Source organism: Lichenostomus cassidix, chromosome 4 (assembly GCF_008360975.1).
Source record: "Lichenostomus cassidix isolate B80296 chromosome 4, HeHo_3.0, whole genome shotgun sequence".
Taxonomy (NCBI): domain Eukaryota; kingdom Metazoa; phylum Chordata; class Aves; order Passeriformes; family Meliphagidae; genus Lichenostomus; species Lichenostomus cassidix.
Genome location: NC_139484.1, coordinates 8327826 through 8391308, shown reverse-complemented (window position 1 = coordinate 8391308; position 63483 = coordinate 8327826). Strand labels below are relative to the sequence as shown.

Sequence of the window (63483 nt, the reverse complement as noted above, 5' to 3'; positions counted from 1 at the left end):
GGTACAGGCTTTGGCTTTTGAAGCTAAGGCACTGTGTCTGGCCCTGACATGAAACTGCCTGTTTTCCAGACAAGTATCCATGTCCACAAATGCTGAGCAAGCGTTTTATCTGCCTCCACAGTGCAAATCTACCATGCATGCCGTGACTCCAAGCATGACATTGAATTTGGCTCCTGCCCTTAATTTTAACACCAGTTGCATCTCTCATCGCTTTGGTGTTTCTATGATGTTGCAGTCACCCTTGCGGAGCTGTCCACTTGGATCACACCATACATGAGTGAGGCACCGGAGAAGCCTTGGGAACTGGAGGACTTCTAAGTTGTGGTGACTGTTTAGATCACTCCCAAGTTCCTCTGAGCCTTGGAATAGTAATATGCACCTTAAGTGTGCCTGGTTGGTTTCCTGCTTCTCCTCCTCCCCTGTCCTTATATGGTTGAGTTCCCCGAATCTTCTGCTTTGTTCTGTTTATGAGTTGTTCCTTATTGGTTCAGTCTAATGTTCCTCCCTCCTCTAAGCTGAGTTCATTGGTTAAAGGTTCTGTATGTCTTTCTTTCCTGCAATCCTACTGGCCTGCGTGCCAAAACTCCTCCCCTTCATGTGCCCCTTATAACCCCCTGCACAGCCTTGCTCGAGGCTCTTTGGTCGAAGCCTTCAGCCTGCTTTCCTCCCGTTGTCTCTCCACCTCTCCACCCTTCAATAAACTCCCTGAAGTCCTCACTTAAGAGCCTGCATCTCTTTGTCCGTCGCGTGAGTGCCTTCCCCTGCTGCGCTTCCCCGAGAAGCTCTGTGCCACCTGCAGCCAGCACTCTGCAAGGTGTGCAAGGACCAAGCTCTGCGAACCAGAGTTCCCCCACACTACGATATAAAAATAACGCGATGGGTTTTTTAAAAAATTAATTCTGATGTTTATTTTTGTTGATCATGGGGAAGGCATCAATTGCTTTATACTAAAGGTATCCAGATAGCACAAACCCAGTATTTTGAAAAATACTTTTCTAATCAAAACTCATATTTTTACAAATAACATAGATCTTTACTGGAATGTAAATTTTTTCGTGTTTAGGTAGAAGATTTTTTTACTTTGACATAAGTGCTGGAGTACAGCAGAAGCACAGCCAATATAAGAACACACATAGAAGTATTTGAATCTTAAGTCGCTCAATCAAATTGCCAGTTTATTATGAAGAATTAACTGAGTTACTCATTTTTAATGATAGTAAGTTTATTTGATTACTGCTCTATAGCAAGACTCCACTAATACATCCAAAAATTTAAACACAAGCAGGAAATGTAAAATGAAAGCAAATGAAATTAAAACTGCTTCAGATGCTTTTGAATGTAAAAGTGAAATATATCTATGTTTGAGAAATTCTATACATTCACCAAGCAAATACAGAAAGGATCATTTCACTTTCTGCTGTCCTTTCTCAGACTGGTGGCCTAATGTTTATTCACAGTGCTTTATATGTGATACATTATTCATCAGATTACAATAAGAACTCATCTTTGTTTTTATGTTACAGTTCATTATGTAGCAATTACAGCAGGATAATCAAGTCTTGCGGTTTTTTAATGTTAAGAACAGGTAGTGCAATCTTCCACTCTCATGCATCTTAGACAGTAGTAAACGAATTAAAAAGATAATTCAAATTCCCCAACTGAAACATCACAGCAGTTTTCTCAGAATACCACATCTACCTCCTGTAAATGTTCCAGATCGAGTTGCCAGAATGTTGATTTCATTAGAAAACCAAAATAGCAACAGTCAGTGAGAGTAAGCAGAGGAGTCTCTCAGTTTGCAGATACTGGGAAATTCAGAGGCTTGAACCAGCCAGAAAGTCTTTTTTTGGACAAAACAGCCACAGTCATTTTTCTAAAGCACATTTGCTTTTGTAATGTGTGGCTTGCTTAGAACTTTCTACATGTGGACTGTAAAGCATTTAATAAAAATTTCTGGTTTACTCAGTTTCAGGGAACGAAAGTGGTTTTAGCTAATAGGGACCAACTTAACAAGAGATCAGGACCTTGGCTTTAAGGCAAGTACCCTTTTCTCAAGACCCAGAATCTCTTCTAAGCAAATAATAACATTAGGTACTCTTTCGCTTGCATATCATTTTTTATCCCTAAATAGACTTTTTTGCTAAGCAAATATGCCAGGAAACTGCCAAGAGTCTCTGAGGTAGGCAGTGAATGCCCTCTGTGGTGGTTGATTTTTGTCCTCTGTTTGGGGGAGTTAGGGACCATGGAGACTGCAGGGGCTGTCATGGTGGACTCACCTGTTGCCAGTGATGTTTAAAAGTGTTGGGGTAGGGAAGGAGTGAAGCACTCCTTCTATCCTCTGCTGGGTATAACACATTTTTGGATTGGAATTGGATTTACACTCCTTCTCATCTAAAAATACTTTGGAAACATTAAAGAGCACGAGGTGTCAGGACCTCTCTTTGTGCATGGTGTGCTGAAAGCAGCTCAAGGAGTAGCACAGCCTCTACATGGGAGGGAGGGCAGTTCTCAACAGAAGGAAAAAAGGAGATTCGCTGGCATGATCCATGTGCTCAGCAAGCCCTAATGGCCTCCCAGGAGCCTCTCCAACTCTCCAGGCCCCATTTTGGTTCTGGGTGCTCTGATTAACAACCTGAGTCACCTTAGTGAAAAAAAAACCAAAACCAACAAAGGACAGTAAGGAATGAATTTTTCCTTTATTGTGGCCCCATGCCTCAGCTGAAATGGGTAATGGTGGATAGTCCCTGTAGGACGTATCTCCTAACACAGGGTACTTAAAAGATAAACAGCAATGAATGCATGCCCAGGATTTTAACATTACTGTATTGTTCTCCCTGAATAACAACACCTACACCAGTCTGATATTCTGAGAACCCTTTGCTATGTTCATTCCGTATAGGGCAGTGTTTAAAGGGTGTACTCCAATAATATTTTCCATTTGCCATTGAGACTTTAATCAAAATATCAGTATTCACTTCTGCTGTTCCTCTTTTAGGTTTCTATTTGGCTTAGCTTCTTGTATTAGAAATTTATCTGAGTCACAACACTGATGTGTTTCTTCTTACAGTAGTGTTCTGATTCCTGAAATATTATGTATTTTCTTTTTCTTCATGTAGCATTTTCTAATCTGACACACATTTTTTAAGAACATAATTCCTTCAAAGTTTGACTGCTTCTTTAAATACCAAAGTCTTTACTTTCATTTTAATTAAATAAAAACTTTTAAAATATAATTTCCATTTTTCTTGTAAAGTGCTTCAAACTGAGTTGTAAGCTGTTTTTCATAGATCTTCACTATATAGTAGGCAAAATATTGAAGAAGATTTTAGTGATTATATGTAAGCAAGACAAGAGAACAAAGTAATCTTTTTTATGTAAATAGCTCTTAGGACCCTTCTGATTTGCAAAAGCAAACCTGTAGCTTTGTCTGAATGATATAGAAATGAAATGAAAAGAAGAAAAACAGTTTACACACACACAAAAAAAAGCTTCTTTTAAAATGTATAATACTTGGAGTTTTATCAACTATTCATTGTGATGAAATAGTCTTTTCTTTAAAGAACATACCCAGTATTGCCCACATCTTCACCTAGAGAAAGGTTTGTTCTGATTCTTACTGGCAGCTTGTAGCAAGGCCGTATTTTAAGGACATCCTGTAAATGAAAAGGTTAGGATAGGATTTAGGTTTCCTGGAATCACACTTTGTCATAATATTATGTGCTATGAGATGCAGACAGCAGATCTGCACAGTTTGTTCAGCAGGGGCTTTTATAGGCCTCCAGTAGTAATTTCTGGGAACACTCCAATCTCAAAATAATTTAAAAATAAATTTCATAATGGTCTCTGAAAGATTTGAACTAGACTTCTATAATGCCTGTGTTGGTTCTGTATCCAATAATCTCCCAAGCTGATGGCTGACTATGTATTTTCTTAGTTTCAGAACTAACAGAAAAAATTCTAGTGAGAACTTCAAAAGTGAGATTATAGAGACAGGGGCTTTATTAGATTTTTTTTTTATATTGGTGAAAAATCATATAGATTTAGATAAATTCTATTTACTCCAGTTAATTTACCAGTTTTAAGTCCAAATTAGGTCTGAAATGTATAAAGTGACATTTGTTTTCAGCAGGTACATTTGTTTGCATAGGTACCACTAGAGGATGAATTTTCCAACCTAATTGATTTTGTAAAGAAAGGTAATTTAACCTACCAGGTCATCATTACTGACGATGACAGAGAACAAACCAGTCTGATTCTCAGATTTTATGGTATGGTTTAATTAAAATTATTAATAAAATTGCTTACAATAGTTTAGCAATCCTGCAATCTCATTTTTGTGAAATTACTTTCCAGACCAATAACACACTTATATCTTTAATGATGTTTTCATGTTTCTGAAATTGAGAATTTTAAATTACTGTCAATGTTTTAGGTGAAAACTGTAGAAAAATTCTCCTTATAGCTTCAAACCATCCAGACTGTGACATGCCGCATGCCTTTTGTCTCAGTGTTCCAGGCTAAAGGACAACAGAAGCATCCTTGAAAAAAAAAGAAAAGAGGCATCTTGATCCATTTCCAGAGTGGGCCTGAATAAAGAAAAGAACTGCCAATGCCCTAGCTTCTCCTTGCTATCTTTTCCTGATCTCATGTTTCGGTTTCACTGGAGCTGATTTTGGGGAGAAGAAATCTGATAGTTAGTATTCAGTGGCCAAGTAAGTGCATGGTTCCTCAGTGCTGAGCTATCCACAGCTGCTTACTGTTAATAGCTCAGAGTAAGACACAGCAGGACTGGTGGGACAGTGGCTGCCTGTCTCCCCAGTAAAATAGGGAATGTCCAAACTTAACCCCGTTATTTTCCTCAGCAGCATGGTATTTCAGAGGAGTTTTGTATAACTTTAATGTGTCCATATAACCAGGAAAAGAGAGGGGTGAGGGCTGAAACTACAGCACAGCAATGATGAAAGGCATTGGTTTGCATCCTGCTTATGAAAGAGTCACTGATACTCTGCAGCCAAAACCACATCCAGTTTAACCGATGCTTGTCACCTCAGGGACTAAATTTTCCATTCTGATTAGACAGCTGGGAGAGATTTGAAAGGTTGTAGACTTTCTCTGAACGTATCCAACAGTATTGGCTTTGATAACACATAGAAAACCAGCTTTATTATTCAATGGTGAATTCAGCGCTAAATAGCAAGAATAAGACAGGTCAAGCCTTGTTCTTGCCTACTTTGTGTTGCTTGTTGAAGCTTCTAGTGAGTCTTTCACGTAAAGGATGCCACTGTGTATCTTCATCTTGACATCTGTTACAAAGGCAATGGGATTTTTTTCCAGAATTATTTTGTGTAGTAATAGTGCTTTGGGCAATCTGGTTTGAGGTCTCAGCCATTACTGAGGTATAGCTCTAGGTAAAACTGTTTAGTACTTTCAAAAGGCTTATTAAGGTTGTAGAACAAGGATAAGAAAGCCTCTGGAAACTGAATTCCAGATACACTTGAGTATGCAGCTGTCGTGGTGTGATTCTTGGGGCTGTCCTGTGCAGGGCCAGGAGTTGGATTTTGATTATCCTTGTGGGTCCCTTCCAATTCAGGATATTCTATGATTCTGTGATTCTTTGAGTGATTGCTTTTTTTGCCTTGTTTTGAATCCTCTGCCACTTTCCTTTCTTTTTACTTTAAAAACACAATTAATGTTTATTTGTGATTGGGAGGAAAAGTGACTTTACAAATACTCGTGTAACATTTCCTCATGTTGCTCCCAGTCTCTCTCATGTTACTCCCATGTTTCTACTTTGTTAATTAGCAAAACATTGCCTATCCTGTAACCAAGGCAGCATTTTCAAATGCACTTGAACAGTAACTAAAACCAGCGTATACAAACAGGTAAAGTACCTGCATCATATTTCACTGTAGATATTCGGGTGGCATAATTTTACATACAGATGTGCCAGATGTATATGTGTAAAACACAGATGTAAATACATACATATATGTATGCATATATATGTGTATGTGTATATATGTATGTGTGATATACACATATATATGTATATGTGTGTATTGTATGCGTCTTCGACCAGGCAGCCGGCGACAGGATGAGAGAACACATTCCTAAGCTGTTCCAGGGGAGGTTTCGTTTGGACAACAGAGAGAATTTCTCATTCGAAAGAATGGATGATTACACATTGGAAGCGGCTGCCCAAGGAGGTGGTGCAGTCACCGTCCCTGGAGATGCTGTTTAAGGGAAGGCCGGACGGAGCACTGAGGAACATGGTTTAGTTGACGTGGTGGTGTTCGGTCATAGGTTGGACTCAGTGATCTCAAAGGTCTTTTCCAGCGCAGTTGATTCCGTGATTCTGTTTTTCAAGCACATAAGAGAAAAAAACCCCAAAGTATCGGGTGTGTAGGACCCCTGTGTGTTCGGCCCGGCGCAGAAGGCAATGCAGCCCCAGCGTGACAGCCCCGGGCTGCCCTTCGCCCCCGCCAGGCAGGGCACGGCCCGGCTGCGGGCGCGGCCTCGCCGCCCGCACTGCGCAGGCGCCGCCCGAGCCGGGCCGCCTCAGACGTGGCACTCGGGCGCCTGAGGCAGCGGGCGCGCGGCCGCAGGTAACGGTCCCGGCGGGCGCCCCCGGCTGAGGCGGCTGACAGCGTGGGGACAGCGCGGGCGGCGGCGGCGCGGGCACGGGCACGGCGCTCCGGGCCGCCCTCGGCAGCGGGGAGCTGCGGGGCTGCGCCCACCCGCGCCCAGCCGCGAGCACCCGGCGGCGGAGCGGCCCCGGGCGGGCACAGGTACTGCCGCGGGCGGGCGGTGGCTCCGAGCGCGGGGCAGGACCTGTTGCGGGCTTGCGGCTGCTTAAAGCTCGTAGGTGTTGGGGATAGAAAAGTTCTGTGCGTAAAAAACGTAGAAGAGCTCTGCAGGCTTGGCACTGAATGGCGAAAAAAAATAAGATTTTTGCTTTCATAGCCTAGTTGGCAATGTGTTACGGGAAAAAAACCCTAAAATATGTGTGTGGCTGTATTCCGTTAAGTGCGTGTGTGCAGCAATATTCCATTCTGCGTGTGTGAGTCGGTGTAGATAGAGGTGCACAGCCCCGAGATTGTTTGCCTCATTGAGATTGCAGCGTGCCATGGGAAGGCACAGCACCTCTGCCTCGATGTGTTGGGGAGCAGTGTCTCCGAAGAAATACAAAGTTAATACTTCTCCTTCAGGGAGCCAAGGACGCGAGCCTGTGTTTGTTTCTGTTGTCCTGCTTCTGCTTGCACGTAGTTGAGTTTTACATCTTCACAGAGACTCCAGAGCGTTGCGTAGGTACAGCAGTCCTCTGAAAAAGATGATAACCTATTCTGTAAGAGAGGTCAATTGAATTCTGCAGCTGTTCCTCGCTGCTGCAGAACCTTGTTCCCCAGGTTATGGGGTATAACACATAACACATAACCTTGTTCCCCAGGTTATGGGGTATAAGGTAAACTACTGTTTGAGACAGGGAGAAAAGTTTTCATGACCTTCTGCATGAACTCTTTCCTTGGTGTGGTGAACTCTTTCCATCCACACCCTCCCCCACAGTATCATTTCTGAAATGCTCATAATTCTGCAGGCGACCTTAAAACACTCATTTGTGATAATTGGTGTATATACTTATCTTGAGATTAAATATTCTTGGTGTTAAATAGGATCTGGAACTGTGTCCGAAAAGATTGTATTATTTTGTCTATGGTTAGAGCTCCCATCTCACATCAGCACAACCTCTGTGTGTTTATACTGTCTGTGGGAAGTTTGACGTGGCAAGATTTTTTTGTGTGTGTGCATGTGAGTAAGCTGTGGAGGAAGTAATTTCCTCTGAATGCTCTTGCAGCTTAAGGTGTTGGTTGTTGCAGCTGACTCTTGGTGAAAATCTCTTGCTTTATCTAGATATAAAACATATATATATATCTGTGCCGGTGTGTGGGTAATTTAATGCTAATTTAGCGTCTTTTGGAACAACTAAAGCTCTCACTGCCATGTCTTTTCTGTTGGAGGTGGGGGAGGGAAGAAGGTACAGCTGGGAGCACCAAGCCTCTGATTAAACATTTTTCTTTCTTCTCCCTGTGTTTACCTTATTAACTAATAAACAGGAGAAAACTCCATAGGGTTAAATCCCGGAAGCAGTTGAACACTGCAACTGTGAGATCTTTACCTGCATTGAGGAGTGTGGTTTAGTGAGTTGCACAGGCAGTGTGTGGGGAGGGCCAGGCCCTGTACACAGCTCAGAGTGGTTTCTTGTCTTCTTGATGTGGAAGATCAGTAAAACTGTTGCGGTTTTTTTTTCCTTCAGAAATATCTGTTTAATTTGAGAAAACTAGAAATGGGCTTTCTGATAAGGATAACTTTACTCACATGTGCCAGTGCAGCATAAATTTACCTGTATGTTCTTGGAGCTTTAATTTTGAGGTGCATTTGTGCTTGCTTCTGCAGCACAATTCCTGATTTATTTTCGTCCAGTTTGCGTATTTAAAGATTACTTCATGATTTGAACTGAAGAATGTGAAGTATAGGTGGTTGGGAAAGCTATTTTGAAGCAGCATTTAACACCTGAAATGCTGATTTATGTTGTCTATGTTTTTTGGGGATGCCTGGCCTATGTGCTTGGGACTCTACAGGACTAGTAAAAGTTTGTTCAGAGTTTGGATCCTCAGCATTTTTAATTACATTTCTTATAACAGTTTAATTTGGTCCTCAAGAAAGTGAAATTCTGGTTTTGTTAAATTTAATATGATATCAGAATAGAAGTTCTGACATGGAAAAGAGAAAGCTAGTTATCAAGGCTGAGGACTGCACAACTTTAATAACTTTTCAGATCCCTTGGTGGCAAGGGCACAATATCTGAAAACTGATCTTGTGAAATACAATCATATGGTTTAGCAATGCAGAATTCTCCAGATTTCCAGCTTCTAAAGATGATGGCGATTATGAAGCCACTCTTTCCTGAAGGTTTTCTAAAATGTTACTCTATCCGGTTTAACAAAATCTGACTACAAGAAAGTAATTATGTATCTTGTGAATGCTCTCATTAGAAAACTCTTTCTGAATTACTTTTTATCCGATTCTGGGTATTGCTTGTTTCATTTTCCTTAACAACAACAGGATCACGATGTGAAAGCTTAGGGGAAAAGATGCCTGATAACAGCAAGAGCAACAGACAGTGCTGTCGAGGCCATACTGCCTCAACTCTCCATTGTGGAATATCTTGTGCTCAGCTGCATCACACTGTGGAGTTCTGAAGTAAAAAAGCCTGGGCCAGTAATGTAGGAGACAACCAGAATTAGGAGCTCTCTCTATCCTGTACTTTATTCTCTGTTTCACCAGCATCAAAATCAAGGAATCTTCCATCACTTACTTGGAATGGGGCTGATGTAGAAGGTTTGTAAAAAGTTTGATGGAAAACTGGTGTCATGTTCCACATCTCTAAAATAAGGTGTGCTAGCACAGGAGAAGGATTTGCTAGGGAAGTTTTCTACCTTGGTCACTCTGCCTTTCCTGATTTTTCAGTGTGTTCTGTGTTCATTGGGATGATATTTGGGCAGCAGGACTCACAGTGTATTTTACAGGTATAGTTGAAGTCAAGGTTTTTCAGTAAAGGAATACTATGGGAATTTCCTTTGAGAGTTTTTTCCGTCTGCACATCCATTGGCTACAGTTCTTCTCTCCATGGGCCTGGGAGAGGTGAATCCCATTTAAATTCATGCAGCATGTGGTAGTGCTGAAGAAACTAAGCAATCAAGCAAAACCAATATTTGCCCCTGACTTCAGGTCATTTTTTGCTTTCAGATATGTCTTCTGTATTTTTGGGGGGGAATACAGTTTCACAACCTTTTAAAATGCACAGAGAGTGATGGATAGTAGCAGGTGTCATTTTCCTTTTTGCAGGTTCCTGAAGAGGACACAATACTTGGAATGAGAAAATTGCCATCATGAGTCAACAGGGTTATGTTGCAGCTCCTCCATATTCTCAATCCCAGCCAGGAATAGGAGGTTTTGGACCACCTAATTCTTCAATTCATTATGGCCATTATGGGGACCCTAACTCCTCATACTCATCACCTCAACCAGGTATTATTTTGGCTTAAAATTTGTTTTCAGAGTCTTACTTTTGTCTGATGGTGGTTTGCATCTCTTTTTCTAACTTGTGTAAGTTTTACACTGATACTGCAACAGGAAACAAAAAAAAGTTTTACCCAGTTTTTCTAAAGCTTCTCATTAAAGACAGCAGGAGTTGTGTTACTTTAATCGAGTGCTGAATATAGTCAGAATTCTGATAGAAATACTTCTGGTAATTGGCTTATTAGAACACTTGGGGAAAATACTGTTTTTCATACCAAATAATTTTTTTATGTTAGAGTAATTTAAAGGGAAAATAATTCAAGAAATTCAAGCCTTTGAAAGGCTGTTCATTCAACCCTGCTGTTTACATAAATTACAGTTTCTTCACAGTCACTGTACTAGATTTGAATTAAGAACCATTTTCAGCACAGGAAAGCAGGTTCTACACATGCAAGCTCTTTTTCTTTTTATATTTAAAAGGTGTTTTAAGCTTTCATTCTTACCTTGGTCTCTGAAATCAAAAGGACCTCTTGTTTCTGCCTCGAAATACAATTGGGTCACAGGGAATTACCACTATCAATTACTACTGGCAATTGCAGTGTCTGTTTGTTCGTTGCTTCTTTCTTACTGTCCCTCTTGGGTTCTTTCCTGCAAAGTTACGAACTGCTATTTGTTTCCTTCTTACTATCTGTTAGTTTCATATATACTTTTATAACTGACCGGAAATCTGTGCCTTCTAACAGAATCACTGAGATTGGAAGGGACCTGTGTTCCAACCCCTCTGCTTAAGCAAGGTGACCCAAACCTGTTATTCTTAACACTAGAGCAGAGCCACACACCTGTATTTTTTGCCCATCTTGTTCTTTCTTACAGGGTTTTACTTAGAAGTGCTTAATCTTTTGCAGGTGTGTCAAAATCAACTGTTCCTTTTGGATCTCCAGCTCCTGTTGGGCCTCCACCACCTGGTGCACAGCAATTCAACCAGACCAATTTCCAAAACGGGTCCAGTACACCAGGACAGCAGCCACACAGGTGACTGGAAAGGATTAATACCTGACATCTACCTCTGCCTCCCTGTGAAGGATACAGGAATGGGAAAGGGACAAAACAGGGACAGGTGAAAGCTGTAAAAGGAAATCTTTGACAAAAAGTTGTGTGGGGGGGATAGCCAAGCTTTGTTACACAGTACTTGTGTTGCAGGTAAAATGGGTCAATATGCAGCTCTTTTATTTAATTCTGTTGAATATTAATTATTTTGCACATCTCCCAGAAGTAGCAAAATTAGTTTGTGTACCCATAGCTACGTCAGTTTTAGTGAACGTGACCCCATTTAACAACATTCTTCTCGTGGCAGGTTCAAGTCTTGATTTGCTTCTGTGCTTTTTAGTTGTTGTGTAGATATTTGGGTTCCGATAAAGACCTGTGTATGTTCTATTACACATCAAGACAGGGGAGCCTGTTTGTTGTCACTGTGTGAAGGAGGACCCAACAAGAAAAGGTGACCAGTTGTTCAAGATGATGTACTCAAACATAGGGAGAAGTGGTGATTGTCCTGAAGGATGAATAAACAAAGTGAACAGAGTCAGGTTGACATGACCCAGCAAAATACTGATTTTCTTCCTTAGCTTTCAGTCGTTGCCCTGACAGCTGCACATGTCCCGTGCTTCACCTCATCTTGGTTTTTTTTTTCCAGAATAGCTCAGAGCTGCTATTCTAAGCCAGGAAATTTTCAGATAACAATTTCAAGTAAAGTGAATTTTGCTTCCCTTGAAATAGCTGGGCCCCTCCTCAGTTTTACAAGGGGTTACAGGAAAATCCATGTTGATTGTCTCTGGGACATAGCTAGTCTGGTAGAAAATACCTTTGTAAGCCACATGTGTTTCACTGCTTTCTTTTCTTTAGTCATTTTTCTTGCATTCATGTTTTCCATATCTGATAATCATGAGATTTTTCCCTACCCACATCATCTTTTTTCCTCTGCTACAGAGAACTCCTCAACAGTGTCTCATTTCCTTTTCTTCTCTTCACAGATTTTTCTCCTAATCTTCTTCACCCATCCCTGGCAGGGAATCTTCCTTTGTAAGCTTGGAAAGGGAATGGAATACTGTGATATGTTCAGAAGCTTGTGTTTTTTAATCTTCAGGCTTACAGTTACTACTGCTCTCACTTTGCCATGGCATACTCACTCTGCTTTGTTTCTAACAAGTGTGCAAACAAACATGGACTGCCTGTTTTTATTAAAAAAGTGTGCAATCTCTCTGTCCTTCATGTGCTCCGTATATTTTAATACAAGTGTACATTTTCTGAGCAGAATGCGAGCAAACTCTCTTAGGGTTTTGTCCTAACTAATTGTTTCAGGACCACCCTTGATGAGGCATGAGATCTTCTAGAATTGTGATTGATTGATGTAATTTTTTTACATAAATGCACTGATTATTCCCTTTAGGTTTCAAAGCCCTCCACCTCCAAGTAACACAGGACCTTCCTATCCTCCCTACAGTCATCAGTCACAAGCAGCCTTCCCAAGTACTGCATCTGCTTCATCTACAGCACAACTTGCTGACCAGCTCAACAGCATGCAGATAAATAGCTGTGGTAATTGGGTTTATCTGATGGACTTTTTCTCAGTTAAAGCATTAACATCAATAATTCAAAACTTACTGAACTTCTGTATAAACAGAAAATAAGCCAATTGACTGCTATAATTGGCTTAAGTTCTTTGAATTCTTTTATCTAATTCAGTTCTTCAAATCAATATTGTTGGGTTAATTCTGAATTGATGTTTGACAAGCCTTCCATAAAATTCAGGTATCCCATCAGTCATTTCTCAAATTACTCAGTGAATCTGTCAGTAACAGCCAAGGCATTGGCAATAATATGCAGACAGTGTTAATTTTTTCTCAGCTTTTTACAGTTTCTCTTCAGTTATGAAACTATCTTATCTTTTTATGTCTAAACATTTTTTGGGTTTAATTGAAATTAAACTGCATTTATTTTGATCTTACACCATCTCAAACCTAGGCCATGAAGATGTGATCATGTGATGCTTGCATGTAAATTACTTCCAACCACGAATGCTGATATGTATTTAAATTATGCAAAATATATTAACAATTTTAAAACAATTATGTAAAATATAATGTTCTTATGTGCTGGGAGGCTTGTGTTTCCATGTAAAGTCTTTTTTTCAGTTAACATATGTGACAGAAGATGTATTTCAGTGCTTGTATATGAACACATTGCTTCATTTGCTTCAAACCTAATTTTGGTTATTTTTCTAGCTCTCTTTAAAATTATTTTGCCATAGGTCTTTGGGGAAAAATTTGACCAAACAATGTAGGTTTTATGAAGTAATAAGTGTTTACAGATTGTAAGTCTCAAAAAACTGTATTTCCAGGGTCCTCTTAATTCTAATTGGAATCTGGATCTTACAAACAACAAACAATTCCTTGCTAGTGTGTACAAAATGATTCCCACATGTTTCATCTTTTAACATCAAATAGATTTATTTTCCATCAAACCTGTAATGGTGAAATACAAATAGCAGACTAACAAAAACATGCCACATAGGAGAAATTCATTGTTGAGCAAAAAGAATGTTCTTTCACATTCTGAAATGAAGTATTATTTTGAAAGCAGAATGATCTATGTGTATTCTAGTCAAGAATTGTCAAACTCTGGCTTTTCTCTTTCCCCATCTACCCCAGCTGCACGGGTTTTTTTTTAAATAGAACCAAAGAAATAAAATTCATTAATTAGCTCAAACTTAAACAATGAGGTTGGATTTGTAATGTGAACAGACATGTAGAGTCCCCATAATGCAGTGCTGTCAGTATGGGACACAATGTTGTCTACATGTTATAGAAATGGGCAGAGCAAAGCTGAAGCACCTTCAACACAGAGTTGATAGGTTATAATTTCTCACACATCTGACATAGTTTCTTGCTCAGGTCCTGGCACTGCTCCGAGCTCCTGCATGTCTCCTTGGCATCCAGCATCTTTCCAGGGCCCACAACTGCTGCCACCAACCCAGCAGCAAATGGGTTTGCCACCTGCACCACAGCTTCCTCCTCCACCAGCAAATAGTGTTAATGGCCTTTGTGCTCAGCCAGCATTGCCTCCTATGGCCAGGCAGGGTGGAGTCCCTGGACCTGTCCCTCCAAATCCTAACTTGCAGCAGCTTCCAGGACAGCCTCCAGGGCCTGGATATCATCCTCAGCAAGGTAGGGAAGGATGTTTGCTACGTAATGGTAAACAAAGCATGCACGGGCAATCACTGGTGGAACTGTGTCCATTCATGGCTGAATGTTCAGCTGACTGGGAAAAATGAAATTTGAATTCCCTTTCTGTAGAAAGGAAAGATTTGCATTGTCAGTTAGTACACTTGAGACAGGCTCTGCTTTTGCTCACAAGTTTGACACTCTGTTGAGACTGTAACAAGAAAAAGGAGATTAATTTGGATCAGAAACAGGATTATGGGGTTAGTAATTGATGAAGGCACAACACACTACAGGAAGGAGTTTTTCTTAAAGGTATAGGCTGATTTTTGTTTTGTAGTACTTTCATAAGCACCTTTCAAAAATGCTTTGCTATAGCAATAATGAATTGTAACTGAATACAGAAAATAATTCTGTAACTGAATACAGAAAAACAGCTAATGATATCAGTTTGCGGGGACTGATGTTAGGGGAGACATTGTCACTAAGGTAATGACCTGGCATTAGTAGCTGTGGTAATCTCTACTAACTGTTCTACTTGACATAAACCTGAAAATTTTGGAGCCAAAGTTGTCATCTCTAGTGTTGTTCTTACTTTTCAAAAGTAAGCTAAAGCTAAACTGAGCCAAAGAAACCATTTATTTTAGTTGCTGAAAACACTGGGGAAAGAGAAGTTGCACTTAGCTGAGTAAGAATCAATTGCATGGCAGAAGTTGACGCTAGACATTGATAATGGAACTTAAATACTTTAAGTGAATTGCCATTTGTAACTCTGCAGCAAGCTATGGTCCTCAGATGGCAGCATCTCAACTGTCATATCCTGGTGCTTTTCCTGGTGGTCCAGCACAGCTCTCAGGCCCACAGCAGAAGAAGCTTGATCCTGACTCTATTCCAAGCCCGGTAAGTAATGTGGCATGAATTTTTTATAAAAGTCACTTTCTGCTGCATTTAAGATAAAGGATTGACAATGCTGACATTGTGTTCATTTTAGCTGGTGAGGTTTCCCATAACATACAATTGCACTTACATGGCTTGGTTCTCGACGTATGTTTTAGTTCTTGCAGTTTCTAATTAATGCAATTTTGTACTCTGTGGTGTCAGTTTTGGATAAATTAGTACATAAAATTATTTTGAGTATTGAAGATACTTTATAACTTCATCTAATGTGGGACATACTTGTCCCAAATACTTCATAGAAAATACTTTACTAGGAATTCTCAACAGGATTCCTAATGTGACAGTGAGCAATACTGAAGAATTACTTGTGTTTGCTGCAGCTTATCACCTTTCCTTTTCACTCTGGAAAGTCTGAAGACTTAAGCTTAGTAAGAGATACCGGAAGTAGGATTTGTGCAGAATACAGGTGCATGAACTCTTGAACTGCAGTCCTGGAAATGCTGAGAAGTCACATGCTCAGAAGCCGCCCCACCTTTTGATTTCAATAGTTTCCAGGGCAACTAGAATTATTTGCCTGAGCCATCCTTCCAATTGCTGCAACCTTGTAAAGATTTCAGTGGCTTGGAATATACTTTGTGCTTAAGCTTCATGCAGGCTGAAGAGGCTCAGCTGTTGAACATGCACTGGTGGGACATTGTCTCTTCTCAGGATGGTGCTAGAGAAAACAAGGTGATGGTTGCATCCATCTTATATAAAGTAGTCTAATTGTTGTGCAAAGAAATAGCTGATGCAGGCAGCATTTAACTTACGTACTGGAAACAGCTGATGGAAATGCAAAGCAATAGTATGCTAAACTCATGGAGAAAATGTTCTGGTGTGCACGCTTAAGAGTGGTTCTGACAATCTTGTGGACAGGTCAGAAGGTCCTCAGAAAGTCAGAATTCTTGAAGCAGGCTGTGCCCTGCAGCTTCAAGCTAGAGCTTTATACTTTAAAATTGTATTCACCACCACACAGCAGGCTAGTCTGGGTGAAGGAAGCTTCCACTTCTTGCTTGGGCAGGTTTGCTGTACAGGAAAAACATTTTTGCAAAAGGCTCACTGTGTCTAGTATGGACCTGCCTTGCTTCCTTAAATTGGGGTATTCTTTTGTCCTTCTAGAAAAGGTTTGTTTTAACCCCTGATGGTTTTGAGGTAAACCCCGCCAGAGCTTTGGAAAAACGCTTGTTGATAATCCCTTGGGGGTTAATGTAACAACTGCAATTGCCTCATTAAAGGCAGTTTTTAACTCAAAAGCCTTGTTTAAAAAAAACACTGAATCAAGTGTCTGTATAAATAACAAATGCTCTTAAGTCAATCATTCCTAGTGTTTCAGTGCAATGCTTTTTACATTAGATAAAATGATCTTGTCTTAATTTTTAAAAAAGGGCAGGGGGAGAAGGAGGTCTGGCATGAAAACATGGGCTGATGTCTTGTTTCAATTATGCGCATAGCATAAACAGCCTTGACTACAACAGTCATGCTAAAATAGGTTAAAAGGTTTGTTTAAGCAGCACAGAGAGGGTCAGAATGACATGTTTAAAAGAAACATGATCTGGGTCAATGTCTGTAAAGGGCAAAAAACGTCTGTAATTCAGAATGAGGAATAAGTATGACCATGTGTATTTCTGATGTTATATTTACATTATATAATTACAGTAGTGTTGCTAGATAAATTTACTTCTTGTCTGTAGCCATTGTTGATTTATATTTCTCTTAAACATGTTAGAGTTTGTTATATGTATGTACCCTGACAACATATAAGAAAACTTGCATCTGGACTTTGTCAACAATTATTTCCAAGAAAAATTATATATTTAGGTTAGTTAGCTGCAGAATATTGTGGCACATTGATCCTTTGCAGAGCTAAGTCTCAAAGTGGTTTGCTTTCTTCAGCCAGTGGACATTTTTAGAGCAAAACCTTTTTCCTTCTAATGCAAGACTTAGTTATAAGTATACAAGCCAAGGAGGCAGGGAAAAGTAATCAAGCAGAAGATCTAACAACCTCTCTGAGGAATGTCTCGTATATTTAAATTGCAGTACACATAACTTTATTGATAAAAAATTACAGGCCCCAGGCTACTTGCAATGTTTTAGGAACTCTTGGAGATTGATCAGTAGATTCTATCCAGCTAATTTAGTTTTTCTCCTCTGCTTTCCAACAGAGGCTTCTGAAGTTCCCTAGCATTATTAGAAGTTCATGTGCTGTGTAAAGATACAATTCCATGAGGTACCAGCAGCAGTGGCAAAGCCAGTTTCAGAAATTCCTTTTCTCATTCCTCTTGCTTCCCACAGCTGTTTGGCAGCACTCTAAACCAGGTTGCTGAAGGAAGAAGTGGAATGATGGTATCATGTCAGTGATTTGATTTCTGGTGTGGAACAAAAAAATGCAGATTTAAATAATTTTGGTCATATCCTGAAAAGTGTCAGACTTAAACTTGAGTGTAGGACCATGCAGAGGTAACAGGGAGGAGTGTATGGGAAAGGAATTTGGAGAGTAAAGCCATGATCATTTCATGACATTATACTGTAAATTGTTATAAAGCAGGCTTCAACCAGAGTCTTATTTAGTGTAGACCTTAGCCTGTTCATGAATGTAGCTGAATGCATGACTTATCTTCCTCATACTGTTCTTGCTTCTTACTCATCAGATTGAAGTAATTGAAAATGATAAGGCTGCCAGGGGAGGGCAGGTCTATGCCACAAACACAAGAGGACAGCTTCCTCCTCTTGTCACCACCAACTGCGTGATCCAGGACCAAGGTAACTGTCCTTGTTATGGCTTTGTGAGTGTTTCTGAGAGAAATCAAATCTAAATAAAAAAAATAAAGACGAAATTCTTAAATTTCTCATCTGAAAATGACAGTACTTGCTCTGAATTGGACATAAAATGGGAAACTTCCTGTAAACAGAGCAAAAAAGGGGAGGAGGGAAGTGGAGGTTGAATTCTTTCATCTTTGCTTAATATGTCCTCACCCTTCCTGGTCTTTAAAAGGATATGAATAGTTGAGATAACTTTCCTTTTTAACATAAAATTTTTGGAGGTATTACATTTCAAGTCGAAAATCCTTTCTGGATTATTCTGAAAATTTAAATGATGGGCACTTGAAAATTACTGGTGTATTAAGGCTAGATCAGCTCCATTACCTTTTAAGATACAAATTTCTGTTCAAGTGATAGGGGCGGCATGCAAGCTGTCTAGTTAACGTACACTGGCCAAAGGAAAAATTTATCTGCCTTTGCTTCTGCTTGGAGCCTACAATCTTGACAGCAGGCTCAATATTTTAATACAGCTTAAACTGGTGGTGTTATTTAGCCCAGCAGTAATTTATCACTGTTTAGATAAACTGTATGAAATGCACAAACACACCAAGATTTTTTGGCATTATATGAGAATGGGATAATGTCATTCTGATGATCCAAAAAATTCCTTTTAAGCAACTGAGCAGAGCTGCAGCTTGTTGGTTAAAAAGGAAACATCAGGAAGCTGCTTCCTGAACTCCTTTCAGGGTGCTTGTCTGCAGTGCACAGCTGTTTCTCGTTGAGGGATGTGAGCTAAGGGTGCTCCTGGAATGGTGTGGTGACTTTAGCACCCTGTATTTTTCAATATAGTTGGGCATGGTGATCTTAAGACAGACACAGTGTTTTCTGAATCAGAGGTAGCTCATTAGAGCAATCTTAACAGTATGTATCAGTCTGCCTAATTCCTTTATGTATGGTGTTGACATGTCCTTTAGGATATCTTCAATATTTTCTTTTAAGAACTTAGATATGAGATGTTTCAAAGTAATCTCTATTTAGATTTCTTGTTACTAGTAATTGTGGGGTTATTCTTGATATGTTTAAATCTCTGCTTTACACTCAGCAAGAAAAGATTTAGCCAGAGGGAGGGGCTATGGGCAGAAGCCTGCGTGGGAGGAAAAGCAAGCATTTATTTAATGTAGCATGTGCACTTGTTGCTTGATGTTGTTCTGATTTTTCTGCTCTGTGTTAGGGGTGAGCAGATTCCTTTTACCAGGCTTTCATTCTGCTCTGTTGGATTTTCCAGGCCACGCCAGCCCTCGCTACATCCGTTGTACGACCTACTGCTTCCCAGTGACTTCAGACATGGCCAAACAGGTCCGTGTGCCCCTGGCAGCTGTCATCCAGCCCTTTGCTGCTGTTCCACCAAATGAGGTAAGGGCTGACTGAGTAGCAGTCCTCTGAGCTTTTGTCTCCTAAATATTGCAGACTTGGTTCTTCTAGGATTGGGTTGTGGGGGAGGGGGTTTTATCTCAGACTATGAAGTGGTATGAGCATAAAGAGGTGGCAGAAGACTGAGGCACACTTGGGTCATGGTGTAACTTCAAAGGATAAAAATTTTCATTTTGAAAAGGTACAGGAGTGATGATTCTCTAATCTGGGCCACTAGCTTCCTGGTGTTCCCCCAACTGCCTCTAGTTCATGCCAGCTTGCTCAGTTACTTGCTCTACTGGCACTCCATAGTTTTAGGCAAAGATATTAAAAGAGAAGGACCACAAACCATTATCAAGTTAATTTTAAGATGTGGAGAGTTAGATTTGAAGAAAGACATTTTTCCACTGAGCTCTATACAAAATAATTTAATTTCACAGCAGACCAAGAAGACAGTTGTGCTTTCTACTCAGGATGAGCTGAGTCATAGAAAGAAGACAAACGTAACCAACCATTTTTAGCACTCATTTGAAGGCAGTAACCTTTTCTCACATAACCATCTCTAATGACCCTTCATATTCAAAATGTATCCCTAGTTCTTCTGCAGATTATTTCTGCAGTATTCTCAGGTCTTAAGACAATTACCCAGGCTTCCTGGCACCCCCAGAGGATTTTATCAGTGGCAGGGATAAAATCCATTTTTCAAGTGCAGCATTTAGCTACATCATATGTGGGATTATCTTTCTTGGTCTTCATCTGCTATGTCCTCCATCGCTTCTAAATTCTTTAGCTACTAAATTTTGCAAGGTCTGCAGAATGCATTTCCTTTTCATGTCCTACGCTGATTTACTCTCAGAGTGCTGTGTCATGGGAAAAAAAGCAGGGATTTCATCACAGTTGTAGTATGTGATTGTGTCTTCAAAAACTCCTCGTAAACTGCCTGCACAGGAGAGCCTAATTAAAATTGCTAAGACATTCAGTGCTTGGTTTTACAGTCTGATTTTTCTTTAACTTTGTTTTATTGCTTATAAATTCTTAGTAGTTTGTTGGGTTTTTTTAACGTGTGTTAGAAAAAGCAGATGTTGCTCTTTATCAGGATGGGTAACTTCCAATCCAACAGACCTCTGTAGCTTGAATTGAGAGTATTATTTTAGCAGGGCAGAATGTAGTTATCTTCTCTGTGATCCACAGGGAAATAGGATGTATTACTGATGGCTCTGCAGATACAAATTCTCACCATTTGTCTGCTAGACAGCAACTTCGGGTTTCATTCCAGTTCTTGAGGAAAATGTGCAGATGTGGCTCTTTGCTCTGCCCTCCCTTGCATGTTCTCCTAGATGAAACTCCTGCTCTTGCTTCTCCACCCCTTCACTTTATTGGTCAGCCTTTGCTCTTTACTGCCCTTGATCCCATTTTCTGTGCCCAGGTGGCGCTTACAAATTCCATTTTCATGTTGGCTCTTCATTTGTGCATCTTTCACTCAGAGTCTGCCTCTAGTCCTTTATATCTTCCACACATGGCTTCCTTGTCTCCTGCATTGCATTTGGACAGGGTGATCAAAGAGTTGCTAAAATCTAAATCTCTTCTGCAGACATAAATTTGCAGTATGTCCAAACATTTGTGCTTGGCCAAGTTCAGGGGGGTTTTCCTAGGCTTGGCAAAAGGATGTGTTCAGTGACCCACCCATTTCTGAAGTGTTAGTGCTCTCAAGCTGTTGTAAAGGTCAGTGGGGCTCATTAATCTGTAAAGAACAGTCTGTTTTTCTCTAGCCTCTCCTTTGGAGCAGCCTGAAAAATGTCTCTCAAAATTGGCAAAAGCCCAGTGTGGAAAATTTTGGTCAGAACAATTACAGCTTGGTAAAATTGTAAGAACTAAGGAGATAGTGTTAGACTAGGAAGAGCTGGGCAGTCTTAGCTGAGGCAGTTTTTCCAAGACTTGCCTGTGCCCTTCGTCTTTACTGCTGCTACCAAAACAAGATCTTGCTCCTAATATCTTCTAAGAAAAATGGTCTTTTATATGGGATTTATAACTAATTTTGTAAAGCCCTTTAATGTGAAAAAAGTAATTTAATTTAAAAGAACTGGGCTTTTTATAAAGGTAAAATACATTCAGGGGTTTATTTGTGATTCTGAACTTCCTAGTGTGGTGTGTTATGCCTGAAACTGGTGACTGCAAGGCACAGAAAGTTCTTTGTTTCAGAATATTGTCATGGTCCACTCATAAGCAGACGATCTCAGAGTGCAAAAAGAAAAGAAAACACAAAATCCAACAAGTCAAGGGAGTTAAATTTCAATCCAAGGGGGAACTTTATTCATTTGGCCTGTAAAGCAGCCTGCGATAGAGAGAGAAAGGGAGAAAATTGGGAAAAGATGGGGAGGAAAGGGAAGGAAAGGGGCTATAGCTACCACCACGGGTCCACAGACGTCCGGCGTCCCTGGCGTCCCGTCCAGTCGGCGTTCCTTGGCCTCTGCAAAGATCGATGTGATCTTTCGGTGGGGAAGATCTTCAGAGTTCAGCCACTCCAGAGCTGTCTTTTATGCTTGTCCATACACCTGGTCCCTCCTTGCCAGCCGCCTTTGCTCCCCCTTAATTCTTGTGGAGATTTGCCAAACTCCACTTGGCAGGGTCAAGGGAGGAGTGTCCGAGGCATAGTCGGCAGGTTTTTCACAATGGGTGTCAGGGCAACGGGTGCAAAGCCTTCGTCACATACCCGCATTGGCAGGCACAAGGCCTTTGTTCTGTATCAACTCAGGCAGGTGCATAGTTTTCGTTCTGTACCACCTTAGGCAGGTACAAAGCATTCGCTCCGTACCAGCTTTGGGTAGGCACAAAGCATTCTCTGCGTGAGTCCTGCACCTGTAGTTTCTGATGAGAAATGTTGAGACAGAACTTGATTCTTGGATCGACCCTTACAAATATCCACCATATTTTAGAGATACTGCCTTTTAACAATCTCTACAGGTGATGCTCATCATGTGCTATTGGGTTACAAAGTGAAAATCTGTCTAATTTCTTTATTTCTTGATAAACAGCATGTTGTCCATAATAGCTGCAGCAAAAAATTTAGTTAAGAAAAATGAGAAATTGCTATGTCTTTTGGCACTGAAAGAATTAGGTATGTGTAAGAATGGGAGAGCCCAGTTGAACAGACCTTACTCTCTCTATTGAACACAGTGACCCTTTGGGTGGAAGACTTGTGAATTTAATGAATTTTTTTAGAAAATAAACTGTCAATTGCATTCATGGAAACAGTAACTCAACTGGAAATTGAGTTCTGGGGATTTGCTTCCTTTGACAAAGAACTCAGGGAGATGGAGATAAAAGATCCTGGAAGCTTTTAACTAGAAGGTTTAAATCCAGTGACTTGAGAGTAGTTTTCTCAGAAACGCACTTTCAGTTGGAGAGTGTTCCAAAGGGGAAAAGGTAATTTGGGATTTCAGAAAATCTGAAAGGCAGATTTAATTTCATTAGTCACTGTAGGTTCTTCTTGGCCAAGTGGGATGTCTATACACAGGGACTGGTGTCCTGTCTCCAGAAGTGAAGAGGGAATATTAGCATGCAAAATGAATTTTTAAATTCTTTTAGCTCAGATCTTAAAGATACAGACTTGAACAAGGACATCTTTTGAAGAGGTGTATGCCAGATACCTCCATTTCCAGTAAAGAATAGGATATAATTTTTTTCTGTAGGAGATAATAAGAACAGAAAGTAAAATCATAATGGTGGTAGGTAAGGATGTTAAATAAAAAGATATTATGCGTGTCTTTGAATAAGTATAATGTGTTTCAAGTGAACCCCAAAACAAACAGGGTTTGCCACTGCAGTGAGAAAGAAAAAGAAGTGAAAAATGTAATGTGGTAAAGAAAGCTTCACAATGAAAATGCTGTAGAAAAGCCATAATTAAAATTTAGATAGTAACTGGTCACACGCAGGAGAAGGTCACAAATGAGGCTTTACTTCAGAAATGTTAAATTATACAGGAGAGTGAATTTAAGACATACGTGGGAACTACTCAGTAGAAGTGATTGTAGGGTTGTGTTTGATATCCCAAGAACAGGTGAGTTAGCAGCATCTGGGATGCAGGCACTGAGCTTCAGAAGAGCAGAGCAAGTGAAAGGGATTCATTCAGAAAAGTCCTCAAGCTGAAAGTTAGAAGGGGAAAATCCATGGAGGGCACACAGTCTCTCAGAGTTTGCTACAAAATCTAGAAAATTCTAAACTAATGAACATTGCATGTGCACTATTTGTCATTGGAAACAAAGGCTGTTAAAACATTCATGCCTTCCTCCTTTGCCGTTGTCTTAAAAGCACTAGAAATGTCACAATCTTATCTTTTCCTAGTCCTTGTTTATTATTTTTCAAAAAAACCCAGTTCATTTTCACTGTCCTGATTTGGGTGATCTATGGAAAGTATTTGTTATAGATTGAGAATACAGTATCATTGTTTGACACAACTTATTTTTAGTCCAGCAGTGCTTTAGCAACAGTCTATAAAAATAAACTAGTTCACAGTTATCATCTTCTAGACCAAGCCCTACATGAATTTGTTTTGGAGATGGATGAATGTTTCCAGAGCCTGAGTAAACCATGTGATCTTGATTTAGCATTAATACTACTTGCTATCAAAGGTTAGTTAAAAGAGTATTTGATGTTGTAAAATCCAATATAAATAATTCAAAATAATTATCTCTAGCTTTAAATATTTAAATATCTAAATTGCTGCCTTCTTTGCTCCTTAGTAGTTTTGTGTCATTGTTCTCTGCCATGTTCTTTCCTATTTATTTGAATTTATTGGTTTTTTAGAAATATTTATTGGTGGGAATCTAGTATTTCACTTCCATTTTCTCCTCAGTTAGTTAACTAGTTAAGAGAATGGAATTGCTTCTCAGAAATGCTGGTGTCCATGAGCTAGAAGCCCTTTTACCTTTTCAAAACAGTGAACTTTGATGAGGCCCAGTGATGCTGGACTGTTTGGAAAGCCATTATTTTTCTAGGGACGATAGTATGGTTTCCTAGATGGAGTTGTATGGTTGGCAGCAGCTTAAAATTGAGTGAAGTGGATAACTGATAATGTGATCTAATATTATCAATGTGTTTTTTGGTTTTAGGGAAGTCCTCATGCTCCTGCAATCTCCTTTGGACTCTGTGGGACTTGGGTTCTGCAGTCCCTGTTCTGTAGCTAGTGAGAAGGGCAAGCTGTGGCTTTAGTTTGAAGCACATGTTTGGATAAACATACACATTTATTAGTAGTTATGTGCTTCCACAGAACTTTGCTTTGAGGAGAGCGAGGAATGCTTAGTCTGCAAGATGAAATTATTCCAACTGATCAACTTGCTGAGGCCTCCTTTGTATTAGGAATGTGTTAATGAGCTGGCTCTGAAGAGCAGATCCTTGAAGTGCTTGCTGATAGCATCTACCCACTGTAAAAAGCCATCATTTGAGTTTTACCGTTCGATTTCTGTCTTCTATTTGGTTACTTATTCACAGGAGGCTGTTACCCCATATAGCATGAGAGCTTGGCTAATTTAAGAGCTTTTAATGAGGAATTCTACTGAAAGATCCTTTCTTCAAAAGGATTACATTATATCAACTAGGTCATGCTTATCTGCATGGTGGCTGATTTGGCAGAAATCAGTAGATCTCTTTGTCATGACTCCCCTGCACAAGAGTGTGGTTAGACAGTAAACTTGTCTATACTACTAGTAAGATAATAATTTTAAGGAAATTACTTGAAGAAAAGGTTCTCAAAGACCTACTGGCGATACTTCTGTTGTGCTGTCTGTATTGATTGATTGTGCTTTCTCGTCTCTGGGTTGTCCAAGATCCAGCAGAGAATGATTTTGTCAGTGTCTTTGGGTTGTTGCATGTTCTAAAACACGGTGAAAGTAGAAGCCCTGTGTACGTGATTTACCTTAATACATGTTGCTGCATATCATGCTAAATACACATTTTCCAGGTATTAAAATAAAACAATTTCCAAAGCATTCTTGGTGGTGCTCTCATTTGGGAGAGAACTGAGACTTTGGGCTAATAGCTCTGAGTCTGCTTGGAGCAGGACAATCTTTGTTGCTCTGTCAATGCTATTTTATTTTAATTTTTCCAGCTAACTAGTTGCAGATTAATGTCTGGGGGGGTTTGCTAAGCTCCTCAGAGGAGCTAGACTCTGCTGGGCATGATGTGGAGATCCCAGAACTCTCAAGCATCTCCACATGCTTCACCCAGAAAATGTTATACCACTCTGGAGGTCAGTGCCTCTAAGCTTGGTTTCACAATGCCTAATTTAGAGGTGCATAAATCTTGTATTAGATTAGGCTTTCTTTATGGAGTATGCCCTGTGCTAGTCTGCATTTGGTAGTAAATAATTTGGAATTGGATTGCTTCCCAAGACTTCATCATCAAGGAGAAAGTTTTTTGTTAGCCTGTAGCTATACTCTGTAACTGGAATGAGCATTCAGAGACAGGTTTAGCAACAGCTTTTGCAGCAGAGCTTTTTCTAACTGAAGTAAATTTTCTGATTTACTCTCTTCTGTTTTTTAGTTTTTAATGTACATGGGAAAATAGTCCTAAAATGCCCTCCTTAAAATACTTCTGTGTTATGTTGGTCCCTGCACCAGTGGTTGTTATGGTAAGGATGTAATTCTGATAAAGATGAGGGCAGTGACTTGAAAATGTGACATTTATATAAATCTTATTCATATTGTAATAAGAGTTCCTGACTAATTTCATACAAATTTGAAATTTAGACTGAGAAAATAAGGATGTTGTAATTAGTTTCTGGTGAGTTGGAGACTGTGACTGTCCTTCAGAATGGTAATAGCAGAATTAAAACGTGACTAAGCAGCAGTACCTAAAAGGGAAATAAAAAGTAATAGTTATATCCATTTAATTGGCTGGCCAACTATAGTGATAATTTGTTTTGCCAACAAAAATGACACTCAAGTTAAAAGTCACTTTTAGCGCTGCTCAGCAAGAACAGAAACATCTCTGGATTATCATCCCTCTGTTCAGCACATATCCAAAACACAGTCCCTTTCCAGCCACTGTGAGGAAAACTAACTGTACCCCAGCCCAAAGCAGCACACTTGTATAACTCAGTTCCACACAGTTGTGACACTCAGCTATAGCTCAATGCTAATAAAAGAGAGGAGGGTGGTTGCAAGTCACAGACAAATATTATTAATGCTTGAAGGTTCTGGAGTCTGCTTGAAGCATCCCAGCTATCATAGCAGCAAAAGAATCCATGGAAGAGAGACTCGGAGTGGGAACATTCTGACCTGATGTGGTATTTGTGAAGTAACAGTTGGTTTTACTGTTGACCTTCAAAATTAACATCCTAGAAAGGACTTGGCTTTTGTAAAGGGCATAAAACTCATCCCAAATCTCCTTGCTACAGAGGTGAAGTTGTTCAGTGCTGCTTTTTGTTCACATAGGAAAAATTCTCCTTGTACTTTCTAAGGTCTCCTGTGGCAATTGGCTAGCTCTAGATGGCTTGGGAATGCAGCATGACACTTTAACTATGCCCAATTCTTTCTAAGTTCAGTGGAAACAAGTTAATTAGCCTTGGAGGCACGTTTACTAATAAATATGGTCCAGGAAAGGCTGTACATAAGCAGAACTACTTTATCCATCCACAATTAAAATACTTCTAAACATTTATCTGCTTTTTTTTTCTAATTAAAGTTTCTTTCTTTAATATATTTGGATGTGCAAAAGTAGGAACAAGACAGTTCCTGTAGTGAAAGTTTTCAGGAATGCAAATATGAGTAGTCAGTGTCAAAAGTCACAGTAATGCCTTCTAACTAAAGAGAAACATCTCTGTTTTCAAGAAGGAAGGAAACCTTCCACTCATTAGATTTTCATGCATGATCTTAGGTCAGTGATTGCTTTTCTCTCATATGCTGATAAAATACATTGTGTCTATATATACACATCTGTCTATCCACCTATGTATGGATGTGGGTGTATAAAAAGAAAAAAACCCAACATCTAATTGGTCCCTAAAGTTGCTGATAGCCCAGCAGGCCAGAATGGATCTGAAATCCAAAGTGGGGTTCTGTTCTTGTTCTTGCTGTGAAGGCATGAATAATATTGATAATGTTCTGATACAGAGTTTCGTCCAGGAGAATGGTGCTTCAGAGGTCACTATACCACATTTAGATTCATGTATAAACTGAATTAGTTGTTCTCAAAACCTGGAGCTCCGTGTTCCATGAGGACTGTTTGGAGTGTTGCTTTATTTCCTGTTGTAAGGATATAGAAATGTGCACAGCTTTGTTTGCATTAAATGGTCTTGGAGTTTTTAAAGCAGAATTAATGTGCCAAGTAACCCATTACTGTTGTATGTTACAAGCTGTGTCTGTGTTTTAAACTGTGGTGTTAGGTTTATCATTTATTTAGCAATCTTAAAAAAATTTATGAGAGGATAAACTTACCTTGATAAGACCTTGCAGCACCCTACAGTAAGAGACTGGGTCTGTCCAGAAATCAGTATTTAGGGACCAAATTCGCTCTGACATTTTGAAGATCCTCTAGAACTCTCCTGCAGTGATCTGCAAAAATACCAGAAATTATGCCTGGATGAGGTGTCTTTAAGAGTTCTGTTTGATTTTGCAAAATAAGCCAGACAGAGATCACATCACTGAAAATCAAACTTCTAATTTTAATGTGAAAATCTTATGACCAGTAAAGCTAATCCCTTGTAATGATTACTTAAGCATTTCTGTAGAGAAGTTTCTGAAACTTGCCAGTTTTATTTTTCAATTGTGTTACAGCAAGTGTAACAATCTTGCCTAAAAATCTGACAAGCACTGCAGTGCTGGACCACCTGTGATACTGATAAGGTGGGAAATGGAGCTGTGGATTAGTACAGGCATGAACCTCAGTCCTGGCATGTGATTAAACATGTGCTTATCACCCTCAGGGGTGCTAACAGCAACAACAGCGCTGTCTTGAGGGAGTTTTGTCTGGCCCTTGTGCTTCCCTTGTGTTTGTGCCTCTGCAGCAGCTCCGCTCGCGCTGGGTTGAGGGTAGATTGGGCTGAGGCAGGTCTGGTTGAGATTAGATGGGTTTCAAGTGCTAACATTGTCAAAGTGTGTTGTGCAGCATCGTTTCTTGATTAGCCAGTTTCATGCTCCTGCGTCTATCCTCAGTTAATCCTGGCTGCTGCCCTTCCCTCGAGATACAGAATGTCCCTGCATCCAAAGAGCAGTCAGCACTGCAAAGCTGCGAGGTGCTGCAGAGCACTGTCCAGGATGGGCTTGGGATGCCCATCCTGGGATCATGACCAGCAGAACTTGGGGTGCTTCTCTCAAGCGTGAACTTTTTTCCTTTTTTTCCCCCACCCTTCTGTCACCTGTAGGATACAGAAGTTCTAAAGAAGTAAGCTAACTAATTTTGGTGTTTCTCTACATCAACATTTTGTCATTATTACATGTATTTTCCCCCATCCTAAAAATCCTTCTTATGTTGAACAGAGCGTAGTCTGTATTTACACTCTTGACACTGCCAACTCTATTCAATTAATGGTAATATTCCTCTTAAAAAGGGAATGGTGAGTAAGGATTTCAGGGATAGGCTGAATTATGATACACAGAAACTGAGAACTAGTTTTCTGTTTATTTTCCTACACACTGGATCACATTCCACATGCAGTGTCCACTTGAAATTCAGCTACCATGCCATGGTATGTTTTGCAGTGCTGTGTGTGCAGGTGAATGTGCAGCCTGGGCCTGGAGGGGCTTTGAGCAAGGAGTTTTGAACATGCCTTTGGCATTTTTATGTGGTCTGTAAAAACCAGGATAGAGCCAGGAGACCCTGTATCACATGGCTGATGCTTTAGCCTTGCTGCAGTCTTGCAAGCAAACAAGGAAAGCAATGGAAAAGGAGTGTTACAGAAAATACTTGAACCTGCTGTGAACCTTGCAGAGCAGATAGTCCAAATTGGCCTGAGTCATCAGCTGAGGAGGCTGATCATGTTCAACATCTGAAAACCAAGAATAGGCAAAATAACTCTTGCCTTCAGAGGGAAAGACTTCTGATAAAAGACAGTGGGAACACAAAGGGAATCACAAAGGGAAATGCTTTCTTGATGTTTTAATGTGAATCAGTAAAGCAACTCAAAACCAAGGGATTATTTGTAGAGTGGTTAATCTTTCTCAAAAGCAATCTATGATGATAGAATAAAAGACAACAAACCCCTTCAACAGTGCTAGGAAACAGAAACACTTTGGTTCATGACCTAGTTTTTTTCCAAAACATCAGTGTTATGTTTCAGAATTCTCTTTGATTATCCAGAGGAGCTTTTTGTCATCTTTTTACTGTACTAATTAAACACAACATTTTCTTGGGGCAGTGATGCCACACTTGGCCAACAGCCTTCTCCTTTGTTCATTAGAAAGTTATGTTGTATAGCATATCTTGAAATTCTCATAGCGATATTTCAGTGACTAGAATTGCGACAATGTAAGTGTCAATAACGACTCCAGAAGCACTGTTTACACTTTAAGGGTGTGATGGAGACACCAATATGTTTATTTTGTTGTCTGAGTAATGACTTCCTTTCTTCAGTATCAGTACTATTTTCTTCAGTATCAGTACTATTCTTCACTATCCTCTCTTGTTCTCTAGAGGATCTCTCATTAGGATTTTTTGCTTTACAATGCCTTTCCAGAGATGTGCCATGATGATCTGGAGCTTTAGCACAGTCCTTACACTTGAAATTTGCAGCTGTGGTCCAGATCCTGCAATCTGAATATGGTGATAGTTTGCAGGCATCACCCTCAGAAGCATGTCACGACTTCATTTTTATAGCCAACAATAGAAATTCAACTTTCTCAGACTTTAAAGTGCAGGTTACAGTCCCTTTGGAAATTTTTATGGATGTGTTTTATCTTGGAGCTGTGCCACCAATGTCTGTCTGTTGCTTTGTGATATTTTTCTGACTCCTGAGATATGATCTTGCTGAAATATTTCCAAAATAAAACTCCTCTCTTTGCAGCTATATTTGGGGTTAGGTTGTGGTTTATCAGATGAGCTTACAGGGCTTGTGCTTCAGTGAGGCCTCAAGGTTCCAGAGAAAGCAAAGTTTGTGCAGGTCCCTTGCAGCATTTTTCATCTCTTCCCAATTCCTCCTTTGTGTTAACCTAAAATTTCAATTTTGTGTCTCCCAGCAAAATTGATTCTTTCTGAGAGAGGAGAGAAAGAAAATGCTGATACTTGGTAGGTGGAAAGGCAAAAGAAACAGGACTATTGCATTTACTTAAAGAAACCAAACAAAAACCCCCAAAATTTAAAAAAAAAAAATTAAATTTTATCTCATTCCACTGCTCCTATGAGGGTTTGCCACTGATTTCAATGGGAACATAAAGAGATCCCTCTGCTTTTTCTTCTGGTGTACAGTGACATCTACAGAGAGTGGAGCACAGCAAGCAAGACTTTCCCATTCAGTACCATGTCTGGTTTTGTTTTTTTTTTACTTTTATGTTTTACTTTTATGTATCCTTAATTTAAACTCATGACTTTTTGCGTTTTAATGCATGTACAGTATTACTTACCTTTGTACACTCCCACAGAAAATGGTTGTTTTCAAGTTATTTTACCCTGACAGAAATTGCTTGGATGTTTGGAAATGCAGTAGCAGTTTACATGCTGAAATACAAATTCCTTTCCCATCATGGGGTGGTGGGATGTGTGCTTCTACAGTGCAATACACTGTAAAATTGCAGCTTTTTGGAGATAAAATTTCTTTCACAACTGTGTTGTTCACATCAAGAAAGGGATTTTTGATGCATTTGATCTGAGCTCCTATTCTGAAGTTATCATACAGAGAGCATTTTCATTAAATATGTTCATAACTGATGTAATGTTTTAAAGTATTTAAAGAAAACACTAAAGTGTAAATTCCATTTATTTTCAAAAAATTCCAATTTTTAAATCTGTAAGGAGACAAATAGGGCTTTTAAAAAGAATTTTCTTTGTTAGACAGACTTCTTAATTCTGTCATGTACTTTTTTGGTTGGTTTATTCCTTGGTTTATTTTTTTCCCCCTGAATTTTTTTGTCTTCAAGAAGGTAATTTATTACATATGTGTAAGAACATAGATGTTTAGGCTCTGAGCTTCATGGCATTTATTTTGTTATTATTCTCATTTATGCCTTTTATGTGAAAGTCTTAATTATGATATATCAAAATGTGAACGTTTTGAGGGTAATTTTTCTTGGATATCATTAAATGTATCAAACCAAGGTTTAAAGTTACTGAATCAGTGTGTATAAATGCATCAGGATTTGGTTTAGTCTTGGGTTTTTCCCCTTCCAGGTCAGCTGTTATAATAGTATTAACTGCAAACCAGATCCAGGTCTCATTAAACAAATACAGCAGAATGATAATCAGAAAATTGCCAAGTAATGAACAAAACACAGAACTTTTAAACCTTATTAAGCCATTGTGGCTGATGAGCAAGTTTCATAGCCAAGGCTTTTATGTCTGAAAAATTACCCTGGTGTTTGCCAGCTGGTATTACTGGTTAATTTGGGTTAAACTCAATTTGCGTAGAGCAAAGAACACAAAGTAAAAGAATATTTCAGTGGAACAGGAGGGAGCACTTAAAACCCATGTAGTAAAAATCTACTTGTATGTAGAAAATCCTTGGCAAAATGCATCCTTATGCACCAGTAAAAAATAGTGTGTATAATAGATGAAATACACCCATTCTTTAAAAAGAGACAGAATAATGGAAAAAAGAAAAAAGATGTGATAGTGTGATGTGCTAACATTGAAAGGCATTGTCAGCATTTTTCTTCTTGTAGGGATTTGCTGTGTCCAAACTCTGCACATTTCTTATTCTTACCTTTTAGCTGGGGATGAAGGGGGTAAGAAAAAAAAAATTAAAAATAGTGTTTCACAAATAATTGAGCAAACTTCCATTTCTGTAGTGGTTTCAAGTATGACTTTTGTAATATTAGGAATAATCACAGGAATCTTTCAATTCCTGCAGTTTTTATGGAAAGAGGCATCTGGCAAATGTCTTCCCTTAGCTGTGTGTTTTGGCAGGGGCTGCAAGCCAGCATGGTCAGTATAATTAAACTGACAAGTGCTTGAGGTACTGTACTTATTTGCTGTATGTACTTTCCTACAATAAATATTAGTGTTTCTCCTAAATCTCCCCCTCTAGCTGGTAACAGGGAGCACGGGGGGGCAGCATTTAGGACAAAATATTAGAGACTTTCTCAGTAAATACCCTTTTGCAATAGATGAGCAGCAGTAGATTTCTTCAGGAAAAGCTCAGTCTGACAGAGAAGGCAAAAGACCTGACTCCAGCAGATTTTTCTTAGTGTGCTGTTAAAATTACCCTTTGCTGGAGAAAATCAGCCTGGAGCCCTAAACTTCCAATGCTTTTGAAACTTTGTGGGGTTTTGGTCTGAATCCTTATTCTTTTTCTGATAAACACCAGAATTCACCCAGTGAACTTGTAAATTTAGCCCCTGAGGATATCTCTGGGGCTCAACAGTTTTTGTGTGAATGCTGAACAATAAATGATCTCTTAATCAGGTGATCTCTCAAAAGAGTTAAATCTGACTTAACCCTTTCAAACTCTCCTTGGTTTCATGTTTACATTGCTCTCTCTGTACATCTTCATCTACAGACACTTCTTTATCTTGTAAACCATGGGGAGGCTGGACCCATCCGGTGCAACCGCTGCAAAGCCTACATGTGTCCCTTCATGCAGTTCATTGAAGGTGGGAGGAGGTACCAGTGTGCATTTTGTAGCTGTATAAATGATGGTAAGTGATGTTGCTCTATTCTGGGTTTCATACAAATTCCATACGGCTAAAAAGAAACAGTATTCCTAAAAGGATTTTCTTGACTTGCTGACTTGATGAAAAAATAGTTTAGGGAGATGCAGTAACTAGGCTTATTTCACAGCTGAAAAAAAAACAATCGCTTCCCAAGAATACTAGAGGGAAATATTTTTTCAGTACAGTTAAAAAAAAAAATATGAAAAATAATGCTGACTCATGAAGTCTAATCTGGTGTGATCAAAACTTTATTTAAAAAATTTTATGGCAACATAGGATACAAAATGGTTGTGTTGTTAATTGAAAGCAAATTTTGTGTTGAAAGAAAACATTAATTTCTTTAAGAAATACAAATGTACAGCAAGAAGCACATATTTAGACCCATGTTAGCCTCATCCTGTGCATGACTGTGGATGCAATGGTTAAATAAGCTATTCATCTTACTGTGACAAGTGTTGGTTTTCACAGAAGATACCATGCCATATTTGTCCAAGTGTGCTGCATGTGACTCATAACTATTCTTGTGCTCTTGGCTAAATCCCAAGTCTTTGCCAGAACTAGCCTTTCTAGACATTTGTATCAAGCTGGATTTCCTCAGCTGGATCACAGGGGTATAGTGCTTTCCCTAATACAGTCATCTTTTCAACTCTGAAACGTGAACCTTGTCAGACTCAGTCCAACTGCTTTTCTGCCTGGAGCTCTAATGTTTGTGCAAGCATAACAGATAATAAATTTCATAGTTTGTTAACAATTTAAACTCTCATAAAGGGAAATTTAAATGCATTGGGAACACTTGAAGAAAGACATTTAGGTTGCAGTATCATTTTAAATCATGCTGGTATTACTACAGTGTCTTTTATACAAGTCAGAAAGCACTTAAAAAATCTTTGATAAGGACTAAAAATGGCCAAGAAACTAAGTAGATATTCCTCTCACTCACACTCACATGCACTTTTACAGGCAAAAACGTGGGGAGAAAAAAAGCATTATGAATTTGTATTCATTGAGGAATAAGACTGGCTCTGTGTAAATTGTTGGTGCAAACCTACTTGATTTCCTACTGCTTTGGAGTACATTGCATCTGCTGAAAGAACTTTTTGTGTTGTTCCCCTCCTTCCCCAAATTACAAATGTTTTTTCCCTGTTCTTATGTTGACTTGTAGTCCCCCCAGTCTTCTTTCAACACCTGGACCACATGGGCCGACGGATAGACCACTACGAAAGGCCGGAGCTGTCCCTGGGATCTTATGAATATGTGGCTACTTTGGATTATTGCCGAGTGAGTATTGCCAGAGTGCCAACCACTGCACAGTGTGATGGCAAAACAGACAAGCTCCTTTAAATACTTGGAGTAAATGCACTTGTAAACTGGATGTCGGTTTGCAGGACCATTCTAGGAAATACGAATAGGTGTGGAGAATATAATGTTTTGGGTTTTTGTGAGGCAAGCAAGTAAAAACAACCAGCAGTGCAGCAAAGTCATGGATCACCAGTCTTTAAGTGGGGCATTTGTTTGCTTCTACCCAGCATGTTGCACTGTTTAAGGGATATCTTTGAAATGCTGGTGCATCGTTGCATTTTAGATCTGTGTCTTCTACTGATTTTGAAGACAGACACATATCTAAATTGCCTTCCCAATACCCAAAACCTTAGCAAGTGAATTTGACCTTTTAATCTGTTCCTGGCAAAAGTAGTCTTGGTATTTTGACCAGTAAATTACAATGGAATGGGCTGTCTCCTAATATCAACTCACTGAAGAACTCAATCCAGAGCTCACTCATGTTACTGTAAATATTTGTAGTTGGTTTTATTACAGAACTCTATTTGATACTTCTGAAAGCATAAATTACTTAATCTTTTCAAACTTTAGCTCATTTTACAAAACTGCAAGTGTGACTTCATCTGAGCACAGCACAGACATATTTTTCACTTCTCACTGAAATCAGGCAGAATTTTCTTCCTGTGAGTGGAGTTGAGGCCATGATAATGTTAGAAAAGGCACCTGAGTCCTACAAAGTCTTGAGGTAACTTCAAGTAACTTTTTCAGACCATCAGATTATTGCTGGTATGAAGAAAATTAACAGGTTCAATTCTGCTTGGGCAGAATTACTAGGGCACTGCTCCAAAATCCAGTGAGATCTCTGAGATAACCTCTAAGATTTGATTGAAACCTGACTTAAACCCCAGGAGAGAACTGGGGTGAAGGATTACCAAAATACAATGTGGGATGCTCAGTGTACATCCAGTGTAGCTCCATCAAATCCTGAAGCCTCCTGAGTACTGAATTGCTGCGTGCCATTTTCACAGTTCTGTTCCTCTGCTCCAGAGTGTAGCCCTGTGTGATGCACTCATCATCACAGTGCAGCTTTCAGTGCAGTAACTTTTGCCACACAACCTAAATTAGGGAATTTCCTTGTGAAGTCATCCGGTGTGGTCTGCCTGCTTGCTACAAAGATGCATCTACAGACTTTCTGCAGTCTACAAAAAAGAAATCTTATACAAAATAACACTCTGCACTGGAAATGCTATGTTGTTAAATATTACAGGAGTTAGCATTATTTTGTAATTCACTTTTCATTTGGCTCCAGTTTGCAGAGGTTCTCTTCTTTTATAAATCCAGTTCAAGACCAGCACTGAGAAGTCATTTCCTTTTGTGCTTATCAAATGACAAGGATGAAGAGCTACAAAAATTGTTAACAAATCCCAGCTGGTTTGCATTATTGCAGTCCTGCTAAGCGGATGTGGTGAGAGCACAGGTCCTCATTTCTACCATATATTTGTCAAAACTTAGGCAGAGATTCTTTCTAAATGGTGATCTGGTACAAGAGTTTAGAAGCAGTTTTTGGTGCAGTTTCTGAAACAAGAATCCAAGTACAGTAAACAGGACAGCTTTGAAAAGTACTGCCTGGTTTCAGTTAGCTGGAATTAATCTTGATTTACATGAGTCAAATGAGTGAGATCAAGGGTGTAATGTTTAGTTTCATTTAAAACGTGCCAGGGACTAAGGGTAAGTAATAATTCAAGGGTTAGATGAATTTTTCTTAAACTGAATTTTTCTAAGGTTTAGTTTAACAAGTATAATTTGTTTAAGAGGTCAGAACTCTGTGCAAAGGCAGTGAAAGAGTGTAATGAAAAAGCCATCCTGAATTTGACACCAAGTAATGACTACTACTCATTTAATGGGACTAAGGAAAAATTTAGGGAGTGTGATGATCACTCTCTTCATTTCATGTGAACTTCCTGGATACATCTCTTGGCATTACTCTTTTTTAAAACAAGTAATCTTTCCTCTCACTTTTCCATACTTACAGAAACTTGTGTCAGTAGTGTATGCACGATTTTATGCCACTTAGACTGTGGATAAGAGGAACTCCCAAAGGAGAATAAGGAGTACAGAAAAAAGCCAAAAGGCAATTTTGTTTAAACATTTGAGTTCCAGCAGAAAACATTCAGGTTTCATTTTATCTAATGAGTTGTTACCCTTTAGATATTTTATTCCAGTAGGATGCTGTTTTCTAGTGATAGCGTTTTATTCCAGGGCTGGACTTCACCCAGTGCATGTCAGCTTTCTGCAATAGGTACCATTTATGATTCACAGCATTTTCAAACAACTGAACACTGTAATTATATTGCCTTATGATACTACCTCTAAATTTTTTCCTCATAACAGGACACTGTCTAATTTTCCCTGTGAATGATCTTTTTTTTTTTTTTTTTTTTTTGTGTAGGACAAGAAGCCTCCAAATCCACCAGCTTTTATCTTTATGATTGATGTATCATACAGAAACTTAAAGAGTGGCCTAGTGAAACTCATATGTGATGAACTGAAGACTCTGCTAGATAAACTTCCAAGGTAAAGAAGCAGAAGTGTGCTTGGCTTAACTCGCTACACAGCAGTTTTCAAGCAACTTCACATGTTGAAAGGCAAAACCAAGCTACGGAAAATGTCAAAATTTACTGTACAGGAACTTTTTGAGTGATAGTGACCAAATGTTAATTTTTAACACTGCTGGCAGCTCTTACACTTTGGTGTCTGGGCTTGCTGATGAACAGAAAGAATCTGCCATACTACTGAGCATGTAGCTTGCATTCTTTTCCTTTCTTGTGGTGAGCTCTAGTGGTGATATCAGTTCAGTCACAGCTCGTAGCTTCAACTTCACTTGCTGTAGTTGTGTTCACTGCAATCCTGCTTTTCTCATTGAATTAAACAGGGAAATACCCAAAACAGAATCCTTGGGGGAGGCCAGGCTCTCTAAAGCCACAGTGCTGGTGGGTTGTATCTTTAGCTCTTACATTTAATTAGCAAAACTTTTAAAGCTTCCTGCTGCATTGTGAGACTTCTCTGTCCAGGTTTGTATCTGGGAGAACAAATCTGGTAGGCAGCAACCATTTTATGAAATGGAACACGTGCTTTGTGAGCATGAAACACAGCAGTAGTATTACTACTGGTCAATATTACTGATAGTATGCTATTGTAGTGTAGTTTAGTATGGTTTTTAGTGTATTAGTGTAGTTTCCAATAGAGTTTAAATAATGCAGACACACATAGTGAAATGAGAGCAGTGAAAGATGGAAAAATAAAAGACAAGGTGTGTCTTGTCTACATATAAAAGCATATAAAAAAAGAACATCCAAAAAGAGAATGCATTCTAAATAACAATGCTTGCAGAGGGAGAACAGACTTAAGAAGTGTAGAGAGCAGTGTGACAAAGAGTAGGAGATGAGATCCTTGAGATAATCTGGGATATGTTAAAAATCTTTTTTATTTGTGTCCTGGGATCTCTGTGCCGGAAAGAAATTCCAGTCCAGGGTGGAGGTTTAGTTTATCAGATGTCCATGTAAGGCCATCTCTCAAGTAGTTTTTCACTGAAGATTACACTGGAGACACAAGTGTTTGAAATTATCCTGAACATATCTCAGAGATTGCCATCGGGTCTGGTGGTGACTATGAAGATAGTAAGAAACATGAATGGAGTAACAAAAAGCAGTTGACAGTTTGGAAACACCTATGCTTGAATAGGGGAGGTTGAGAAGGAATGAAAGCAAGTGTATCTACTTCACAAAAGAGACATATTCATCCTTCTCACCAGTACTCTGCTGAGATCTGCAGTGAAATAACTTGGGCAAAGGTTTTCATGTCCACTGAAAAAAAGCAATAAAAAGTAGAGAAAGCTAGGTCCTTCAGACTTTCCTCAGACTTGTCTGTTGTCAACAATATTAATTTAAAAGAAGACAAACGTAAGACGTTCCACCAACATTTGTGGTGAAAAGTTTATTATGTGGCTTAGACGCAAAGGTCACTGTGTATTCATCTTCTTTTGCTGGACAAGGACATCTGCAGAAATATTCTGCTGTTCCCTCATGAGGGAAAAGCCCTCTGCAGGGAATACCCTGTGCTAGTATCTTTGAAAGGATGGACTTAATACAGCAAAGAAATATGTGTCACAAAAAGGCCTCGTGTGCTCAAATTTTAGAGCAGATGTTTTCAAACTTGTGTTCCAAACCAGAACCCCCTCCTGGCTGTGTTTTGAGAAATACTGAGAAATGTTTTAATAGAAATTGTGCTTATGAGCTCTGAAAATCAATCTAATGAGTTGTGCAATTATGATTTTTAGGTACATAATTTTAAAAAAAAACAAACCAAAACCAAGAAACCATTTGGATGCATTTCTATGCATATGATGCAGGTTTGTCCTTGTGAAACTTTAAAAAGAACTAAATAGTGTCTGAGCTACAGGGGCAATTGGTTATTTAAAACTAATCTTTAAAACAATGATAGAACTTGGTTGAAGTGTGGCAGTGCAGATTGACACTGGTAAGAGCAATATCTGAAATAAAGGTCCCAAGTTAAAGTTAGACCTGCTATCTAACACCTTTGGGACTGGGATGATGTGCATGCTTCTCTTTGAAGTAGGAAAGTGCTGTATGTATAGAAATTGAATAGTAATTTGTCCTCATCGAGCTCCATGACTAGTTGCCCTGTTCTCTCTTTGCCATGTTGCGATGTCAACACCGTTTATTCTTTATCTTTGGGATTTTTGACTGTTTCAATGGGATTCACCATTGAAAGGGTTGATGTAACTTTATAAACTTTTTTTAAGTAAATGATAGAGCAGTTGATTATCATGGAATTTGAATTTGACCTAAGGCAAGGATTGAGGACATTACATCTTCTTGGTTGTTTGTATTGTTGCTCCCAGTACAGATAATGATCAGACAGCAGCCTTGCATGTCAAGGGAATGCTTTTATTGCAGGGTCAGGATTTCAGAATTATAACCAGTTGGGTTTTGCTTTTTTTACAGAGAAGAGCAAGAAGAATCCTCAGCAATTCGAGTTGGTTTTGTCACTTATAACAAGGTCCTTCACTTCTTCAATGTAAAAAGCAGCTTAGCTCAGCCTCAGATGATGGTGGTCACTGATGTTGCAGAAGTTTTTGTTCCTTTGCTGGATGGTTTCCTTGTTGACTTTGAGGAATCCCGATCCGTTGTTACCAAGTAAAGTATAATTACACTTCATGAGAATAAGATGTGAATGTAACAATAGGCATTATGCCTTTTAGTCAGTTGGGTTTTGGGGCATGTGTATCTAGTGAAATATTTCAGAAGTCAGCAGATGCTTCAAGCGCTGTATTTCCGCCTCTGAGGCAAAGAAAAAGTCACAACCCCCCAGAGCTGAACTTGAAAGCTTGTGCAGGTCAGGTGTAAGCCACCTTCAGGTGTGCTGCCTCAGAACTGGGAGGAGGGATGTGGCTGTGAGCCATGTTGTGTTTTTCCTCTTGCAATGCACATCATGTGCACCTAGATATGATCTTAGGACTTTGAAGTCCTTGGAGCATGCCAGAACTACCTAACTGTTAGCTAATTTTTTATTTATTGCATGTTCCTTCAGATTATAAGCTTTGATAAAATGCATCTCATAGAATTATAAAATGTGTATTTTCTTTCATTCTGGCTGGAATTCTAAGAAATTGAGCAAGCAAAATTTGTATTATTTTTTGCACTATAAATTTGCATGAGAAACATCTTCCTGTGTGAAGACTTAGTACATTACAAGGGTTGCTTGGGGATTGCCTTACACTGACCAGTTGAGACACTAATCCTTTCTCTTTCATAGCTTGTTGGACCAGATTCCAGAGTTGTTTGCAGACACTAATGAGAGTGAGACCATCTTCGCTCCTGTTATCCAGGCTGGCATGGAGGCACTAAAGGTTAGAATATTGCTCTCTGTCAGAGAAGCAGCTTGAAATCAGGTTTGGTAAAAGCCAGTCCCATCACAGTGGGAAATCAGGGGGAAAATAGTTGTTGATTGTTTCCAGCACTAATATTCCGTTAGAATAACGGTACCTTTGAGCTGCTTTCATCAAAATAAGAACTGACAAACATAACATCTGTTTCCAGATGTTCTTATTGAGGGAAACCAGTCCCTAGAATCTATTCCATGTAGGGGCGATGTTTAGGAGAGGATGAGGAGTAGGAGTCAGTTTCTTGTTCAGTGTTTAAGAGAAATAAAGTGTTTAGTTACTACAACAGAACAAATCAGTACTCTTGTGTTTGCACAGATATCCGATCCTTGCATGTGTGAAGGCCATGGAAGTCAGTATAATAATATCAGACTTTGCTCTGGTTATTCTCTTGCTTCTGCAAAACTTCTTGTGCAAAACAGGATGTTTAGGACTATCTGTCTGTGACCAAATCAGGCAGGGGCTGGAGGGTTTTGGTGTAACAGACAAGTTCTCACAGCTTGGATGCAGCTGGCAGGGAATCCACGGGTCAAGGTGCAGCCCTGTTGCTTTCTGTATGTCCAGGACATCCCCTGAAGTGCTGACCACGGAGCATTGCCAGTTAAATGCACACCATCCTGGTTCACAAGATTTGTCAGGGCAGAACACAGCCAGTGGTGCTTTAAAATGGTTGATTTGTCTGTGAGCTATCTATGAGTAAAGCAAGAACTTTGAGTGGATAAATATATTAAAACATAAATGAACATTTCTCAAATGTGTTTCTTAAATATTGATTTCATACCTGCTTTCTTGTTATTTATTCATACTGCCAGCAGGTATGTGTGCAAAGCACATCTAAATGCTTTTCCTAATACTTGACCTCCACAAAACAAATTTAAGAGCCACAATTGTAAATTTCCTTTGATGATGGCTATAAAAGAAAACACCTCATAATTAAGCTTTTTATTTGGCCCAATATTTTTAAGTTGTAATTTGTAAGGATTTTCACTGTGAATCATTCATTTGCATATCCCTTTGCTCAAGAAAACAGTTCTTGTCTAAAAAGAATAAATGGATTGTATTAATAATATGTATATTTTAGAAATTTTGTCAAACCAGTAATTCCTGATGCATAGCAGCACAAACAGGTATTTGGCAAGTCTTTCAGCCTTCAGCAGAAAGCTTCTTCAAAGGAATTGAAGAAATTGGCATTTGTGATCAAAAGTAACTGTTCTTGAAATATTAGAGGTAAAATAGCTCTTTGCAAAGTCAGGTGCTGCCTTCAGCTGTGTTTCTGCCATAGCAGAGAGATTTCTGGTTTCCCAGAAGAATGCTACAGCTTATTTTGAAAGGTGGAATGTCTTGTGAACATTGTAAGACCTGGAGAAGAAATCGTACCAATGGTGATTTGTGTGTGCATCTTGGTAGTGTAGACTTGAATGTGGAATCTAATCTACTACAGGGATGGAATTGTCACCTGCTTGTAAAAACGTGTGGAACACCTGTGTGCCTGAACTGAATTTTTCTGTTAAATGGCATTTCCTTTCAATTTGATCCAATTTGAGTATTTTGTATTTTGATGCCTGTTGCCTAAAAACGCTTGTATCCAATTGGAAAGTCTCCAAGAGAGGCACTCCTACTTTTGCCTCTGCAGAAAGTGCTGTCAGAATGCATCAGCCAGCAAACCTGTGTGCTGGGCTGACACTTACTGACATAAAAGCTCCAATTTGTTCAAGGGCTTATTCCATCAAGTTCTGTGCCTGGAAATGAATTACTTACCTCTGAGGAGCTTGCAGAAAGTGTGCAGTGTTGTGTGAGACCCCAGAGTGTATGAATATGGGCTTGTTCACTTTGCAGTAGTAAAGGTGCCAATGTGGTGTCTTTGGAACAGGCTGCAGAATGTGCTGGGAAGTTATTCATCTTCCACTCTTCGTTGCCAACTGCAGAAGCACCAGGGAAGCTGAATAACAGAGATGACAAAAAACTGCTTAATACGGATAAAGAAAAGGTATTTTCTGCTGTGAGTTAAGAGGGGACTACTGTTACACTCAGTTTCTCTAACAGGGCATTTACCTTTTCTCGTTGATTTTCTTTTACACAGAAGTATTTGGTTATATGATGCCTCTGTAGTGATGGGTTCTCCAAGAACATACTGAGGTGTTCCTTGCATCCAAGGGTGGTGGAAGCATGTTTTTGATGGTAGCCATGCCTCACTTCAAACTCACACTTCATCCTTTTGTCTTCATCTGGCCCTTTGGGTTGTGATTAATATCTAATGTTATGACACTTGTATTTTTTCTTCTTTTGCAGACACTCTTCCAGCCCCAGGGAAATTACGAGGCCTTAGCCAAGGATTGTGTGACGAATGGCTGCTGTGTGAATTTGTTCCTCTTCCCAAATCAGTACGTGGATGTAGCCTCCATGGGCCTTGTCACAATGTACACTGGAGGAACACTGTACAAGTACAACAATTTTCAGGTAAGTGGTGCAGGTTTCCTGCCTTTCAGATAGTAACAGCTAGGGGGTTTTTGTTTTTCATCGGATTTCAATGTGTGCTTGGACATGTAACTTAAAAGCAGAGTGAGTCTGGAAAACCTGGTTATCAATTCCAGGGTGAGGTTTTCTCGCTCTGGGGAGGCAGGGGAACCCCAAAACCCCACAAAAGAGGTTTCCCCCGTGTGCTTACCACGCTGCCGTGGGCGAGGTGGAGCCGGGACCTGCGGGACCCAAACCCGTGCTAGGGCTGGCTTCTCGAAGACAGGATAATAGGAGCCTTGGCGAATAAAGGAAATGCAGTCTCTCAGCCTTTGGAATCCAGGGTTTATTGGTAGGGATGACGGGGAGGAGAAGGCAGATGGGACCGGGACGGAACGAGGGTGGCAGGACGCGGCAGGATTCCGAAGAGCCAAGAGCGCCGAACGGAAGCGAACATCGGGTTAAGAGGGATGGAAAGATGGGAGGGGTTTTGAGAGGATAGCCAACCAGGACGCAGGGGATACAGATCGACAAGGGCTTCAGGGAATGGGGGTACAAGGAGGGAAGATACAGAACTTTTAAAAACCAATAATAACACTGCGGGTAAAGAACTTTCTAGCTATTAACTAGATATGGGATAAGGGAAGGCAGATATGCAGTGCCAATCAGACACACTGCTACACCAGGGGATAAAATTCAAACTTAGAAATGGCAGATCAGGCTCAAGTTTGTATCTCGAAGTTGTAATATCTGGTTGGCATCCTAAAATACTGTCTAGATTGAAAGCTTAAGTGCAGTAATGGATGTTACTGGAGGTGATTTGGTGAACAGAGATTCTGGATGTCCAGGCCTAGTGATGAGTGGGGGACACTTGCAGATATCTGCTTCTGATAACAACAACCAACATTTGAAATCCTTTTAAAGGACTCAAGAGCTGTTAAATGTGAACAGATTTCCTGGGGGAGGATGGGCATCATGGAGGAAATGTTGGGTCACTGCTGTGCTGCTGTCCCTTGGTGTTAAACCTCTGAACCTTCTGCTTTGTGATCACAGCTTGATGCCGACAGCCCCCAGTTCTTAAGTGACCTCAGGAAGGACATCCAAAAAAAGATGGGGTTTGATGCAACAATGAGGGTTCGGACAAGTACAGGTAATGGAACTCATGGGAATGAATTTTAAATGATACAGTGCTGTGCAAATCACTTGTGAGGTCAGGTTGTTTTAATTTTATTATGTACCTCTTGAAAATTTATTGACTAGAGGGATAAAAGGCAGGGGGGTGTGTGTGTATATTTATTCTTATATACATACACACACATCCTGTATATGCCTCCTTACCACCTGATTTTCAAATCTGGGGGAAGGCTTCTGCTCACTCTGCACACAGTATGGACTGCAAGGAAGTTGTATAAAAAGGTATTGCTGCTCGACACTGGCCTGTGCCTTCATTTTCATACTCAAATGGCATTCCTGTGTCTACTTTTCCAGCTTCTTTTGCTCATTCTTAGCTCAAATGCAAGTGTTAGAGAAAGGGACACACTCAAAGAGGCCAAGCCAGCAGTGCTGCAGCTATGGGTGTCTGAGTCACAGCTTTTCCCTCTCACCAGCTCTTACAAATGCCATCAGCAAGGACAGTTGCTGGGACTCCTGAGGCTGTAAAGCCCTGAGGGAAAATGGCTCCTGCCATGTAAGTAATGTCAATTGAATTTGCCATTTTTTAATTAAATGCTCTGTTTTAATCTGGTTGTAGGCTTCAGGGCTACAGACTTCTTTGGGGCTATTTACATGAACAACACCACGGATGTGGAGATGGCAGCGGTTGACAGTGACAAGGCAGTGACAGTGGAGTTCAAACATGATGACAAACTGAATGAAGACGCAGGAGCCTTAATTCAGGTAAAAAACACTAATTCATGTAATAACATAAAATGTTGAGCAAGACTACCTGCAGCCAGAGCAGAGAAGAAGTGGTGGTGTAGCAGTGATGAGAACAAGGCACAACTTGCACAGATTCCTGTGCCATAACACCACTAATAAAAAGTGTGTTCCCCTATCTCTGTGCTGCATGTTCTATTCAGGGGTACCCAAATGCTTTCTAAATCCTTTCACTGAAACCTTGTCAGCTGTTTGTTTTTTCCAGTTCCGTGTAAATAAGTTTATTTGGAGTAAGAGATTCATTGCTACTTCTATGGCAATTGTAATTGCTTGTGGCATTCCTCGTGACCGCTCTGTTCAAGAGCAGTTCTCTATTGCTAATCCTCCCTCTCAACTCTATGGACTGTTGGACTTTTTATAATGTTAAGATGGGCAACTTATTTTATAGTGCCTAATATATGTTCCCTAAGAAGCACAGGTATGTTGGTGCTACAGCTGCCAGCAGCCCTGGCAGCATCAGGCTGCACCAGCTGCAGAATGCATCATCTGCCTTTTGTGCAGAGTGGGTGTCTCCAGTGGTGACAATCTGTGTCTCTGTTGCAGTGTGCTGTCCTGTACACATCGATGAGCGGGCAGAGGCGAATCCGCATACACAACATGGGTTTGAACTGCAGCTCCCAGTTAGCTGATATCTACAGGAGTTGTGAGACTGATGCACTTATCAACTTCTTTGCTAAGTCAGGTACAGTTGCAATGGACCAATTTTGTTTCCTTTTCTACTTTGGTGTGGATGAAGCAGAAGGCAAGGGGGCTGAAGTGTTTACCTAGTGGGAAATAATTTTTTATAACTTGCTGCTTCATGCCTGAGCAATTCCTGAAGTATTATGAAATTGAAAAGACAAATAATTACCTATTTTAGACAAACTGCCATAAAAGTAATACTTGTGTGTAGGTAGTGCACGGAACTGGGCAGGCACAGTAAGTGGCAATGGACCTCCTACCATAGTGTTGGGTGTTAGGTGGGGTTTTTGGCTGTCTGTAGAAGAAACTAAAAATCAGCCCCAGCCCTCAGGTCTGTAAAATCAGAAGCTAGTAGCAGACAAAGATACTTTGAGAGGGTGTCATTTTTAACACACACTTTTGTGTTTGTAGCTTTTAAAGCCATTCTGAACCAGCCCCTGAAGACAGTCAGGGACATCCTGATGAACCAGACCACTCACATGCTGGCTTGCTACAAGAAGAACTGTGCCAACCCAGCAGCTGTCAGCCAGGTAAAACACACACCCAGTCCTATCCAGCCAAACTTTGCCACCAGTGAACAACCACCCTGCAACATCAGCAGAGCCCAAAAGGAAAATTTCAGGCCGACTTGTCCTTTTCCTTCAAATACAATTAATGAGAGGTGGGATTCAGTGGTGGCACAGCACACAGGAATTGTTGTTCTGAAACAAAAGGCAATGCCATTGATGAAACTGATGCCTATATTCACACAAAGGAGCTCAGCCAGCCTTTTCCTTCCTGCTGGAATTACACACTGACTCACAAAACTTTCATTTTTAATTGTTACGTTGTTAAAGATGGTTGTAGTATTCTAATTTTTGGCAAATCAGACTGACTGACTGATTTGTTTCCATTTAATTTATTCACTTATGTCCTGGTGATTCAGCTCAAAGAAGGATTTGGGCTTTTCCGTCCCAGCAATGCTGCCAGTAGCCACAAGCCTGGGCAGTGAATTGTTCATTGTTGGTGAAGCCCAAATATGGCAAACAAAACTAGAGCCATTTACTGTGGGTCTTTATTTGTCTCCTTAATTCTGGAGAGAGTGCTCCAAAAATGAGTAGGGTTACACGGAGATGACAGAAGCTAAGACAGTGACTACAGCTTGTAGAGTAAATAATTTCTGTTGGATTCTTATTAAAAGTGTTGTTTTCTCAGCTGATCCTGCCGGACACGATGAAGGTGCTGCCCGTGTACATGAACTGCCTGTTGAAGAGCTCTGTGCTGGTCAGCAGGCCCGAAATTCCAGTGGATGAGAGAGCTTTCCACCGCCAGCTGGTCATGGCCATGGGAGTGGCCGACACACAGCTTTTCTTCTACCCCCTGCTGCTGCCAATTGTGAGTCAGGGTGGATTTTTTCACTTTCATTTCTAACCCCTCTTACCTGGAAAGGAGCCGCTAAGATGTACCAAGCCTTTCAATAGTTACTTTTCAAGTCGATTCTACAGCTCTTGTGTCTTTTGCCCCACAGCACAGCCTGGATCTGAAGAGTGATGCTTTCCCAGCTGCCGTCCGCTGCTCCGAGGATCGCCTCTCTGATGGAGGAGCCTTCTTGCTGGCCAATGGGCTGAACATGTTCCTGTGGCTGGGAGCCAGTGCATCCCCAGAGCTCATCCAAGGGCTTTTCAATGTGCCATCCTTCGCACACATCAGCACTGAGGCTGTGAGTAGATGCAGACTAAGAACTGAGGATTTAGCAAGACCAGATGCTAATCGGAGAAACAAGTGAGGTCTTTTTTCATCCTGCAGCTGGAACAGGTGACCAGCAGAAGGTGTTTAGACACCAGATGTGCTTTAAATTACGTAGAACTTAACACTTTGACACTGAACACTAAGAGGTCAGAAGCTTTCACAACTTTTTTAATCTTCTTAAACTTTTCCTGTTACAAGTATTTAAGTCCTTTCAACTGTGTATTGCTAAAATTAGAACAAAACACCTTGCAATGCTTAAATTTCCCCCGACAATGCACTTTCATATAGTCTTTATTTTACTAAGATGAGACCTTCTTGTGAAGGAGATGGCGTTTCCTTGTTTAGTATGAAATCCACAGTGCCTTATAACTATCAGCAGTTATTTTTGGTTAGAGATGTGACTGGAATACAACAACTGGAATATAACAACCTGCTTTCTTTCTGACAGACATCCCTGCCTAACCTGGACAATCCATTTTCTAAGAAACTGAAGCATATTCTGGAGCAAATCCAGAGCCAAAAGCCCTACACTATGAAGGTAACTGCTTTCTGCCTTAACTCATTCCTTAAACTTGTTCAAAGGAACACTCCAGGCTTTCCCAAAACTTACCAGTGGCTGTAAAAGGTTTTTTAGGTATTGGGAGTCCTGGCATGATTTGTAGGCACAGGTGTCTCAGATGTGCTTAATTCCCAATCACAACTGGTTAACAAAGGTAGTCAAGTCTAAAAGGCAACCATTCTGTTCTGCAATCCTCAATTCACATTAGTCTCTCCAGCATCTGCAGTGTGGAGATTTATTCATTTTGAGGCTTTTCCCCACCTCAAGAGCATTCACTAAGAGACACAGGAGAACTGTGCTGCCATCTAGTATGACTGTATCCTAAAACTATCTCTCTCTTATCTTTCCAGCTGATGATAGTGAAGGAACGGGAGCACCCAGAGATGCTTTTCCGCCAGTTCCTAGTAGAAGACAAGAGTATTTATGGAGGAGCTTCATACATGGATTTCCTCATATGCATTCACAAAGAGATCAGCCAGCTGCTCAGTTAAGGCAACTCAAGTAAAATGTTCAGTTCCTTTTTGCCTTTGCAGGAGGGATAGTTTTTGGTGCCTGAAGGGTGGCCTACAGCTCCACCAGACCCAGGCCTTCTGCTGTGCTTTACTGACCCTTTTCTGTGCTTTTTTTGTACAGTTTCATTTGATCCCACCTCTCCCTGAGTATTTTGCTTACTTCTTAAGCTGTAGAATAGGAAGTTCTACACTCAGGTCTTAATCTTCTGGGAGTCCTGACTCTTTCTCTACATGAATTGCCAGACTTCAGACAGCCAGTGCTTAAGAGCATATATGGTATACATTTCTTAAAAGACAATTTAGAATACTCTTAATTATTTCTTTTGCTAGTCACAGGTTGTACCAGAGCTGGGAAAGATGATCAGAATCTATACAGAGGAGGAAAAAAGATAAAACACTTCTTTTTCTAAGTGAGGATATAAGTTGAATCAGATTGGCATTAAACATGTAGTTCAGTTTGAAGGATTTCAAAGTCCTTCCTGTGAAGAAAATCTCTGTAAATTAAATCCCTTTTTTCCTGGAAGGGACATGTATTACTTTCTGCAGAAGCAGAGCTCTAGGAACCCTTCCACAGCCAGGGTTATCCAGGACACAGAAATGCCTCAGTTTTATAACTGGACTTGAGTAAATATAACAACAACAGGGATCACAGGAAGAACAGTCATCAAACAATCCTTTTGCCACCTTTGGCAGATAATGCCACACTATTATGGTACAATTCTGTCCTCTTGGGGGCAGCAATTAGTTTAGCATACCATTTAATTACATTTTCAAAATTGCACAAGTTAAGCTTTATTTAGTACATTTGCTAACTGGAATGTTCCCAACACAACTCAGAAAAATCTATCCCTCAGAATTTCAGTGGCAGATCAACTGTGAGACAGTTGAGAAATTAACCAAAGGTTATTTGTGGTGCTATAAAGCCTCTTGTTTGATACCAGTTCTAATACAGTGACTTCCTCTCCCATGTCAGATTTATTCAATGGTCACTGCTTTGAAAAACAAGGCTTTGCTAATACCAATATTGAAGGTAGAATTTGGAAAGCCAGAACCTTTGGAACAGCCATTTACCTCAGATACTTCATCCGTTTCTCTGTCTCTCTAGGACCAATGCCTCTGATTGTGAGGTTTGAGCTTTGTCAAACTTGAAAAGCTATTATTAAAAAAATTAGTGTTTTAAAGCCAAAAACACTCAAAAGTAAGGTTAAGTCTCAGTAAAGAAAAAAGTGCCTTTAAACATGCTAGTGTTGCTACTTAGTATTAATTATTTAATATCCACAATAAGCAGTCAAAATGCATAATTTTTTGGCTCAACAGTTTATTTATACAGTCCTATTCTTGTCATTGACCAAGAGCTCTTGAAATAAGTGGCTGTATTAGAAAAGGATCCTCAGCCTGAATTTCGCTACCAAGACAAGCACTTTTTAGCTGTAGACATTGCCCTGTAAAAAGTGTTTGTTGCCATTTCATTTGTAAAATGACACCAGCAACATTTGTGTAAAGAAATAAGCAATTATTAAATATAATCTGTGTGTGTGTTTATTCTTTCATACATCCCAAGTTCTCCAAGGTTTTATGTCCATGCATCCAGCAGTGAGTACACTGTAGGTCACCTTCTCCTACTCTCAAGACAGGCATCTTACATGGCCTCACCATTTTCAGTGTGTTTCTGCTGTTGTCATCACCCATGGCTATGGTTAGAAGACACCATCCAAGTGGAGCCAAGTGTCGCAAAGAGGGGCTCAGAATCAAGCTCAGGTAAGCCAAAGCTCTTCATGACAGAGCTACTGTAGCAGAGCTCTAGCCTGCAACACGAAGTTTGTTAGCTACAGTAAGACATGACAGTGGAGCAGAGAAAACAGCACATGTTGGCAGCAGTCATGACAGTGACAGGTATCACACAGACATGGTACAAGTACAGTGCTTGGCTCCACCATAAACTGTAGGACTGTAGTATTTAACTCAGATTTTTATTTTAGGCCTTTTTTTCTCCTTTTTCACTGTTGCAGTAATTATACTCAAAATTACTTTCTGTTTCACAGAACTTGCCCACTGCTTCCTTTTCAGCCCATGAGAATGACCCCATTATGAAAAGGATTAGTGCAGCTCTCTTCCACATTAAGTTGACAATCAGCCCATTACACAATTGCCATTTTTGCTAAAGCAATAACATTGCCACCAACTTCAGCAATTTTGCAAAGAGAAAACATCTTTTCTACTATATACGGAAACAGTGGGTTCATATATCTGCCACTTTGAAATTACTCAATGTATCTTCATGAAGCCATAAGACTTAGAGATATTTTCAATGTAATGGGCTTGAAACGTCTGTGTATCTTTTTTTAGAGTGCCCTCTGGATATTAAAAGCTATAGCAGGGCATAGAAGACAGCTGAATATTCTAAAATTAATTCCTTGACTTAATGCTAGTTATCTTCCATGATCATCTCAAAACTACTTATTAATTTGGAGCCTGAATTCCACGCCCCTGAACAAAGCATTCAGCACCTATCAACACACACAACAAGCCTGTGCTGAGGAAGAACCTCAAACCCCCTCCCCCCAAGAGCATTGACTGCCAACCTGCACAGCACACCCAGCATTCCAAACAGCTTCTAGTAACCACCACTGTCAGAGAGTGCAAAGAATTCTCCAGCTGGTGGCTGATTTACACACAATGATCTACCGGTGACTGGGGTCTTAAATTCCCTCTGAAGCCAAATGCTGAGACATCCTGAGTACCTTGTCCATGCAGTTGTTGAATCCTTCACTTAATTCATGGGTGCAAGATACTCCAAGTACTCTAAGCCTCTTCCAGAATGTAAAGACATGACAAGATTTAGCAGGCACCCCAAATCAGATAGGAGGCATTATGCATCTAATAAGAGTGGAAAGGAAGAAAGTTGTTCGGCTTTTTATCTTCCAGGAGAGCATGCTCAAATTAAGTCTTCATTTTGTGGTGAATGAAATACTCATCAGCTCACTGATTTGGAGCCTTACTCTCCTCTTCCTGTGGAAGTGTTACAAGTGAGAAATTAACTGACAAGTGCTAATGCAATTTAAAGCTTTTCGTCTCTAGTTCCCCCTTTCTATATGGTCCAAGTCACAGTGAACAAGAAAATGAACTGATATTTTTACTGTATAATGGGGTATGTGGTCAGTTGCTTATTACCAGCATGGACATCACACTGTGCTGGCAAAGGTTGCCCGTCCAGACAGCTCTAATCTAACTTAAACTCATTTCAGGGACATGAAAAGAGCTCATTCTTCTGTTTGAGGGCCTGGGCAGCTCTGAGGCCTGGTGGGCATCGCTGAGGGCAGTAAGCAGAGAGGTGGATCTGTGACACTGCTCATAATCCCATATTTTCCACCTAAATTTTGGTAGTCTTGATGTAGGAATTTTCTGAACAACCATATTTTATTGCTGGTTGCTGAAAGCTTGTATTCTGAGGTGGTGGGAGCTGGTGTGCCTGGAAAGAGCTGAGCCCTCAGGCCGGGTCGAAGCCACCTCAGCCTCACAGCCGAAAGCATCTCCCGGTATCCCTATGAAAATGAGATCGACTTGTGGGAGCTGCCATCCCTGGCAGCTCTGCTCCCAGGCTGCCTCGCAGTAAAACCTAATTCCTATGGATCTGGGGAATCCCAGGATTCTGTGAAAGCCCTGGCTGCTTTTCAAGTCGCAAGTGAGCCCGACTGACTGCCTCAGGATTGCTGCCCTGAGAGACTTCATCAGCTGTGGTAAATGCTACAGTCCCAGATCCAGAGTGGAAACTTCCTCGTGAAGTGTGGAGAAAAAAAAAGTATAATTGAGTTTATAGCTCGAAAAGTGGTAAAACTACCCTTGAAGAAGTCGTTAAATGTGAATTGATTCAATGATTTCTACCTGAATCACCAGCAAGCATTAAACACGCACAACATGTGTGTGAGGGGGAAGGCAGGAGCCCCAGACAGGGCCTGTTCCTGAAACCGTGCTGACTTTGTAGTTTTTGTAATTTTGTATTCTTTGTATTTGCCCCTGAAACATGACTGGAAAACTGATAAAAATGCTTGGGATAGACACAAGGGGTGAATGTGCAAAGGACAAATAATATCCCACACAGACTCTGGATATGTCCCACACCAGGATTCCTCATCCACTGCCTCTGTCTTCTACTGAAGCTGTGCCTGTGACAGCATGAGCAGGTTTGAGCTACATTTTTTGAACATACTTTATTTTTATAGCTATTAATTATAGACAGTCAACAACTGAGAAATGATACAACCATAAAAATGGATGAATTTTAAAAGTTTGTTGAAATTTTTCTGACCTGTAATTATTCTGATGTTTTTGTGTGATTTATATGGTACCTATTTTGCAGGGGAAAAGAAAGTTTATATGAAAGTGCTTCAGTACTATAAATGTCTCCCATTCAGTATGGGAGGGGTTGAGAGGGGCTGATGCCAATGGTAACTTGCAGCTATCAGATCCTCTCAGCAGCTATTCCTCTAAGTCCTTTTCTAGTTCATGAACTGTGACTTCAGGTCATGGGCACCTAGAAAATGTCCCAGAATTTAATTGCCAAATTGTCTCTGAGCACTGAATCTCCACCAAACAGCCAGTGTAAACTACAGTTTAAAAGAGCCTGACTTAGAAATAACTTCCTCATTTTGAAAGTATCAAGAGACTTTTTTTCTCCGGAATTGATGTTACTCTTTCAACCAACTGTTTCCAGATAGTATGTACATTTTGAGAAAGGACAACTTTAAGCTTTATTTTGTAAATTCTTGCTCAGCCCTTAGTATGTCACTATTTTGCAAACAATGGTCCCTGCTGAGAGCCAGAGGTTGTGAGCCACCATCTTTTTGTGGCAAGGCTGAGAATCACAGGCTGGGAAAATATGTCATTCACTTCTCAGTGACTGGTAGATAGGTATAGTTCTGAGAACATGATACAAAGGTAGCAAATGAAGAGATCATTTTCTCCTAAAGAAATTGGACTCCCAGAGTGAAATTTTACCCTTTGGGAATTAATGTTACATACAGTGGTACCAGCTAATAGCTGGCAAAAAGAGGTGAACACAGGTAAGTAGTTTTATATCAAATTAACTGGAAACCTGTCAAAGAATCCAAGTATCAAGGAGGACTTCTGAAAGGAGGAAGGCACCTAATTTGTGACTCTGCACATCTTTAAGGTAAGAAATCCATGCTTTCATGTCCTCAAATCTTTGTGGGATTTTTATTACAGTTGAAAATAACCAACAAAAATGCTAATTTTTATTTTCTTTTGCTGCTGCATTTCCTGACTTTGTGTTATAAATCTTTAGAAAATAGATATTTAGAGCTATTCAGCTAAGTGGTGTTTTTCTGTTTGTCTGTAAAACTCTAAGAAATGGGAAGTAGCAGAGCTGAGATCTTCTGAGTTGCAGAATTTCAGTTTCACTTGTTGATACAGGGAACTTTGTGGCATTTTCTTAAAATGAAAGAAAAGGAAAAATTAGGGACGTAGTTCTGGATCTTGATGACAGAGCCATCGCATATAGCCAGATTTAGAACTGTCTGTAGGTACAGGAACCAGGAGCCCCCTAGTGTCCTGAGCTCTGGCATTCCTCAGAACCTAGGCTGGCAGTGAGGTACTGATAGAAAACAGAGAGAAAAGGATGAGGGGGAGGGAGGAGTTCCTAAGTGGCTTTGTAAGGTGGTTCTCAGGCCCCAGCAGAGGGTGGGAGGTGTTTCTGAAAGCCTGAGGGAGGACAGAGAACCCTGGGTAGGTGCACTGAGCTGGCACAGCAGAGAAAGTGAAGGATATTCCTGGTTATTATGGAAATGCATGTATAAGCTCTGCCCTGTTACACACATGTGAGGGCTGCTTTTTCCAGGCATCCCAGCCATGCTTTTCCACTCAGATTAACTCTAGGCCTTGCGACAGGTAGGGGTGCCATGGAAAGCTCCCTGGAGTTGCTCTGGAACAAAGTTGATTCCAAACTGTTCCTCATTTCCAATCCCTCCCACTGAGCCCAGTGTGTCTGAGGACAGCAGGAGGGAGCTCCATGAGCCTCTCACACTGTCACTCTGAACAAGTTTGTCACCTGTCACTGACAGTGCTGTCCCTGTGTCCTGCAGTTGTGTGCCTGCTGCTGTACTGAGGCCTAGAGAGGAAAATGAGGCACGAGAAAGGACCAGGTGACAAGATCTGATGTTCACTGAACACGGGGTTGGATGCAGTTACACAGCCATTATTTGACAGCTCTCAGTCCAGATCCTTTTTGTCTTTGTTGGTGCACAGATGGGGGCAACTTCTCCCCTCCTGAGACAGAAGCTGTGGGATGTGAGATGGCATTGAATATGGGAAGGAAATAAAGTGCTCCTGTCACATGGGAGACTTTTATACAGGCTGAAAGATAAATGTAAAACAAAACCTAATTAAGCAAGTGCAGGCACTTGGAAGCATATCAGCATTTTCATGTTTTCTTAAATTCATGCCTAATTAATTAAATACATTTACAGTTTTGTTGCTGTAAATTTCTCTGAAGGGAATAAATTACTGAAAGAAATTCCTTCCCAAATACTGTATTTAGTGAGGTAAAGCCGCAGATCTTAAAAAAAATGAAATGGTACATTCTCATGTGAAGGATCAGCCCAGTTTTTTCCAACAGGAAAATGGTTTTGTAACAGGAAAAAAAAAGGGGAGCAGAACCCCACAAAAAAGAGGCTGCTTCTGACATTTTAAATCAGTATTTTAGTGAGAATGTGGTAGGGCATTGGCTTGCCTCTGAAGGTGGCACAGTCAACTTTGTTCATCTGCTTCAATCGTGCCAAAGAGAAGCACTGGAATTAGACCATGGCATGTTCTCAGTAAACGTCCTTCTCCACAGCATGAGGAAGTAAGAGAAGGACTTTCGAGTGCAATTCAGCCTAGGCAGAGGATTGACTGTAGTGCTGTGTAGGCTTTAAACTTGCTGGAGGAAGTTTGGTTTGGTGTGACAGGTGAAATTATCACCTGATCAGGCTCCATGAGATACACTGGAACTGTCATCTCTTGTCACTGAAAAATAAACGATTGTATTTAGCAAACAATGTCCCTGTCCAAAGGCTCTAGTGCCACCCATTTCAGAAACGGATCATTCCAAAAACCTGCTTCTTGCAGCAAGGGATGATCTGTGTAATCAGTGAGAATGCTGTTGTATGCATCAGTGTGGGGCTGTGAAGACACAGGTTTGTGCTGAGATTTTAACAGATTAAAATACATAGCTGGCAAAAGCAATCATATTTGGGTCACTAATACATTTTCAGTGTGAAAGAGAAACATCAAGCTTTAATCTGAAGATAGGACTTAAACATTTTAATTCCTTAATGGGAGAGGGGAAAGGAACTTGGGCTTTTCTGGTAAAACTGTTGTAAAATCTTGGTATTTTATTTTTGTGTTAGCTTTTAAAAAAGCATTTTTAATAGCTTTTTCTTGTTTAATATGCTATTCTAACATAATTCTAACAAAAACATGCTTATAACTATCCTTGATCAACAAAGGTCAAGATCAATAAATTTTAATTCATTATAAGGGAAATCAGTAATGTTCTTCAGTATTTCAGCTAATGGTATTATGTGCCTGGATTCCTTGGTGCCCTTTCAGAATTTTTCCCCTGCAGCTTAAATACTGACCACTGTACATAAAGTTGTCCCTAATTAAAAACCATCATTGTGGTTAACTACTGTTCTGGGGAAAAACAAACAAACAAACAAACAAACATTCTCCCTGTAGAAAAGCAAGTAGCCCAATTCTACAAAGAGAATACAGTTCCTGAAAACCTGTTGTCCTGTGCAACATCAAAGCACAAGTTTAAATTAATGTGATGAAACCGTGGTTAGATATTAATTCTAAAGTAAGGAACATGGAAACAATTTATTTTTGACTATTCAGTTTATTAGCACACACTTCTTTGTGCAGCCAAGCCTAAAATAAAGCTGTTTCAGAGCTTTTATCCATCACTTAGTGAGTGTTCTTTGAACTGCCATTCAGCTCAGCAATGTTCCCAAAAATGCTTCAATTGTAATTTCACTTTATATTTCCATTCACGGGGTTTCACCCTCCCTCCCCCTGCGATATATACTCTGGAGATCCTAAACAATCTACAAAAATTCCATTTTATTGCCCAGGTAATGGTGCTATTTGAGGCTTCAGATTGTTTAGGTGCATCTGTTATGATCCAAATATTAAAGTTCTTTAGAAATACCTCTACCCGAATTAAGGTACAAACGAGACCATATGCCAATCAATAGTATGGGTTTTATTTGATAGAAAATATGAGAGAGAGAGGGAAGAAAAGAGAGAAAAAGAGAAGTAGGAAAAGAGGTGGGGGGGACAGAAAGAGGGAAAGAGAAAATATCACCATCCGTGGATCCCAACGATGTTGCGTTGATCCTCTCCAGCCGGTCTTCTCGGTGGTGGTGGTCCCCCCAAAAAGCACAGAATGCCATGGGTTAATATACACTCAGACCAGGGGCTATGTCCAGGCATGTCCCCCCGGGGGAGGGGGCAGCCTCTAGCTGCAGACTCTGCTTGCATCACCTGCACTCCTGTGGTGCCAGGCCTAGCACTCTGGGGGGTCTGTGATGGATTGTGACTCCCCCTCAGCTGCCTCTCACGTGAAAGTCCCGTGGATGTGGCTTGTGGGGTTGGGGGTTCCACAGCTGGGCCAGTCTGTGTAAACCTGGCTTCTGTGAGCTGTGCTCTGCCCCCACCCCAAACTCAGCCAGGGATGATTCTCAGCACAGCTGGTGGCTTTGGCCTTTGTGTATGCATACCTTTCCCTCAGCTTGAGATGATTGAACAATAGGTTTCTCTTTATCTAATCTCAGCAGTTTGACTCAGTCCAAAGTCTCAGTCAGGTGTCTTCAGGGTGGCTTCTTTGATTGTAGCTTCTTTATACACTTTTTGTTATAATGAGCAAAACTTTATATCAATGTTTGAGGCATGAACTATTTCAGTCTCTGACAGCCACCCCGTGACTCAAACATTGTAATAAATGTCTCTTTTTTAGCAATCTTCTTTAGCTTATGGGTTGTCTACGGAGGTGATGAAAAAAAGATGATGGGAGAAAAGATAGAAATAGTCAAAGCATAAATTTAATTGTAATCATCAATTTAATTTTCATTAGTCAGTACCTTTACTCCGCGACTCCAGGAATTAGTGTTTTTAAATGGGTGGTGGGTGTGAGGGGTATTTTTATATTGTATCTCTTAGATGCTAGCTTAATATGTTTGGAAATTGGTTATAGAATTATACAGCTAGTTTTCTTTTTTTTTTTTTTTGTATAAATGTGGATGGATTTATGTTTCTTTCTCAACCACATTTACATATAGTTGGTAATATTTCTTTTTCGCTGGATAATTCTATACATCATGAAAATTACTTTTATGATACAAAATTAACATACAAAAGATTTTATAAAAATTATTGTTAAGCAATCTTATCTTTATATGAGGGCTATGCTCTGTTTTTTAAGATTCAGATTATAGCACTGTTGTAATTTAGCCTTGAAACAAATTAGAAATTATAGCTTTACAATCAGTGTAATTAAAAAATGAAATTGATTCCTTTTCAAATTCAGTTGTATTATCTCAACTAGTTTTTTCTCATGAATTTTTGAGGCAGAGTTAAAATACTCTCTTAGGATATATGGCAGGAAATTTAACAGTCATTGGTTTGAGAGCTGGTAGAAGGCTTTTCTGTATTTTATTTACGTCATTTCATATAACGTTTGTGTTTTGTTAAGATTTTTTAATTTACTACTTAGTAAATTTGAAAAATTTAGCCAAATTATAATAATTTTAAATTTTTCTAAGGCAGAACCGAGATGATTAGTGCATTTTGTATAAATTCTTATACCAACTCTCAGGATTAAATTGGTTGAGACAAATTATGCATCTATAACAACTTTTGCCACATTATTTTTCAGTAAAAAGACAAAATAAGTTAGATAAAAATCAAACATAAGAATATATAAAATATTTTAACTAATATTTGATTTTCTAGCAAGTTACTTGCAATGACAACACGAATAAATTACAAATGTTAACAAACTGACAATGCAAGCAATTATGGTGACATTTTAAATTTTCACTGGCTCTCATGCAGCATCATTTCATGTGTTGGTACGTTCCTATAAAAGAAAAGTGAAAATGTGGCCCACCAGGCCAATTATTAAAATGAAATAAAACTTCTTGTTGCTAACACTAAACGATAGACTTTACATGAAGAAAAGGTCATCACATTTAGGCATGATTTTGCTGTTTGCAGATTCTCTGCTCTCATACTCGTTTTCCTTATCTTCAATGCAAGAGTGTTTGACATCCCTAGAAAAGAAAAGAAACAAGCTTCTCCGGCAATACTTGCCTGAGTGGAACAAGTTAATTGCATTAATTTTTTTTTTTTTAGTTTTAGTGATTTTTTTTTTTTTTTGGACATTATTAAATTTAGTGACAAGCGATGCCATTGCTTAAAACATTTTGAAGAACTAATCACCTTTTTAGTAACCAAGCATATTTTTAGTAACCAATTGCTTCTTATTCCACTTTTTCTTGCACTAAGTCTAAGCTAGGGTAGACAGGCAAGTAACAAATTAACTAAAGAAAGACAATACAACATTATCTTTCTACTGGCTGCTTGGGATAGGACTTTTCCCCTAAACTTTTCTACAGCCTCCCAACAGAGGAGGCTGCATGAAAAATACTTAAGCTTGTACAGGGACAACACTATCTTCACAAGGCAGCAGCTTTATAATGGGCTTCAGGGTTAGAACCAATTCTAGTTTTCCACACAAACCACAGACTGGGGGGGAGGGTGGTGGGGGGTGTTCCCTAAAAGACAAGAGTTGCAGAAGTGACTTCAGGAGTGAAACCTGTCAATTCTGGCTTTTTACAACAAAATACACACACACACAAAAAACACAAAGTAGGGGCGTGGGTCCCCTCCAAACAGGAGTTTTTAGGCTCCGCACAACACCACGAACAGGAGCTTCACAGCTCCGCACAAAGTAGGGGCGTGGGTCCCCTCCAAACAGGAGTTTTCAGGCTCCGCACAACACCACGAACAGGAGCTTCGCTAGCTCCGCACAAAACACCAAGGAGAGGCTTTTACTACAAACTACAGACAGGAAGGCCTCCCCACAAGACACAAGCAGCAGAATTGGCTTCAGGACTGAAACCTGCCAATTCTGGACTCGCACCACAAAAGACACTAAAGGGAACTAGAACCCCCATATTAGTTTACTATAACTTTTGGCCCCCAGAGATGACACTTTAATTTTCACAATGTACTCAGAGAAAATTGCAGTCAAATTTCTAAGTGTTTAAACAAACTAGAATATGCACAACCCGTCAAAGAAAGTTGGTCTAAGCGAATTGTTATGGATGGAGTCATAACAACTCTTACCACCCTTTAAAAAAAAGGTAGTGTTTATATTTGTTAGTATATAGTATACTAACATAGTATAGTATAATTAATTATGATAAAGTATAATTATAATAATAATTAAATAGTATAAAAGGAAGAACGTGAAATTATTTGATGAGAGAAGACAATAGTATTGTGAAAGGCACTTCGGGTTAGAGAATGTTATCCTGCCGACTACGCCAATAAAATGTTATGATCCAAATATTAAAGTTCTTTAGAAATACCTCTACCCGAATTAAGGTACAAACGAGACCATATGCCAATCAATAGTATGGGTTTTATTTGATAGAAAATATGAGAGAGAGAGGGAAGAAAAGAGAGAAAAAGAGAAGTAGGAAAAGAGGTGGGGGGGACAGAAAGGGGGAAAGAGAAAATATCACCATCCGTGGATCCCAACGATGTTGCGTTGATCCTCTCCAGCCGGTCTTCTCGGTGGTGGTGGTCCCCCCAAAAGCACAGGATGCCATGGGTTAATATACACTCAGGCCAGGGGCAATGTCCAGGCATGTCCCCCCGGGGGAGGGGCAGCCTCTAGCTGCAGACTCTGCTTGCATCACCTGCACTCCTGTGGTGCCAGGCCTAGCACTCTGGGGGGTCTGTGATGGATTGTGACTCCCCCTCAGCTGCCTCTCATGTGAAAGTCCCGTGGATGTGGCCTGTGGGGTTGGGGGTTCCACAGCTGGGCCAGTCTGTGTAAACCTGGCTTCTGTGAGCTGTGCTCTGCCCCCACCCCAAACTCAGCCAGGGATGATTCTCAGCACAGCTGGTGGCTTTGGCCTTTGTGTATGCATACCTTTCCCTCAGCTTGAGATGATTGAACAATAGGTTTCTCTTTATCTAATCTCAGCAGTTTGACTCAGTCCAAAGTCTCAGTCAGGTGTCTTCAGGGAGGCTTCTTTGATTGTAGCTTCTTTATACACTTTTTGTTATAATGAGCAAAACTTTATATCAATGTTTGAGGCATGAACTATTTCAGTCTCTGACAGCATCCCAAGTAAAATACTTAGCAAGTGCTGAAACTCTGAAATTGTAGCTAGATGAAAGGCAGGGCCCTTGTTGATTCTGTTCCAGACTAAAGCTGAAATTCTGATGGATTTTGACTTTCCTGACACTTATCTGGGTTTAGATTTGTGAGAGCAGCCCAAATTTAAACACAATTCCAACTCAGAGAGACATGCCAGATCTCTGCTGGTCCAGCTCAAATAAAGGATGTAGTTAAATACCTGTTCACAAATTATGGTAAATGCAACAAAAACCCTGTTTCCTTTGACAGCCTTTTATGTCAATTACAACATCAAGTGAAAAACCTGGATATTGATGTAACAACTGAGCCTGGCTCTTATAATCAGCTGGGACAACTCAGAACTGTCTTTTTGACAGTTTTTTGGGGGGGGTGGATTTGTTTGTTTGTTTGTGGTTTTTTTGTTTGCTAGTTTGTTTTTGTTGGAGGTGGTGGTTTGGTTGGGGGGATGTATGTTTTAAACCAAGTTGTGAGCAATGTCTGTATTACTAACACATAACTCACACTTGTTTGTTCTTAAAGTATCTGGTTTTAAGATTTCTGGGCAGAGAAACTCACTGGGAATCATTAGATCCTACTGATGGTCAGGATTTTGTAATGCCAATTTGTAATGTGTTTGTGGGTACCACGTATAAGGAGCTGGGAATGGGAATGTTGTTTTAATTCATTATTGAGCTTCTTTTGCAGTGACCCTCTGAGGATAATTTGTGAATAAGATACTTTCATTTCTGAACTGTGTTTGCTCACTGTTTAAGCAGAATAAATACTATTCCACCAAAACCTGCTCGGGTTCAGAAAGCAAATCAAGACAGATTATTTGATTCCTGGGAAAGCAGGAGGCACAGCACAGAACAATTGGGGCTCGCTTTACTTCATTCAGTAACAGACCCCCTGCTGCCTGAAGGGAATGACAGGAAAATTCCACATGAAATTATATCAGTGTTAGAGTATTTTAGAAAATACATTATTATGAAAGCAAGTAAGTATGTAAGTAGGTTGAAGTTACTTAAGCTTAGGTAAGTTATATTTCAGGTACTTGAATATTGGGAGGTACTGGCAGGATGATAATGAAGAGCGTTTTTCAATTCAGAAAAGTGCAGTAAACCAAATTAAAAGATAATTATGTCTTAAAAAACATGGCAGTTACTGTTCTCAGGTAGTTCATTATGATAATCCAGGATAAATTGTGATTTTAAGCCACTTTATGACATTTTGATTAAAGGCAATCCTGAACTAGTTAGCTATTGCAAAATAGCAGCTCTGCCAAGAGGGCAGTAGCAGGGACATTTCTAGGGTCAGCAAGTTGGCTGGGAAGGTGAGAAGGCCTCATGCACGGTGCACAGAGATGGGCTAAAAAGGGGAGAGTAGCTCCTCCTTTCCCAGTAAATTCTTGTGGACATAAAAGCTAGAAAATTAGGAAGTATTTTTCAACACTAATAGCCATGAACTTCTCAGAGGAAGATGCACATGGTTTTGCTCTGTTTGAAAGACGTCTAGATGTAACATTCTGGGGGATGAGGTGGGTGGGTTTTTCCTCTTTTAAATAAAGACGTGGCATTTCAGTAATGGCAAGTAGGAGGCATTGCTGTGTACTTTGCCACGTGGCACATGGTGTCTGTTCCAGGAGGGGAGTGGGAAAGGCATTTCCTTAGGCAGGCGTCACAGGTAGTGCTATGAACTGGAAGCAATCCGGGCTGTTGTGGCAGTGAATGGACAGACAGGGAGTGAACCTGTGAAGGGTGGGCGGCGCCTCCCCAACTGAAACAAGGGGCGATGGTTCTCAGCTGCCTCATCTTTTTTGCAAGTGCTTCCCTGGGAAATGCAAAGTGAAAAGCAGCCCAGTCTGATGTATCTTTGGCATTTACAAGAGAAAAGACAAGTCCTGCACATTATCCTTGGCGAATTATTAGTATTAGTCTGGCAACCCTCACACTGCAGCAATTTCCCCTTATATTGCTCAATGTGCTCCAATCCGGGGAAGTCAGACAGGGCTGCATCAGGTGCTGACATTTAGATCCCATAATTGTTCCTGAGAAGAACTGGAGGCAGTTCAGGAGCTGTGGGCACCACACTGGTGGAGCACTTCACCTCCTCTTTTCTGCTCCTTCCTGAGGCACAGCAGCACCACTCAGTGCTGACAAACACAGGGGCAGGGCTGTGATGGTCAGTGATGGTGGGCAAGGAAATGCTGCTTTTCACTTCCAGGAGAGAACACTTCCCAGACAGGAATAGGAATTCTCACCTGCTCCCCAGGGACTGTTGAAGGCTGGAGATGAAATGACCACATGTTGTTGCTTGGGCCTGCAGGAATGTTCACCACTCTGGGCAGGATTATTGTTTAGCAGGGCACTGCTGCCCTCACTGAGGTGGGGATGTTTTAAAAGGGGCCCATTAAACACCACCACTAATTGGGCTCCCTCAGCCTGCACACATCCCATGGCTTAATGACTCCAGGGAATACCTGCAGCATCACTGGCATCAAATAGGGAACAGTGCTGAACTGGGCAACAGAGAGAAATCTCTATAGGATGGGGCATCAGCAAGTGGGGTTTGTTCCTCTTGGATTACCAGGCTTCATTTTTCTTCCCTTAAAATCCACTTTTCTTATTGGTCTCGCCGGTTTGGGGTTTGTGTTGGACAGTGCCAGCCTATTTGTGTAGCACCTCTACCTCATAGTCCTCTCGACTCCTCCTCTCTGCCATCCCAGCATCTGCACGGCTTCCCAGCTCT

General features: G+C 40.1%; 1 protein-coding gene across 6 annotated transcripts; it reads left to right on the top strand.

Annotated features, from left to right (window-relative positions):
* The first annotated feature begins 4689 nt into the window (after window positions 1-4689).
* Window positions 4690-49831, top strand: SEC24D (SEC24 homolog D, COPII component). 6 transcript variants are annotated; one of them, XM_085057781.1, is made up of 23 exons: window positions 4690-4712; window positions 9904-10086; window positions 10983-11109; window positions 12524-12672; window positions 14028-14300; window positions 15073-15194; window positions 17879-17990; window positions 19276-19403; window positions 33043-33181; window positions 34359-34474; window positions 36924-37048; window positions 39499-39690; window positions 40310-40403; window positions 42307-42423; window positions 42726-42893; window positions 43944-44040; window positions 44641-44786; window positions 45369-45507; window positions 45918-46036; window positions 46701-46880; window positions 47014-47205; window positions 47683-47772; window positions 48144-49831. In XM_085057781.1, the coding sequence occupies exons 2-23, from the start codon at window positions 9948-9950 to the stop codon at window positions 48282-48284; spliced, it is 3105 nt and encodes a 1034-aa protein (XP_084913907.1). In that variant the 5' UTR covers window positions 4690-4712; window positions 9904-9947; the 3' UTR covers window positions 48285-49831. The 6 variants fall into 6 exon arrangements, with proteins under 6 accessions (XP_084913907.1, XP_084913905.1, XP_084913909.1 ...); XM_085057779.1 differs by lacking the exon at window positions 4690-4712 and adding an exon at window positions 6508-6605; XM_085057783.1 differs by lacking the exon at window positions 4690-4712 and adding an exon at window positions 6639-6788 and having other exon boundaries at window positions 12578-12672.
* The last annotated feature ends 13652 nt before the right edge of the window (window positions 49832-63483 follow it).

Excerpts from the sequence above, each read along its gene's own strand:
- SEC24D (XM_085057781.1), top strand. The coding sequence starts at position 9,948 with ATGAGTCAACAGGGTTATGTTGCAGCTCCTCCATATTCTCAATCCCAG. Across the intron at positions 34,475-36,923 it reads CTACTTTGGATTATTGCCGA|GACAAGAAGCCTCCAAATCC; the intron begins GTGAGTATTGCC and ends TTTTTTGTGTAG. Across the intron at positions 37,049-39,498 it reads CTGCTAGATAAACTTCCAAG|AGAAGAGCAAGAAGAATCCT; the intron begins GTAAAGAAGCAG and ends CTTTTTTTACAG.